Genomic DNA, 72,089 nt, shown 5'->3' with positions numbered 1-72,089 from the left:
CGTTCACGAACAACAATACCAATGTAAGAGGCGAAGTAATCTTTGTTATCCCCAACCGGCACTTTGTTGCGATTCCATTCTAAGGGGAGTTTAATGCCCTTACGAATTGCATTTCCAACTAATTTAAGCACCGTACGACCCCTGCGATTCTCACATTCAATCAAAGCCTCTTCATCTCGAGGGGAACTTGCTCGCTTTTTCTTTCTTGCCATCAACCTACAAACATACAAAGTTCATTAGATAACATAACTAAAGCACTATATTAAGATAAATATAAGCATTTGATATTAAAATTAGGCATAAAATTAGTAAGTTAGTAAGTTTATTAATTGATTCACAACAACCTGTACGACGACGCTTTTTTTTTCCGATTTGCATTACAAGTTTCATCTTCAAACCAAATTCCTTCTTCATGGTCACTACGGACATATGTCGATGTATCATCAGTACTATCATTCACATTAGCTACCTCACTAGTGGAAGACCTTTCCTCAGACACAATATTATCATCATGGTCATCAATGGCATATCGAGGTTTCGTTGTTATAACAACCGACCTTGTTATATCAAGTGGGTCAGTCATATAAAACACCTGTTTTGCTTGACTAGCCAAAATATAAGGATCGTCCTCACTGCCAAGTTTATTAAGATTCATTGAAATTTTCCCTAAGCCATCACATATAACGTTATTGTTAATTCAGCCCATTTACAACCAAACACAGCTATTGAAAATCCCATATAATGCAACTCACAAATCTCATCTATTACCCCATAGTATTGCATTTTACTATAGACAGGACGATTGTCTTTAGAACTTGAAAAATACATTGCTTCAGCTTCGAGAGATACCCCACTGTTTTACATAGTACTTTTATCATCTTGGTCCCGCGTATAGAATGTACAACCATTAACAACATATGCAGAGAAAAATGAGGCACGGAAATCAGGACCATAGCACAAACTCCTAAGTCTCTCAGAAACAGGTTGTTCTTTCATTACTTGATCTTTGAACCAAAAACGAAATGATTTACTATGTTCTGTAGCTAATGCTTTCGGGTTAGCCTTTCGGTTTCGCGCCTTCAAGAAAGACATGTGTAGGTTGACATACGATGCAACTTCATCTTCATTAAAAAGAATATATGTGTGGGCCATGTGCCACTTGTCAAGAGACATATCATGATCTCTACGGCCTATAGTTCCCATACCATCAAATCGACCACTGTGTCGAGAAGTAGGAAGCCCTACTGTCTTCACATGATCTATATGTTCAAGACAATATTCCATAGCTAACTCGTAAAATATTTTCTCAGCGATACAAGCCTCAGGTCTATAAGCATTCTTAACACATCCCTTATAGGTTTTCATTTGCCTTTCAAAGGCCCATTGAGCTCTCATGTGGACAGGACCACAAAATCTGATCTCTCTTATTAAGTGAATAGGCAAATGCATCATGAAATCAAAAAAAGACGGGGGAAAATACATCTCCAACTGGCACAAAATGACGGCAATTTCAATCTCTAAAGAATCCAATTCTTTAGGATTAATGACTTTACTGTATATTGCCTTGAAGAAACAACATAACCTAATAATGGTATACCGTACATTTTTAGGCAAAATTGAACGAATCGCAATAGGTAAGAAATCTTCCATCAGAACATGGCAATCATGACACTTCAGCCCCACGAGTTTCAAATTCTCCATTGAAACAAGCGAAGAAATGTTTCAAGAATTAACCTCAGGCACTTTAACTCCAGCTAAGGAAGAACAAAGCTCGACTTTCTCCTTTCTGGACAATGTATAGGCAGCAGGGGGTATGTACTTCCGTTTTCCGGTCTCCTCAACAACATGTAACTCATTTCTAATATTCCATTCCTTCAAGTCATCTCGAGCCTTTGGACCGTCTTTTGTCTTCTTATCAATATTCAATAATGTGCCAATAAGACTATCAAACACATTTTTTTCGATATGCATCACATCTAGAGAATGTCGCACAAATAAAAATCTCCAATAAGGAAGACGCCAAAAACCGGAACACTTTTTGTATCCCTGTTTAGGAAGGGCATCTTTATTTTTCTTCAACTTGCCAAATATAATTTTAATGTCTTTTACCTTGTCAAACACTTCTTGGCTAGTAAAGACTTTTGGGCAACTTTCAAAATTTTTTTCCCCATTAAACGCCTTTTTCAATTTGCGGTACTGATGATCAGGAGGAAGAAATGGACGATGATCAAAGTAGACATACTTTCTCGATGCTGATAACCACTTTCCCTTCAAACGATCTTCACATATAGGACAGGCACATTCCCCTTTCACTGTATAACCAGAAAGATTACCATACGCTGGATAATCTTGGATAGTGCAGAACAACATGGCTCTTAAATTGAACATTTCATTCCGACTAGCATCGAATACTTCAACACCTTTCTCCCACAACAACTTTAAATCGTCAATAAGAGGTGCCAAGTACACATCGATGTCATTTCCCGGTTGTTTTGGCCCAGAAATAAGTATTGACAAGATAATATACTTTCTTTTCATACACAAGGAAGGAGATAAATTGTACGCTACCAACATGACCGACCAAGTACTATGGATGCTACTAAGAGAACCATATGGATTCATACCATCAGTAGACAATCCAAGGCGTAGGTTTCGTTCTTCTTTACCAAAATCACTGAATTTTCCATCAATAAATTTCCATTGCGGAGAGTCAGCTGGGTGTCTTAATAACCCATCATCTTTTTTCCGACCAAATTTATGCCATGTTAACTTTTCCGCATCTCCTGCATCTGAATACATTCTTTTGAACCTTGATATTATTGGAAAGTACCACAAAACCTTAGCCGGAATTCCTTCCTTTTGTTTCTTGTACCTCGAGACATTGCACTCAGGACAATTCTTTAAAGATTCATAGTCACCTCGATACAATATGCAATCATTAGGGCAAGCATGAATTTTTTCATAACGCAAGTCCGTTGTGTGCAACATCTTTTTTGCCTTATATGAAGCACCCGGCAAAATATTGCCTGCGGGAAGTATGGCTTTGAACACCTTGAGAAACGCCGTAAAACATTAATCTGTCACACCATAACCCACCTTCACATTATAAAGGTTAACTATAGCTGATAATTGTGTATGCTCACTATCTTCGTATAAAGGCTTCTCAGAATCGGTCAGTAGTTGTTCTATCACTTCAAGATCCTCATCAACTCCTCCCTGAAACTGATACCTCACATCCTCCATTCTATCACCCTCATTAGTATTGTGGCTTTGATGACCAGAAGTTTCTTCCCTTTTTTCACCATGACGATACCAACAAGTATATGTTGTATCAAATTCCCATTTACTCAAGTGGCTCAGTATTACATTAGGTTTGTGATGCATAAGATTATGAAAGACGTAACAAGGACAAGGCAACTTATCATGACCTTCAATGTTATTTTCCAAAGCAAATGTAAGGAATTCCATAACCCCAGCTTTGTATTTTGGGTCACCCAATTTTGTTGTTGTTATCCAACTTCGATCCATTTATACACACTATTAAGTTAAAAAATAAAACACACATAACTAAAATTGTAAAGTCAATATTAAAAAAAAAATGCAATACAAGGGCGGGATGTTGTGGCACTGAAAATTGATAGAAATTTGAGGACGCACGCGAAAGTTTTGATGGACCTTAATAATATAACAAAATTACATTTTTATCATTGATTACGTTAATAAGCATTGTACAAATATTTGCGAGATACGATGTCTCTCACTTAGAGACCTTGTCTCTCACTTGTCTCTCACTTCTCTCTCACCTCTCAATCACATACAACATATTTATAGTGGTTTTATCCTAGTTTCTAGATTTTTCTAGACTTGTCATTTATCTAGATTTTTCTTACTAGATTTTTCTTTAGGATAATTCTAGACATTTCCTTAGAATCATATATTTTCTAGATTGTTTTACATTAATACATTTCACTACTAGAATTTTACAATCATATTATCTAGATAACCGAACCATTAAAAAAATCACCAACCTCATTCTACCTACGGCTGTGCAAAAAAACCGAAAAAACTAAACCGAAAATGCGGATAACCAAACCGAAGTTATTCTTAATTCCCATATGATTCCACTAAATATGGGATAACTGAACCGAAGGCAACTTCTTAATTCCACTAAATTCCGACCTTAATCCTTAAACATGGAAACTGTAAATTGTGAACATATATATATAACTAAATAAAACAACGCCATAATCAACTTCAGAATACAACACCGGGATTATGATCACTGTCACCTCGTATTCAGCAACTCAATATGACATTAAGCCAAGGAGCATATCGAAGAAGAGGAGAGCAAAGTCGGGGCATGTGAACACGACGTGGGTCTTCCCATTCTCGTCACTAATCTTACGAAACAATTATTCCGACACGATGCCACCCTCAATGTTATTTAAACAAATATCATGAATTATAAAACAAAATTCATTACTACAATAGTCTTGCAGCTTACATTCTGGTAAAACTATATTTTTTATTCTCCCTTTGTTTGCCTTTCTGCTCTCCTACTCTATACCCCAATCATTAGTTGATTAACAACAGGATTCTCGTTGAGATTATGCACGAAAACCAAACTTTGGGGCTAAACACCAGAATCACTAATACCATATTTTTTCGACACAAAATCAGGCTGCAAACCACATGAAAAACTAATACCATATTATTTCTGACACAAAATCAGGCTGCAAACTAATACCATATCATTTATGACACAAAAACAGGTCTGCAAAGGTTAATTTACCACATATTTTCGACAATAATTAGATGTAATTCGATTAATCACTATAACCTCTCAACCAAAAACTTCAACAAAAATCTCTTCCACGCAGAAACTTCAACAATTAGGGTTCAATAAAGAGGTTGCAGCAGAAACTTCAACAATTAATAACTTCCACAAAAATCTCTTCAATAAAGAGTTCACAATAAGAATTCCATATAAAATGTTACAATTTGATAATTAAGAACGTTATTAATTGAAGGATAAAGATGTAGAACAAAAATTAGAATACCAACCTCAAATATCGGAGTATGGAACCTTGACTTCACTAGATTTTGAAACAGAGGTGCGGCGGTACAGCGGCGGCGAAGACTTTGGTGATGGGCGGTTATGGTTTGGATTTTGCGGGAGGGATGAATTTAGGTTCTGTGAGAGGTTTCAGGAAAGGTTTGGAATAGGTTTTGCACTTTTGCGGGAAATTTTTTATTTTATTTTTTTGAGTTTTACAATCTGCCGCCAATGCTTAATTGGGAGATGATTTTGTTTTTGTTTTTTTTAATTAAATGAGAATATAGTACGCCTTTCTTACTTTATTTAAAACACAGTTCTATATGTTACTAATTTGTATACGTACATGTACGTATTAAATATAATTTTATATTATAGTAAAATATATGAAACTGTTAAGTAAGTTAACCGTTCTCTATTCTTTATCCCACAGAACTGTTATCAGTGAAATACGTTCTCTATTATCCTGTGAAACGCTTAACTCACTTAACCGTACTCTATTTAGCGTTACTTATTTCTACTTTTGTAGTAGTGTAGTAGTTTACTCCAAGTCACATTATGGCCATCGACGGAGATATCCCTCCTCCACCAACTTCGGAATTTCACCCGGCATTGGGGGTTAACAATATCAAGAACGCTATCCCCCTTATTCTTGATCGTGAAAAGGTCCAATACTCCAATTGGGTTGAATTATTTGAATGTCATGCTCATGCGTTTAATGTTTTAGATCACATAGATCCAAACACTCCTAAACCATCCGATATATCGGAACCCTTGTGGAAGCGCCTAGATTCGATTGTGAAACAATGGATTTATGGGACAATATATAATGACTTAGTGCAAACCATCCTCCGCCGAGGAGATACGGCACAACAAATCTGGAACAAACTCAAGGGAACTTTTCAAGATAACAAAAACACTCGGGCAGTGTATCTTGAGAATAAATTCACTACTTTACAACTAAATAATTTTTTTGATTTTAATTCTTATGGTACTCACTTGAAAGTTTTGGCAGATCAATTAGCTAATGTGGATCAACCGGTTACGGAATAAAAATTGGTTTTGCGGCTTGTTGCAAGTCTTGTGAATACTGATTTTGACACCGTAGCTACCATGATACAACAAACTGATCCTCTCCCAACTTTTGAAAACGCCGGAAATCGCCTCCTGACCGAAGAAGAAAGACGGTCCGACGATACTAGTGGATGCAACACCGTTTTTTTCAACAACCACCACCACCGGCGGCAGCCCAGCCCAACCACCAGCCTTCCCAGCCACCACGCCACCCTGGTGGTGGCGGCAGGGGTGGTGGAGGGCGGGGACGTGGCCGCGTGATATGTTAATATTTTATAGTGTTTTTACCCCCGTCTCTTAGTACTTTTTGCTCTCAAATGAGCTCTTCGAAGCAATTTTTAGTACTAATGTGCTCCTTGTAGCGTGTTTGTAGTTTCAGGTTCATCATTGTAGGAATTAGCATATTTGTGTGCATTTGCTACTCATTTGAATCAATATGTACTTTCGAGAGCGCAAACATTGAGTTGGAAGAGTTTTCAAGCAAAGCTATACGGAATTAAAACTCGTCTCTAAGAAAAACTATGATTAATATATATATAGGCTCCCCCAAAAACATACGGACAAAACCGACTAAAAGAGGGAAACACTTAGTTTTTATTTTCAATCAAAAATTCAAGCTTTCATTATTCATTTTTCAATTCCTTAGGTATTGTTTATTACTTTGTTTTGTTCTAATTATGTTTTCATTGATTAATATTGTCTTAGTTATTTCAATCATGTGTGAGTAGTTCTATTCTAGGGTTTTGGAAATCCATGAACCAATATGAAGGGGTGATTAATTATTGTTGATTGTCGGTATTAGTTGTTAATTCCTATTGATTGCTTTCATTTACTTTGCGATTAGATTTGCGCAGGACTGGTCGTATTAGTCTAGCAATATCAAGTTAAGATTCGAGAGATGCAATTTGATGTTTAGGCTTGTGTCAATAGGTAGAATTGGGATTAATACGCAGCGAGAGCCCGTTAATTCTAAGTCTATGATTAGCCCGTAAAAGCGAAGTGGTCACAATACAAGTAGAAATTCTATGTGCTAAAATTCCAAGTTCAAACCCACATAGTGTCATGACTAGGGTTATTCGAAAATGCTCTTTGCCATGCACTCGAATACAATTTTTAAGGCTCGCATAATAAGCATTTCTTTCCCTTACCCGGATCGCACCCATCTGTTTCTAAGATTCAATGTCTTATCCACTAAAGAGTCAACTTTGGTCTTTCCAAACGGGACCCTTAAAATTGTTTGGTGGCGACTCCTTCGAAATCCAAAAACATACAAAGGCCATTCCTCGTAGGGAAAAAAGTACGAAAAAACCCCCTACAGTTGTATAACCGTTGCAATATAGCTATGGCAACTGTTATCCGTTCTTTTGCAACGGTTATTGGCCGTTGCATATGCTCGTTTATGTAGTAGTGGCTTTTGGTATTAACAAAATTCCTATTTTACCAAAAAAATAAAAAATAAATAATAATATGATAATAATAAATAATGACAATGATATATAGTGATAATAGTAATAATAATAATAATAATAATAATAATAATAATAATAATATTAATAATAATAATAATAATAATAATAATAATAATAATAATAAGTTGAATTAAATGAATTGAACTGAACTGAAGTGAATGCTCATGAACTGAACTGAACTGTAAAATAAGTTCCGAAACTGCAGCTAAGCTAAAAAGAACAGAGTCTTAATTAGGGGAAATGATAAATCCAAGGAAGAATTTCACTTCTTCCAAGAAAATCGACTTTAAAAAAATGTAGATTTCTTTGGAAGAAGTAAAATTTTCCTTGGATTTATCACTTTCCCTTAATTAGATACGGCCGGGTACTTGATGTGCAGATGTAACGAACGCAGAATTCGGGAAATGCAGTAACAACTAACAAGTGCTGCCGACTGCCGTGCATGATATTGGCAGGTCATGAGATGCGGCATTGCGGCACCAACTAAGGCAAGAATTAAAGTTAGTACAAAAATGTTCAATTAATGAACATGTAGTAGTATGTATGTATAATTAAATGTATAATACAACTATTTAGGAAACCATAATGGATTTTGGTTATTACCAGGTGCTATTTGCTGGTTTGTGCAACTCAAAATCCTTCTTAAAATAATTTTTTAAACCATTTTTTTGTACACTTGTACTATGCAACATGTGTTAGTTAGTGGTTTGAATCATTGATCCATCCCATAATTGTTTCTTATTTTCTATCGCTTTCCATTTCATTGATCCATCTCATTCTATTTATTTGCTATGTACGTAGAACTTTTCTTCTTATCTTGAGTCATAATAAATTTATAGTAGTTCAATCAATGAGATGAGACACGATTATAAAACAAAGGCTTTAGAGCACTAGTTAACTCCATATATAAGTTGCTCATTGTGCTTAATGGAATGGAGTGGGAAATACTCATCTTGAAAGAGAGATATTTACTCATCTTGGCCAGATTACTCCAACCTATCAATTTCATGAATTCTTCATGTGCCTATCAATTACTCATTTGACTTGCAAATTAATTTACATGATATCATAATGGCTAGGGTGTGAGAAAACTCCTTTAATTACAGTGTATTCCATTGATCAAATATATATGGGTTTATAATATGATTCCTAATAGAATTATGAACATTAATTTGACTAGAACTCTAATATACATCAAATATCCTAAGAGATTAAATCCTAGTAGATTTATATCTCTATCACACCCCATAGTCGTAACGTTCGGGAGGAGGTCGTATGCTAAAACTGGATCTGAAATCCAAAAAACTGGCAAGGAAGGCCCTTAGTGAAAATGTCTGCAAACTGATACCGCGAATGAACGTGCAACACCCGTACCTGACCCAGCACCACTTTCTCGTAAACAAAAGGATGTCCATCTCCACATGTTTGGTGCGCTGATGTTGGACGGGGTTGCTGGATAAATAAATAGCATTGACATTATCACAATAAACAATGGTGGTCTGACGTAGAGGGTAATGTAACTCTAGAAGAAGGTTACGTGGGCAACACGCCTCTGCAATGACGTTTGTGATGCCTCTATATTTTGCCTCTGCACTTGATCTAGAAAGAGTAGGCTGTCACTTAGAAGACCAAGAAACAAGATTGTCACCTAAGAAACAACAAAATCCTGATGTCGAACGACGAGTTTCAGGACACCCACCCCAATCTGCATCAGTATATGTAATCAAGCGAAAGTAGATGTAGGATATAAGTCTAATATGTTATCAATGGTGCCCTTAATATAACACAGTATGCGCTTTAATGCATTCAAATGAGACTCCCGGGGACCATGCATAAAAAGACACACTTGTTGCACCGCATAGCTATAGGCAATGTCAGGGCGAGTAAAGGTAAGGTACTATGGGGCACCTGCCAGACTGCGGTACTAAGTTTGATCCGCCACAGGAGGACCTGAATATACACTAAGCTTTGCATTAGTGTCAACAGGAGTGGAAGCAAGCTTACAACTCCCCATGCCTGCACGTTCCAAAATTTCATATGTATACTTTTGCTGAGAGAGACGCATAGAAGAAGGAGTATGGGAGACAGAAATTCCAAAAAATAATTCAGGGGCCCCAAATCAGACATCGTAAATTCTGTTTTTAAATGAGAGATCAATCTATCCCGCAAAGTATTAGATGATGTGCATAAAATAATGTCATGATCATCAACATAAAGTAGAAGGTAAGCCATGTCATCCCCATGCTTCAAGTAAACAATGATGTGTCACCTTTTGCAATAACAAAACCCATATGTAACAAAAACTGAGGAAATCGTTGGTACCATGCACTGCACGAGGAGCCTATTTAAGGCCATATAGTTCCTTATGGAGTAAGCAGACATAATTGGGAGCGCGTACGTCAACAAAACGTGGTGGTTGATGCATATAAACTGTCTCCTAGAGATCCCCATGTAAAAAAGCATTTTTAACATCAAGTTGGTGAATAGACCAACACTTTGCCATAGCAAGGCCCAAAATGGTCCGAATAGTCGCCGGTTTGACCACCGGGCTAAAAGTTTCATCAAAATCAACTCCCTTTTCCTGTGACCTGCCATCACAAACAAGTCTAGCTTTATACTGTAGAGGGTCTTATGAGAAAAAAAATCCACATGCAATTAACAATATTCATCCCGTAGGTTTTTCAACCAAGTCCCATGTCCCAGTGTTAATTAAAGCACCATATCCATCTTGCATCTCCGTACTCCAATTTCGGTCACTTAAGGCTAGCTTATGATTTTTAGGAATGGGTTAACGTGTGAGAGTTGGGCCACTAGGTAGAATGGAGAGGCCACAATTGGGATTGGGCTTGAAAATTCCATGGTGACTTCTCGTGATACGGGGAAATGGAGGGGTTGTGCGGGTTAGGAAAATAGGCTGAGCATCTCGGAGTAGGGGAGGTGTATACCGAAATTGGGATGACAAGGGAGAATTATGGTCCAAGTTAAAAGGAACTGGACCGTGTGCGGTTTGTTGGGCTGGATTTGGAAGAGGGATAGGAGTACCGAACTAGGCCTGGGCAGCGGAAGAGGGAAAAGGATGGTTTGGTTGGTGTGGGACAGATCCAAAGGGGGGAAGGTTACCACAATTTATTACCAGTGGTTTGCACGCTACTAGACCGCTGGGCAGAAGTGGCAGATTGCTCAGGCCTACTTTTGTCCAACGGGGCAGGTAGCCCAGAATTGCCATTAGGGAAAGGCCGTGGGCTACACTACATAATTGGCCAGTTTGAGTTTGTTGCAGCCATGGGAATGTAAATAATGGGATGGGCTCGTTTAGATCAAGGAAAGCATAGTCGACACTCTTAACACTAGTAGAAAAAATCCTTATTGCAGCGGGCTTTTAGACCCCTGTTGCAGCGTACATCGTATGCTGCAACTGGGGGGCCTGCAACAAGTCTGAACTTGTTGCAGCGTACAATGTTCGCTGCAAAAAGTACTTTTTTGCAGCGTACATATGCATGTACGCTGCAACAAGTGTCAAAATTTTGGCTAAAATCTTGACTTGTTGCAGCGTACAAATTCGTGTACGCTGCAAAAGACCCTACCTATTGCAGGGTACATCTATTTGTACGCTGCAACAAGTCTGGAATTTTGCCAAATTTTACACCCTTGTTGCAGCATACACATATATATGTACGCTGATACAAAACACTTTTGGCGGGAAAATTTTAATTTTGTTTAGGGATACCTAGAGTGCCTTGCACCAAATATAGAAACCTGTCACAACAATAATAGAATATCGCAATATGTATAACAAATATAAAAACAATAACTGTTGTTTTGTATATTAATATATCCCAAAACCAAAGTGCAGGTACTACATTTAAATATTTGTCCGTTCCAATTTCAACGTACGCATACATTTAATATCAAACAACTCGACCAAGCGCGCTTAGCCAATAATAAATAATAAATACTTGCTGGTAAAAAACTTAGCCAATTGCTTATGAACCACATCAATTCCTCACTAGCATAAGGCGCATTCCTCGGAGTATATACCTTCAAAAACAAAAATTAGATGGGAGCATTAGATTATATGTCATTTTAGTCTAAATATGATCTATAACGACCAAATAAGCCTTAAATGTGCATAAATAGATTCGAATGAGTATTGAAAACTTTAAAACTAATCATATTAATCATGTAATAAGTTTGAATTGAGTCCTTAAGTTCTTTAGTTCAAAGTTGGAAACGAAAATGTCATTTTAGTCTAAATATGACCTATAACGGCCCAATGAGACTTAAATGTGCGTAAATAGATTGTAAGGAGTCTTTGAAACTTAAAACTAAGCATGTTAATCATGTAAAGGTTTTAAACTGAGTCTTTAGGTTCTTTAGTTCAAAGTTGGGAGCGAAAATGCCTTATTTTAGCCTAAATATGACCTATAACCACCAAACAAGTCTAAAATGTGCATAAATCGATCGTATTGAGTCTCAGAAACTTAAAACTAATCATATTAATCATGTAATAAGTTGGAAGTGAGTCCTTAGGTTCGTTAGTTCAAAGTTGGGAGCAAAAATGTTATTTTAGCCTAAATATGACCTATAACGGCCAAACAAGTCTGGAAGGAGTCTTGGAAACTTAAAACTAATCATATTAATCATGTAAAGGGTTTAAAATGAGTCTTTAGGTTCTTTAGTTCAAAGTTGGGAGCGAAAATGTCTCATTTAGCCTAAATATGACCTATAACAACCTAACAAGTCTCAAATGTGCATAAATAGATTGGATTGAGTCTTGAAAAGTTAAAACTAATCATATGAATCATGTAATAAGTTTGAAATGAGTTCTTAAGTTCGTTAGTTCAAAGTTGGAAGCAAAAATATCTTTTAGCCTAAATATGACCTATAACGACCCAATGAGCCTTAAATGTGCATACATAGATTGGAATGAGTCTTGAAAACTTAAAAATAAGCATATTAATCATGTAAAAGGTTTAAAAGAAGTCCCTATAGTTTCCTAGATTTGATGGGACAAATCTTAAATCTTGGTTGTATAGGTACAATCAGGTTTTTGAGCTTGATGAGTTATTTGATGTCCAAAGGGTAAAGCTAGCTGCTTTAAACCTAGAAGGCAAGTTACCAAACCATGAGGGTAACAAGACATCATGGGAAAAAGGATATGCAACACTAATATTGGAAAATGGTAGCACTCACAACTTATGTCAGAAACATCTACAATTCACAATTAGTGAAGGACTTCCAAAAGTCCCTGCTATACAAAATTTTCAATGAAAATGTGACGTAATTCTAGCAATCTGAAGTTCCTGCTGGTATAAAAGTAAATATAGATTCCTGATCATGTTTTTGTTCCCTCATTATAACACTCACAATAATTCAGCTGAATTCAATTATTGCCATCTTAACAATTTTAATTCAATCATCAAAACTATTAAATTCAACCATATAAAACATAATGGGAACATAAATTTAATTTGTTGTTGTTTAGTTTGAGCAGAAATGTAGAATTGCATGTGTAAGAGAGAAAGATGAAAAGAACTTTAGAGTGGTGGTACAATTTGCCTTTTGGTGAAGTACTTGCCTCCTCTTTTACTGTCAGATTCTCTCTCTATACTGATTCCATGATGGTAACTTTACAAATTCAGTGCTCGAGTTGTGGGTTATAATATCAGGTATTAGTTATACATATATTTTTGCGTACGCAATAAAATAAAATGTGAAATTACAGGCATGATATAAGTTATACATATATTTTTGGTCATATATTTCGTTTACACGGGCATAAAAGTTAATCAGTTTTCTTTTATTATTTTATTTAAATTAAATTGGTTTTATAAAAATATGAAAGTAAAATCAAAAACACATTTTTAGTTTTGTAATCGTACTAATACCTTGTGATTCGTCACCTGTTGTGGGAGTAATAACTCGATCACTGCCACCTTCTGATTCATGCCCAGCAACATTTTGGTTATTCTTCATGGTGCCTAGGGTTTTCCTGAATCAAGTAAAACATACAAAATGTGGCGGTTAGAACATTCACACAAGTGCAGCAACCAGAAACAAAAAATACAGCAGCAACAACAACAATAATCAAGCAGCAGCAACAACAATAATCAAGCTACAGAAAAACATAAATCAAGCAGCAGCAACAACTATAATCCAGCAGCAGCAACATTGCACTAGTGAAGCAGCAGCGTAGCAGCAGATAAGTCAGCAGTGTAGCAGCAGATCAGTCAGTAGCAGCATATCAGTCAGCAGCAGTGTAGTATCAAATCAGTTAGTAGCAGCAGATCAACCACTATTTTCAGCTAAGCAGAAAATTAATTGCATAATAATAATAATAATCTTCAGTCCACATACTTCAATGTAGCATATCACCAGAAATCACACAACACCAACTCCTACCCCGCAGATGACTGAGGTCAAAGAATAAATCCCTATAAGAAAGTGAATGGTCTCAAAAATCAAGTATATCTCACCAAATCAATGTGTTGCTTCGCTTTAACTGTCTGTTTCTCGGAGTATGCAGAACTATCATATTTAGATCCATTACAAAATCATTTGGATTTTCGCCAGCCACCCATTCCATGGTCAGCACCTTTTTTCTTGTGAGTTGTGGAAAAACTTTTGGAACGCGAATGAATGGAAAGGATGAATGCGCCTCCTGGAAGTATCAGTAACAGTCAAGATTCGTAGAAGAAAATGTTAAATTAATATTCATCACAATATAAATCCTTTAAGGTGAGGGGTTTGAATGTAATACCCCAAGTTTAAGATACTTTCTTATTCACCAGAACTATCCTTAAATGTCTTGTAACATCTAGAGACATTGAGAAGAGCCGAAAACTTGAAACAGAATGAGAAAGAAGCATACCAAGAAACGGGATGCATTTGCAGCTTCCAATCTGTAGTCTAACTCTCCCGTTAAGCCTCTTCCAAGTTCATCGGCATACAAGCGGATATCATTTCCTCTTGGTAATCTTTTTCAAAATGCCCAGCTGAAATAACCTAAAATATTGAAATTTAGACTCCTTTAGAGAAACCAATTCATCCTAATTCATCCTCGATGATCTTCATTGCAATAGCTCTAGGGAAAGGAGGGATTTGATCATGAAGCTCAGATAGCGCCTGCATAAGTAGTTAGAACAGAAAATATTTGGAATGAGAAGAGAGATGGTAGCTGCGTGCAAACCCTTATTCGAAAAGGACTATGTTGGTATTAAAAAGAATAAGTTGCAAAAAAGGAAAAAATTACGGCACTGTATATGTTTTAACCAAATAGTGCCAAGAAAAGGAGAAAAAAGAGAAAAAAACCAGATGGTATAACTTCACACATAAATTTGTAGATGTAGAGCATTGTGATCTTAGTATACCAACATAACAGATAGACATCCTTGTATATGTTTTCACAGGTTGTCACAGAGTCAGAGCATTTGAGGAATTTCTCGAGTAAGTGTGGCCTCCTCCCGAAGTTCCGTGATCTCTTTGGTTAATTTATTATTCCTTAAGACCTTACCTTAATGATTTTTCTGCAAATTGATGTAGATGGGATAAGACAATAACAAACAATCATGTAAATAGGTTGAGAAACCTTAGCTAAACCAATGGAGTAAATAATTCAGGACAAGTGGATAGAACTAAATGTGTAACAAGTATATTCGAGTTGTCAAGTCTAGTGATAATAAGACATCTGGTTATATGTTATTGCAGTTGTCAAATTAGATGGAGACAAAATTCACAATTTACATCCTCCCTCAAACTTCAACTTATTCAATGCAAACTCTAATAATCTAGGCAGCATGTATACTCAACCTCGTATTAATGATTCCCTTTTATCATTAAAACTTTTTATTTTGCCTCAAAGAAATAGTTAGAGATACAAAATGAAGACCCCAGTCCTCCAATGAAGTAAAGATAGAAAGTACATGCACAGACAGTCTCACTCCCACCCTCAAACAAAGACATAAACACACACACACGCACGTATAAGCATATAGTTCATGCAATATGCTTTAGCAAAATAACATCGTACAGATCGAGGCAGGATCAGACCCTCTTGCCTATCTGAAAGAAAAAAATTGACATGGATACCAGAATAATAGCTACCTCTAGAAGAAACAAATTGACATGAATACCAGAATAATTCACGTATGTGTTAAAATCCTTACAAATTTGCAAAACTAAGGAGAAAATTCAACAAACACTAACAAAGCAGAATCATGAGCCGTAAGTTGCAAATCAAAATAGTAAAGAAAAAATCGAAAATCAATGAAAGACTAGTTATAACACAAGTTTGACAATCTACAACATAAAACCTAAACCTCAAAATCACAAAAGCAGAAAATCAAACGAATAACACCGAATCAACAAGGACGGAAGAAAATCACCATAATAGGATGATCATACCTTAGTTTGAAGAAGATCTTTAATATCTTCCCTATCATTCTTCAGCTGCGCCTGTCAGAAGCGTAGCGTTTTGTGCTAAATCTCGTCTTCGTCGCATAAGCCGAACCTCCACTCTTGCAAAGTGTAGAAATCATTGCTGCTTGAGTAGGACACATACAAATCTGAAATGCGTTCAAAGCAACATAATCAAACTTTACAATAATCATTAGATGATAATTAAACAACATAATCCAAATGCCTCAATAATTAAACTCCTTTCGTTCAAAAAAATTAACATCTACAAACCCTAATTCATCAAACCCTTAGTCGCATTTAACACGAAAAATCAAAGAAACCCCAATCATTAAAAAAATCCCCAAATTTTCAAATCCCCACCACGACCGCCACCACCATTTTCTAATTCCAACACCACCCCATCTTTATCTATAAACAAACCCTAAAAACGAATTGAACAAACGAATTGAACAAACCCTAAAAACGAATTGAACAAACGAATTGAACAAACCCTAAAACGAATTGAACAAACAAATTGAACAAAACCTAAAATGAAGCACAAAACTCAAAAAACGAATTGAACAAAACGGCACCTGGAGAGGAGGCGATAAAAGAGACCCACCTGCGACTGGCGAGGAGGACAGAACCACCGACGACTTGACGAGGAAGCTAGATTGATGACGCAGGAATGGGTTTTTTTTAGGGGACGACGCAGGGAAAGCTAAGGGAAGAAGAAGGGAGTTGAGCGCGAGAGCTGAAATTCTGAGAGCTTAATTTGTTCTGAATTACTCCGTAGTATTCAACCAATATTGCAGCAATTTTTTTTTTATCCGGGTTATTGCAGGGGGCTTTTAAATGTACCCTGCGATAAAAACGGGCTATTGAAAGGGGCTTTTAAAATGTACGCTGCAACAAACACTTTTGCAGGGAACAATTAAATTGTACGCTGCAACAACCATTTAAATGGTTTGACCCGCGTTGACCGACTGGTTGTTGAAGCGTATTAATGCATGTACGCAGCAACAAGAGGGCTGCAACATGGGTTTTTTCTACTAGTGTAAATTGGTTTAAGTTGCGGAATGGGAATGTATTTTCATTAAATGTGACATGTCGGGAGATTATAATTTTCATGGAGGATAGGTCTAAGCACTTATACCTCCTATGGTTAGAAGGATATCCCAAGAAGACAAATGGTGTGGACCGGGGGGCCAGCTTATGTGGGGTCGTAGCCGAAAGATTAGGAAAACATAGACACCCAAAAATTATAATATGCTTATAAGAGAGTATTTTGCGAAATAGGACTTCTGCAGGGGAAGTTTTAGCGAGTGTCTTGGTGGGAAGAATATTAATTAAATATGTGGTTCTTTCTGGGGAGTCTACCCAAGGTAGGAATGGAAGCATGAAAAGGAGTGTGTGGGACATGTTATTTAAAGTTTTAATCATGCGTTTAGCTTTACCATTTTGTGAAGACGTGTGAGGACAAGAAAATCTAAAAATCATACCATTCTTGACACAAAATAATTTAAACGGGTCATTGAAAAATTCCTCCGATGGTCACACTGAAAGGATTTAACAGGTCGTTCAAATTGAGTTAGGACATATTAGTGAAAATTTAAAAAAGACTGAATGGCTTGTGATTTGTATTGAAGGGGTATTGTCCACACAAAATGGGTAAAATCATCAAAAAGTACTAAATAATATTTATACTCTTTATTGCTACAAATAGGAGAAGTCCATAAATCAGCATGAATTATATCAAACGCAGACGATGTAGTACTTAAAGAATTTTGAAACGGCAAACGAAAATGTTTTCCTAATTGACAAGAATTGCAAAAATTAGAATTATGTCACTACTACAAAAATTAGATTTCATGGAAAATGATAATCGATTGATTAACTAGTTTCAAACGGGAAATACCTTGTCTGTCTTTTTATTTATTGTTATAGTCTAAGACAAATACTGATTACATTCGTCTTGGTAGGCTGGAATCCCTCCTGGAGTTCTAAATGTGATTTCAGGTTATGGCTCAACTGCTGGTGCAACTCTCTGCTCTCACATGAACGTGGACAAGGTAATTAAGAATGCGTTTCTATTCTTTTGGTGCTCACCAAAACTTGTAGAAAACCGTTTTCTGAATCATCGTCTTTATAATGTTAAACTTACATCTTACTTATACCAATTGATAAATAACCTTGTAGATTACGCCTATTTCTTTTATAAAATTATTTTACGCGACAGTTGCTTTTGGATAATGCTTACTAGTCTCGACCTATTAGTTACACAACTTGCTTTTACAAGATCAACAAGCCATCCTGCACCACGTCCTTTGATGGGGAGGAAGAAGAAGGTAACGACGGTCTCGAAGCCAGGAAATAATGGAGTTTCTTCTCCTGATATTGGTACTCATGATTCTGCTACTCAAGCGTCTAACTTGGAACCCACGCAACAACTCACGTATGCTATGGTGGAGGAGCTGCTTGCTGAACCAACCTCCATTGCTGACCCGAAATTAGTTCACCCCAGTGCTGGACCAGTTTCAATCAGGCTACAAGAGGTAATTCGTGAACACCATGATTCGCTTTTCACTGCTGCTAAAAGCCAATCTGCTAGATTAAATCGTACTGGAATAATGGGTGTTATTCCAGAAATTGGAAGTCCAGTTAGATCTGATTCTGCGCATACTGTAAGTAGGAGATTGCAGATGGGGGGTGAAAATGGTGATGCTAATCCACAGTAACCTCCTGAAACTTGGTCTAGTATTCTTAAGGGTGGCTCTCTAGCCACCAAAGGTCGAGCTCTCTCATATGTTGCTCCTGTGACTATTGAAGGGAAATCTGTTTCCCAATTGCAGGTTGATGAACTGGACAAGTATAATGCTCACTGGGCTACTGTTGTAGTTTTGTTTGTTTTAGGGGAAACACCCACTATTGCCTCTGTAATGCGATTTATTGCTAAGGATTGGAACCAAGTGGCCACCCCTACTGTGTATTTACATGATGAAGGGTATTTCTTAGTGAAATTTGCTTCTATGGAGGACAGGAATGAGATTCTTTATGCAGGGCCTCATTTCTTCTATGGAAAACCAGCTATCATTAAGCCATGGTCTGCTACATTTAAGTTTCATGCTGAAGTGTTGAAGGTTAACCCTCTCTGGGTTAGGTTCCCTAATTTGCTATTCTCTTAGCAGGATGAGTAGTGTGATTGGTGTGCCTCTCTATGCTGATGAATGTACCTCACAACAACTTCGGGTCTCTTTTGCTAGGGTGCTTGTGGAGGTTGATGTCACCAGACCTTTACCTAGTAGTATTGTTGTGGTTGATGCTTCAGGTGAGGAATTTATGCAGAGTGTTACTTATGATTGGAGACCACCTTATTGCAAGGTCTGTTGTATGGTAGGGCATAATTACGAAACCAAAGCTGGAGTGTTAAAGAAAGCTGTTGTACCAGTGAAGAAGGTGACAAAGAAATGGGTCCCTAAAAAACAGCAACTAGTGGTGGTTCAGTCCACTCAGGCTCAAGTAGTTCCTACTCAGGCCACACTAGTTGGCACTTCTATGCAGGTTGGAGAGTTGACTCTAGAAGGGTGAAACACATAGAGGAGAGGGTTCCTCCCTCTACTACTCCTGTTCAGAATGTGTTTGGAGTGCTGACTCAAACACACCATGAAACTCATGATGAGGAGTTAGATGAAGAGGAGAGAGATGGGGGGCAGTTTGGTGATCATTCCTCCCCAGGATGATCATCTGTACTTTGAATATAAGGGGTCTAAATGACCCTATTAAAACAAGGAAGCTGAAATCTTTCTTGTTAGAGAATAATGTTGATGTTATAGGTGTGTTGGAGACAAGGGTTAAGAAGAACAATGCTGATAAGATTAGACAAAAACTAGGCAATTGCTGGAGTTGGGTTTGTAATTCTAGCTATAATCCTAGAGGTAGAGTGTGGTTAGGCTGGAGAATGATGAATGTTACTGTAAAAATTCTGGATGTTCATGAGCAATTCATTCATGGTGAAATTTTAGATAACAGAGGGAGGTTTGTGTGTTATTTTACTACAGTTTATGGTTTGCATACTGTAGAAACTAGGAAACCTTTATGGGCTTCTCTTGCTGGTATTGCTTCCACAGTTAGTCATGCTCCTTGGTTGATTCAAGGAGATTTTAATATTGTCTTGGGCTGTCAAGACATAATGAATGGGGTGGATGTTAGTAGATATGAAACACAAGATTTTTCTGATTTCTTGTTCCAAACTGGTGTTGGGGAATTAAGAAGTACAGGGCATTATTTCTCTTGGAGCAATAAGGGGTTAGGAGATGCTAGAGTGGTTAGTAGGATTGATAGGGCCTTGGGTAATGCTTAAAGTTGGTAGTGATCAACAGAGTGGAGGTAGACCTTTCAGATTTTTCAATTACCTAGCTCAGCATTCACAATTTGAGAAACTGGTGCAGCAAGATTGGTCAAAGCCTATTCAGGGTAACCCTCTCAGTAGAATATGGTTTAAGTTAAAGAGACTTAAACTACCACTCAAACATTTGCATAAGGAGGAATTTGCAGGTATTGAATCCAGAATTCAACAATCTCAGCAAGAGCTGGATCATGTTCAAGGGCAATTACAAGTGGATTCTGCTGATTTATTGCTGCAAGTGGAGGAAAAAAGACTAACTGATAAGCTTAGAAAATGGCTGTCAGTTGAGGAGTCTGCTTTAAAACAGAAGTCCAGAATTTTATGGCTCTCTAATGGTGACTCTAACACCAAATTTTTCTTTGCTTCTGTGAAGCAAAGAAGAAATATGAACAGAATCTCAATGTTATATGATGATCAAGGAACACAATTGATTGAGCCTGATGAAATAAGTAAAGAGATCCATTTATTTTACAAGAAGTTGTTAGGGTCTGTTGCTGCTGTGTTACCAAAAGCTGATATTCCCATTTTGAGAGCTGGCCCTAGATTATCAAATGAAGCTGCTATGGCTCTGTGTTGTCCTATTACTAACTCTGAAATTGATGCTGCACTTCACTCAATTGATGATAGCAAAGCTCCAGGTTTAGATGGATACAATGATGTTTTCTTCAAGAAGTGCTGGCATATAATCAAAGAGGAAATGTATGATGCAGTCAAGTTTTTCTTCTCTCATAGGCAGATGTGGCCAGGGGTGAATTGCACCTCTATTACTTTAGTGCCTAAAGTGCCAAATGCTTCTCAGGTGAAGGATTTTCGACCTATAGCCTGCTGTACTATGGTATACAAGATCATCTCCAAAATTCTGACTATTAGGCTTCAAAAAGTGATTCCAGAAGTTGTAAGTGAGTGCCAATCTGGTTTTATCCCAGGTAGATATATTGCTGACAATATTCTACTTGCTACATAGCTAATCAAAGGCTATGGAAGGGCTCATCTCTCTCCTAGGTGTGTGCTAAAGGTTGATCTGAAAAAAGCATATGATTCAGTTGAGTGGAGCTATCTTAATACAGTGTTGCAAGAGCTTGGTTTTCCTAAACTGTTTGTGCAATGGATTATGGCCTGTGTTACTACAGTGTCCTACTCAATCCTCATTAATGGGAAACCTAATAAACCTTTCCAGGCTAAAAAAGGTTTGAGGCAAGGGGATCCCCTCTCCCCTTTCCTTTTTGCTATTGGGATGGAGTATCTGACTAGGTGTATGCAGCAATTACAGGTTTCTCCAGATTTTAATTTTCATCCTAAGTGTGAGAGGCTTAACATCACTCACTTGATGTTTACAGATGACTTACTGTTATTTGCAAGAGCTGATATGATCTTAGTTAAAATGCTCCTTGCTGCTTTTCATAAGTTCTCTTCTGCCTCTGGATTGGAAGCAAATATGAACAAGAGCAATATCAACTTTGGTGGCATCTTGGACTCAGAGAAACAGCTGATTCTGAATGCTACTGCTATCCCTGAGGGATCTCTTCCCTTTAGATATTTGGGAGTCCCACTGTCATCCAAGAAACTGAACTATCATCAATGTAAGCCATTGGTGGATAAGATCCTTGCCAGAGCTACTGTTTGGTCTGCTAAATTCCTCTCCTATGCTGGCAGATTGTTATTGATAAAAACTATCTTATTTGGGATGCAAACTTTCTGGTGCCAGATTTTCATCCTCCCTAAAAAGATTATAAAAGAAGTTGAAGGTTTCTGTAGAGTTTTTCTTTGGACTGGTAGTACTGCTAACTCAAAAAAGGCCTTGGTTGCTTGGGAAAAGATGTACCTCCTTAAAACAGCTGGTGGTTGGAACTTGAAAAACATCATAGTGTGGAATAAAGTGGCTATTGGTAAGCTCCTTTGGGCTTTGGCTTTTAAGAAAGATAAACTGTGGGTTCAGTGGGTAGACAAGTACTATATGAAAGGTCAGGATCCATTGACTTGTAATGTTCCTAATACTTGTTCTTGGGCTTTGAAGAAGATTTTGGGTTGCAGAACCTTTATTCAGCAGATTGGTGGGTGGAGCAATTCTACTCATAATGGCAAATACTCTATCAGTAAAGTTTATAGAGGGTTGCAAGGTGATCATACTAAAGTTCCTTGGAGGAGAGTGATTTGTAATAATCATGCAAGCCCTAGAAGTATTTTCATCACTTGGCTAGCTGTTCTTAACAGATTATATACTGCTGACAGAATTCAAGCTTGGGGTATCAACTGTAGTGATGTGTGTGTTCTTTGCAATTCTGGGAAGGAAACTGTTGAGCACCTGTTCTTTGGGTGCCTATTTTCTGCTGCTGTTTGGCAGAGAGTTTTGAGAAGCATTGGGATCTCTAGAAGAGGGAATGGCTTTGCTAGTGAGCTAAATGCAGTTGTTAAGAGGAGCAGGAAGACTAGTGGCTGCTCTGTGCTTTATGTCATGTGCTTCACTGAGACTGTTTATCATATCTGGCTTGCTCGAAATGCTGTTGTTTTTAGACAGACTAGGAGATCTATTGATAGTATTGTTAAAGACATTCTCTTTAGAGTGTGCTGCAGATGCTCTGATGATCTTAGAAGTAGAGTAGAGTATGTTTAGTAGCTGCTGTTGTAGCTATTTGGGTTGTTGCTTGTTGTAGCTCCTTCTGTTGCTGGTGTTTTGTAGGTTGTAATATCTGCTCTACCCCTTGAGGTTTCTCAAGGATTTGGTTATTAATATATCCCATTATTAATTGCCAAAAAAAGATCAACAAGCCGAAAAACTAGTTCTTGAATTAGCAGCAAAGAGAAATCTCAAACCTGTCACTTTAGAGCTCGGTGGATACATATAGACCAAGCAGCGGAGACCACTCATTTACTCTATTTTTTCAATCAGGTTTGGGGGGTGAAATCAAACTATACGGGCTAGTTTCTGTTGGTTTAAAAGTTTTGTACTCCTAGTTGCTAATTTAGAAATTTGCTTGCTTCACTTCTTCAGGGACAATGTTGTTATGTTGGGTCCTATACCTTTGTCCATGAAAGTGTATATGCTTTTGTTCTAAATTTTTGTTGTAAAGTATTGCATATGATACTAATTATTATGTTAAATTTGTTTTTAACGCTTCCCATGGTGTGTATGCTACTGCTTTTTTATTTATTTAAAATATAGTTGAAAAGATACCCCTTAATTATCTATAAAAATAGGTCTCTTCCTTTTTAGAATAAAAAAATGATAAAATGTCAAAGAGACTCCTTTCTTCAACATGGGGTCTGAAGTTGTTTAACAAAGAGACCTCGTTTCTTTAATAATGGATCTCTTTTATTATCAAAGAGACCCCGTTTCTTTAATAATGGGTCTCTTCCTCTATTAAATAATTTTTTGAGTTACTTGGAAAACAGACCCCCTTTCTCTAATAAAGGGTCTCTCATTTCTTAATAAGAGACCCCTTCTAATGAGGGGGTCTCTTTATCAAAGAGACCTTTGAGATAGAGACCTGTTCAGAGGAGGTCTCTTAGCCATATTTGGACAGGTCTCTTTGTCCATTTTTGTATGAAATAAATTGTTTATTCATAAGAAAGCTTAAAACTTGCAGTCCCGAATGTCCAAGTCTAATATGCCAGCTGGTTAGCGACGAGGTGGCAAGTGCGGTTGCCAAACATGTGGATGGTGTGTTGGTGACAGGGTACAAGTCTCCCGAACTATTACATATCGTTATTATATTCCCCGTACAAAGATCCTTCACAGAAAAACCATTAGGGTCCAATTCAATTGAAATGCTATTATCTGTGGTGAATTTACGTACTAAAATTAAATTTTGAATAATTAGGGGAGCAAGGAGGACATCACGAAGAGTTAAGGGTGGTTTGGGGTGGGGAAGGGTTATATGATCCTAACCTGTAACTGGAATGCGATGACCATTATCAACTAAGATATAATTATTCACGCTTAAATTTAAAAGGGGCATGAGAGTACCTCCATTATTGGTCATATGAGACGAATAACCAGAATCCATGTACCATGATTGGTCTTGCGGTAATGTCATAGTTGCAAAAGAATTAGCCAATTTCGTTGGAGTCATGGGCTCGGAGAAGTAAGTCTGTTGTTGTGGTTGGAGGGTGGGTGGGTTGTTGAACATAATAGGTTTGCTGCGGAATTGGGCTTGCCCCAAGAATGGAGGGGTGCATATTTGGCTTGTATGGTTGTTGGGCTGATTGGTGAAGCCCAAAACGTTGTTGTACCTGTTGTTGTGGATATGAAGAGGGGGATGTTACCGAGTGCTGAAGAGAAGGCCAAAGTTGCTGATTTGGGCCGGCCCACATCTTTTGAGGTTGTGGCTGCTGGGCAGGAGAAGGCACGTGGGCCTGATTGGGATTGTTTCCATTCCCTCTCCCACGTCCCCTGCCCCTCCCTCAGGCGCGGCCACGACCCCGCCCACCACCACCCATGCCGCCACCGCCTGGGTTGTGAGGTGGATGGGCAGGCTGAAGGAAATAAATGCCCTTGGTCCAAGTATGCATTTAATGTTAAGTCTAACAAATGCGGTTCAGTATTAATTAACAAGTTAATAATTCAGTGAGATCAAGTGAGCTGAATGCCTAGCTAGAGGCCGCTTCAGTTCAAGTGGAATTAATGATATTAATCCACAACTTACTCTTGACTGAACCCGTAGGGTCACACAAATAGTACGTAAACGGATCAAGTATTTAATGGCATTAAATACTCCATCTATGGATATTCGGAATCGACGGATCTTGGTTTCAGTGGGAGCTGAGATCGTCAAAAGCAAGAAATGAATACTCCGGAAACGATAATATTGTCGGAAACGGAAATATGGATCGTATCGGAAATATAAATATTATCCATGTCGTAGATGTTGCCAGAAACGGAAACATGGTACGTATCGTAAAATATTATCGGAAATGGAAATATTACCGGAATCGGAAATATTCCCGGAAACGGAAATATTGTCAGAATCGGAAATATTATCGAAATCGGAAAATAATTCCGGAAACGGAAATATTAAATATTTGTTCGAAACGGAAATTAATTCCGGAATCGGAAATGTTAAATATTGTTCGTATCGGAAATGAATTCCGGAATCGGGAATTTAATCAGAAGCGTATCGTACGAATTAGCATCGGACGAGGTTTGCTAGGCGAAGGCCCAACACGAAGCCAGGTCGTCGCCCAGCAAGCCAAGCGCAACAAACCACACGCCAAGCCTCGACCAGACCCAGCGCAAGGCCAGGCCCAGCCAAGGCTTGGGCGCGCGCACGGATCAGGCAGGCTGCGAGCAAGTGGGCCTCAGCGTTGTGCGTTGTGCGTGGGCCGCAAGGCTTTCGCATGGGCGTGCGGTGCTTGTGCGCTGCTCGTGTGCGTGTTACACGAATCCTAAAGCTATCGGGATTCGCCATATGATTAAATCCTAATCCTAATAGATAAAGTTTATTTAATAGAGTCCTAGAAGGATTCTAATTAAACTAAATTGCTACTCTAATAGGATTATAAGTCCTTTTCCCTAACTCTATAAATAGGTGCCTAGGGTCACAAATTTATACACAACATTGAAGTATTCAAAGGTAAGATTTTGAAGCAAAAATCAGCCAAACACTTGCAACCATTTTAGCAGAAATTCCTAGGAACCTTAAGGGCGATTCTAGTTGGTCAAGCTTAAGGCGGATCCGGACGTGCTGTGGACTATCTACGGAGGGACGACACTTGGAGTCCTAAAGACTTGTTCTTGTTCGGTTCGGGCGCAGCTAGGGAGGGCACGCTACAAAGTGTATGCATCTAAATTATGCTATATGATTATGTGTAAATAATATGTTTCCTGGCAATAAGGTTTTCCGCATGATTTATGTTTTGTCATATGTATCATAACCTAACACAGGCTAGTGGTTGAGTTGGGCCACCGCCGGTTGTGGTGGTTGAGCAATAAAAGCGGTGTTTGAGCCACTAGTGTCGTGGGAACGTCTTTCTTTTTCAGCAAGGAGACGTTTTCGAGCGTTCTCAAAAGTAGGGAGAGGATATATTTGTTGGATCATGGTTGTTCCAATGTCAAAATCAGTGTTCGCGCGCAAGACCTGCAACAAGACGTAACACTAATTTTTGTTCCGTCACAGGTTTATCAACATTAGCCAATTGATCTGCCAAAACTTTTAAATGAGTACAATAAGAATTAACGTTAGAGAAATTATTTAGGTGTAAAGTAGTTAATTCTTTCTCAAGATACATACCTAGGTGTTTTTGTTATCTTGAAAAACTCCCTTGAGTTTGTTCCATATTTGTTGTGTCATTTCTCCTTGGCGAAGGATAATTTGCAATAAGTCATTAGATATTGTCCCGTAAATCAATTGTTTCACCATTGAATCCAACCACTTCCACAGGGGTTCAGATGTATCGGTCGATTTAGGAGTATTTGGATCTATGTGATCTAGAACATTAAAAGCATGAGCATGGCATTCGACTAATTCAACCCAATTGGAGTATTGTACCTTTTCACTGTTAATAATAAGAGGGTTTTTGATACTATTAACTCCCAATATCGGGTGAAATTCCGAAGTCGGTGGAGGAGGGATCTCACCGTCGTTGCCCATATAGTGGGTTGGGGTATATCACTACCTTACGTAAATCCAATCAAACAAATAAAGAACTAAGATTTTTAATGTGTGAGACCAAGGAGGTGCGCGCAAGTCAGGGGGAAAAGAAGAATTAGGCGGAAGCTATGTGGGTTCCGACACAAGGATTACCAAGATCAGACAAATAAAAAATATAAAAAACTAAGGGATTTGTGGAAGCTAATTACTATAAATTAAGGTGTGATGTTGGATTGTGAGAAAACTCCTTCAATTGGAGTGTATTCCATTGATCAAATATATATATAGGGATTACAATATGAGTCCTAATAGAATTAGGAACATTAATTTGACTAGAACTCTAATATACATCAAATATCCTAAGAGATTAAATCCTAATAGATTTTTATCTCTATCAATAATATCTTAGGCACGTTATTTTGGATTTATTTTCCAATACAATACATTTTAGTACAAGTCCAATAAATTCAGTTTATTTTAGTTCAAGTCAAATACGTTAAGTATAATTAGTTCATATTCATTCAGACTAAAACAACAGGGTGTTACTTACTCGACTCTTTATTACTTGTAGGGTTGTACCATTTGGTTTGTACACTTATTAATACAAAATTTTTACCATTAATATCTTTAACTGTATTCTATTACTCTCTCCGTTCTCAAATTATAGTCTTATATTTTTTATTTCGAACGTCCTAAATTTATAGCTGTGTAATAATGTACCGTAGACTATCCAATATCATCAACTTACTATCACACGAGACAGTGAGCTAATAACGCCTGACAAAAAAGTCGGTTATTGAAGTTCAAGAAATACAGAAATTGATTGTTTGACTTGTTTTAATTATCCAGGGGAAAGGAGGGGGTTGACTTTTGAAGATACATGGATGGTTCATTATATTGGTTCACATGGTTGCATACTTGCAATGCTAGCTTATATCGCCAACACCAAGTGTATCCGTGTTCCACGTACATCCAACACAAGTGCCAATCACGCTATTTCCAGCATTTAATTAGTTTACTACTAGTATGTGGTCCGGATTATATCCCGTTTGATACTTTGAATAATTAAAGTTCGAGATTATTCTCCAGGTTAATATTTGACCAAAATATGTACACCGTAGTTCATAAAAGGAAAAAAAAATCATTAAGTTTATCGACTACACATGTACACTACGTTATTTATCATGGTAAGTAATTTTTCAATTAGATCATCTTATAATTCGTTTAATTTATTTTCTAATGGAACTAGGTGCTTCAAGTTAATAAACCCCGCATTAGATATATGCAGAACATTTCTATAGTTGATGGTTATGAGACTTATGATATCATGTTTAATTCATGGTTTTCCTAATGTTTTAATTGTTATTTTTATTCTAATATAGTCCATAAAAAATAAAAGGTAACATAAAGATTTAGTTGTTATAGATTTCGCGTTAACATGTATTGATAAATTAGTGTGCATGGATAAACAACAATTAGAGGTTGGTTAAGATGGTAATATGAGTTATTTTCCAAACTTGAGTTCTTTTGTAAACAGGAGAGTTCTACATGCACATATACCTTTTTCTAAACGCCTTTTAATATATTAGTATAGATTTTGATTACATTACTAAAGGTGCACACAATTGAATCTATATCGCTCCGTTCATCCACTACTTTGAAACAAATTTGATCAACACTCGTTCATTAAGTTAATTAAAAAAGCAAGTAGAATAATTTCATATTCTCCGTTAATAATTTAATTAAACCTCGACATGATCCAATTAAATATATATAAAGTTGAGTAAGGAAGTAAACGGAATAAAACCTAGGATACAAAAAAGGAGACAAGTTCGTTGACTCATCACATGGCTAATTTCTTTTCATGTCATTAATTCACAATTAATGCAAGTATTCGTAACAGTTATTTATACGGATTCGTCTCATCGTTCATTGCAATACCACATGTTGGGGATCTCTCTCTCGATCAAATTCAAGAAATGATGGCTTCTTTTCCATCTTTGTGGTTTGTGGTGCTCATTTTGTTGATAAGCAGCACCAGTTATGTTGCTGCTTATTCAGTCAACCCCGCTCCTCATGACGGTGAGTTTGTCTAGCATCCTTATACTACGACACACCATTATTATTCTCTATGTCTCTAAAAAAATTGTTGCATATTGTTTTTTAGAGTGTCCCTTTAAATTTGTTTCATATCTTAAGTGGTAAATTTTCCTACTTATTTTCTCCTCTCAGGCCCATTTCACCAAATTATATTCACATTCCATATCCAATTTTTAATAAAGTGTTTTAGCTATAGGGCAATCTCTTAGAGATGGAGGGAATATATTGCATCTTCTCATTTTAATATTTCCTTCTTTTTTTATTACTCGCAACGTACGTTTGGACTTTTTACACTGTATTCTTAGTGTTTTTTATATAAGATAATACATAGTCATGTGAGATCTTATTAGACTCATCTCAATGTGCATTTCAAAATATCAAATTTTTATAATCTTTGCATAAAAAGAATTTAAGATATAAATGACCAAAGTTGTGCATTGGCATGCGTGAAAATAACAAATGTTACGAGTATTAAAAAAACAGAGGAAGTATATATATACTCCCTCCGTCCCTTAATACTCGCACCGGTTTAACCGGTGCGAAATTTAAGACACTTGAATTGACTTATTAATTTAATGGGTGTTAGTTGATAATGAAGTATTTTTTTAATATAGTTAGTGGGAAATGTGTAAGGGTGGAGAGTGATGAGTGGGGGATGTGAATTTTTAAATAATTTTTTGTAAACAGTAGGGGTGTAGGTGGGTTAGGAGGTAAGTGTGAGAAATAAAATAATATTGGTAAAAATTTTATAGAAGCGGTGCAAGTATTAAGGCATGGCCCGAAAAGAAAAGCGGTGCGAGTATTAAGGGACGGAGGGAGTATATATATTTAGTACACCATGTAATTTACAGTATGTCATATTCAATACATGGTGTTAATCTTCAAAGTACGTTCAAATATGTGTTTCCCTAACAATAGTACAATACATGTATACACTACTAACACTAGCATCTGATTTTAACTATCGAATATATATTCTCTAAATAGGGCTTTTTCCAAATGGAAACTTTGAAGAAGGACCAAAAGCATCAAATCTGAAGAACAAGGTGATCGTAGGTAAATTCTCCCTTCCCAAATGGGTGAAGAAGGGTTTAGTGCAATACATATCAGGTGGACCCCAACCAGGTGGCTTCTACTTTGCGGTTCCACGTGGTGTCCACGCGATAAGACTAGGGAATAGAGCCTCAATATCCCAACATTTAATAGTAAAAAAAGGATCATACTATTCTCTTACATTTAGTGCAACAAAGACTTGTGTGGAAGAGGAAGTTTTAAGGGTATCAGCTTGTAAAGACTCAGCCGATTTACCAATTCAAACGTTATATAGTAGTGATGGAGGGGATACTTATGCTTGGGCCTTTAAAGCTACTTCTAATGTTGCTAAGATCACTTTCTATAATCCTCACGTTCAACAAGATCCTACTTGCGGACCACTATTGGATGCTATTGCTATCAAGGAGATGTTGCCTCTACCCAAACCAACAGGTTTAATTTTTTTACTTTCTCTTTGTAAACTAATCCTATGTTCAAACAATATACATATATTAAAATTAAATTAAATAAATTTGGTTTAAATTAGTCACAAAGGCATTACAAATAAAAATTAATGGGGGAAGGAGAAATTTTGAACACGTGACCTATCGTGCTTATTGGCCTTTATATATAGACCCCTACGGCCTGTTGGTAGTACGTCATAAATGGTGTCAATGGAAATTAATTTAAATGTAAATTTCTATGTAAAAGAAATATATTCTAATAGTAATGCTAGTTCACTCAAAATTATCTTTATTTTTTTTTTCTTCATAAAATTTTCATTATCATCCATTGTCATTTGGGGAGTGGTATATTCCAAGAAATTTATGAAGGAAAACACCAAGTTTGAGATAATCATTATCATTGGCATTTTAATGTTGTTTTACTTGTCATATACTTAAATTTATTCTCATTCCTACCATTTATTAGCCATTACCAAACGAGTCCTATTAAAAAGTCTTAAACCTGATTTAATTTGTTAAAAATATTCCTATGTCGGCATAGAGTAGCTAATTAAATAGATCACGTCCCCTTTAACACTACCTAAGTGCGAGTCAACTAATATTTTCCCATTACATCACATATGTTTTACCTTGATAAATATATTGCTCTTAGTTTCAAAATTTGAACTTAATGATGAGAATGTAACAATACTCTTTGCAGGAAACATTGTTAAAAACGGGGACTTTGAAATTGGTCCTCATGTATTCAAGAACTTCTCAACCGGGGTTCTTTTATCTCCACATTCGATGGACGTTGTTTCTCCACTCCAAGGCTGGATTGTTGAATCTCTCAAACCAGTAAAATATGTAGACTCAACACACTTCTTTGTACCTTCAGGATCTTATGCTATTGAATTAATTGGAGGAAGAGAAAGCTCGATAGCTCAAATTATACGAACAATACCTAACAAATCTTATCTCCTTACCTTTACCATTGGAGATGCCGAAAATGAATGCACGGGAGAAATGACGGTGCAAGCATTCGCCGCCAAGGAAGAGGTTATAGCTCACCATAAGTCTCATGGAAAGGGTAGTTTTACACATGCAAGTCTCAAGTTTAAGGCTATTTCTCATAGAACTAGGTTGACATTTTGGAGTGGAATGTACCACACTAAAGTTCATGATTTTGGATCCTTGTGTGGTCCTGTCTTGGATGATGTTAAGGTGGTACCTCTTTATTGATTTACGGAGTGTTATAAAAAAGATGTATAATTAATTCAATTTAAATGATTTCTGATGTATGAGATTCATAAAATTAAAATCATCTAGGAAAGCTTTGTGCAATAATTTGATTTTGAAAAGTAAATCGTGAATTACCTTTGGAACCCAAGTTCTTATATGAGACTGTCCTCACCATCAACTGATGGTGAAACCAATTCACACTTGCGAATTTAGGTATGTTACTTATATAGTTTAGACATGTTACTTTTTTTTATAATTTTAGAGGAGGTACTTTTTTTAGTTTAGGTATTTACTTCTATAGTTTATACATGTTACTTTTTTCATACGGAGTAGTTTTAGGGGAGATACCTTCTTAGTTTAGGTATGTTACTTCTATAGTTTAGACATGTTACTTTTTTTTATATAATTTTAGAGGAAGTACTTTTTTTAGTTTAGGTATGTTACTTCTATAGTTTATACATGTTACTTTTTTTTATACGGAGTAGTTTTAGGGGATATACCTTCTTAGTTTAGGTATATTAGGTATGTTACTTCTATAGTTTAGACATGTTACTTTTTTTTATACGGAATAGTTTTAGGGGAGGTACATTTTTAGTTTAGGTATGTTACTTCTATAGTTTAGACATGTTAATTTTTTTATATAATTTTAGAGGAGATATTTTTTTAGTTTAGGTATGTTACTTCTATAGTTTAGATCTGTTACTTTTTTTTATAGTTTTAGGGGAGGTACACTATTAGTTTCGCGCTCGTCACACCATCAAGTTGATGGTGTGACTGATCTCACAGGAGACGCGCTGCCTTTGGAATATGTACATGTACACTATTGGGGTTCTTGTTTTCTTTGTAGTTTTACACATTCAATATATGTTCTACCTTCAAAAATCAATATACGAAGTAAATGTCATACTTTCTCCGTTCCGGAAATATCGCACCATGGTTGACTTTTACTCTGTTAACCGTTATTTTGACTCTTAATATCTCACATCGTGTGTAAGTAAAAATTATAAAAAAATCAATATTTAGAAAATATATATCGATACGAATCTAACATGACCTCACATGAATAAAATTTCCTTACGTACGAATCACAAAAAAGACCAAAGTCATAGTATAAATAGTGTAAAAACAAATGGTGTGATATTTCCCGAACGGAGGAAATATATATTTGCCTTTGTCAAAAAAGAATGAGAATAAAATCTTGATTATAAAGTGGCAACACATATATCCTCAATGTCTTAAGCAAATGGCCAAATGCCCAAGTCATAGGATTGTCTAGATATATAAAAGGGGTCCAACGAGGATGTTTTTGACCTTTTCGGTCAGATTGCAATTTGCAAGTAAAAAGATTAGCTCACGTGTGATAGGGAGTATGTGTTGTTGTACACCTTTTAAAATTTGTCTTTAATAAGGGTATATGGTAGGTCAAAGACCCTAAAATAATGAACGTCCAACGATTAAATTAGGCTTAAGAGAGTTACAGGTACGTCCAAGAAGAAGAAACAAAATGTCCCAACAAAGAATAAGTCCAAGACAAATGCGAGCCCAGTGAGACCAGATTCCCAGCGCCAGATACAAGGAAGTTAAAAGGCGTGGAATAAGTCAAGACTGATGTTGCCACGATCACCTATTTCCTCTCCTCTGTTCAAGCACGCAGTTACAGAAGTAACTCGCACTCTCACATAAACCGCGCTTCAACCTCCGCTCTCTAGGAGTATATATGTGTTAGGTTATGATACATATGATATTACATAAATCATGCGGAAACAACCATTAACCCAGGATTACATATTATTTACACATAATCATATAGCATAATTTAGATGCATACTCTTTGTTGCGTGCCCTCCCTAGCTGCGCCCGAACCGAACAAGAACAAGTCTTTAGGACTCCAAGTGTCGTCCCTCCGTAGATAGTCCACAGCACGTCCGGATCCGCCTTAAGATTGACCAACTAGAATCGCCCTTAAGGTACTAGAATTTTCGGCACTTTTGAGCAAGATGTGTGGCTGAATTTTTCTCTCAAAAACTCACTTTGAATACTTTGAAACTCTTTATAAATTGTGAACCCAGGCCACATATTTATAGGGTTATGGAAAGGGAATTGGAATCCTATTCAGATACAAATTAATTAAACCTAGAATCCTACAAGAACTCTAATTTAATTAATTTATCAAATAGAATTAGGAATTTAATCATTAACCGAACTCTGCACGTTTTAGGAAACGTGCACGAACACAAACACTTACGCACACACACACGGAAGCCTCGATGGGCCGCCCATGCGTGCGTGCGAGCAGCAGCCCACGCAAGCATCCGCGCGCGCTGCGCGCGCTGTGCGCGCTGCCACGGCCTGCTGGGCCTGGCCTTGCGCTGGGCCTGGCGTGGCTGTTTGTGTGGCGCGCTTGGCTTGCTGGGCGATGGCCTGGCTTCGTGCTGGGCCCTCGTCCGGCAGGCCTCGTCCGATGCTTATTCGTACGATACGCTTCCGATTAAATTTCCGATTCCGGAATTCATTTCCGATACGAACAATATTTAACATTTCCGATTCCGGAATTAATTTCCGTTTCGAACAAATATTTAATAATTCCGTTTCCGGAATTATTTTCCGATTCCGGTAATATTTCCGATTCTGACAATATTTCCGTTTCCGGCAATATTTCCGATTCTGGTAATATTTCCATTTCCGATAATATTTTCCGATACGTACCATGTTTCCGTTTCCGGCAACATCTACGACTTGGATAATATTTATATTTCCGATACGATCCATATTTCCGTTTCCGGCAATATCATCGTTTCCGGAGTATTCATTTCTTGCCTGTGACGATCTCAGCTCCCACTGAAACCAAGATCCGTCGATTCCGAATATCCATAGATAGAGTATTTAATGCCATTAAATACTTGATCCGTTTACGTACTATTTGTGTGACCCTACGGGTTCAGTCAAGAGTAAGCTGTGGATTAATATCATTAATTCCACTTGAACTGAAGCGGCCTCTAGCTAGGCATTCAGCTCACTTGATCTCACTGAATTATTAACTTGTTAATTAATACTGAACCGCATTTATTAGACTTAACGTAGAATGCATACTTGGACCAAGGGCATTATTTCCTTCAGTCTCCCACTTGTCCTTAGGGACAAGTGTGCATTTCCTAATTCCTTTGTCGCTCGATGCTTGCTCTTGAACATAAGGTAAGAGTTGTCATCCTTATTATGTCCAGAGGTGTTCCTCGGTTTCAGAGTTCAACTGATCAAATAAACAGATAATCATAGCCTATGATTCATCCGAGCACGGCCATGCATTTCACAGTTTCTAGCTCTCCGAGTGGCCTTGTACAACTTTTAAGCATCTCATCCCGATTTATGGGAGGACAATCCCAATCTTGCGATCTTGAGATTAGACTTCGTTTGATAGGTGATTACCTGAGCGTTGCCTTTATAGCCTCCTTTTACGGTGCGACGGTTGGTCAACGTCAAAGCAACCAGTTCTCAAACAAGTAATCTCAAATCACTCAGGTATTGAGGATTTAGTGTCTAATAATTTAATGAAATTTACTTATGACAGACTTTCATCTCTTACAGTAAAGTTTCATAGGTCTTGTCCGATACTAGTCTTCCCAAAGTAAGTATCTATGCAAATGATTATAACATTGCCATGTCCACATAGTTCAAGAAACAGAACTACTAGTCATCTTGCATTCTAATCGTCTAACGTTTTCTATGCGTCCAATTTTATAGAAAACTCCGACTAGGGACCATTTTCAACCTTTGACATTCAAGTTCACTTGATAGACATTTCTTAGTCACAGGACTGGTCCTGACAGTCTATCTTGAATATATCGTCAAATTGAAGGGACTCATCATTTAATAAACCACAAATTAAATGGAAAAATGAATTCTTTTCATTTATCGTGAATGATTAACCAATAATGTTTTACAAAGATTTAAACTCTAAAACTTTAAAACATTAAACAGAGACATCAAAGCCATTCTCCAATATGCTTGATTCCCATAGCTGCAGTGTGCGAGTTGTGCTTCGCCTGCGGCAGAGGTTTAGTTAATGGATCTGATATGTTGTCATCAGTTCCAATTTTGCTTATCTCGACTTCTTTTCTTTCAACGAACTCTCGTAGAAGGTGAAATCTACGAAGTACATGCTTGACTCTCTGGTGGTGTCTAGGCTCTTTTGCCTGTGCAATAGCTCCGTTATTGTCACAATACAGGGCTATTGGTCCTTTAATGGAGGGGACTACACCAAGTTCACCTATGAACTTCCTTAGCCATATAGCTTCCTTTGCTGCTTCATGTGCAGCAATGTACTCCGCTTCAGTTGTAGAATCCGCAATGGTGCTTTGCTTAGCACTTTTCCAGCTTACTGCTCCTCCGTTGAGGCAGAAGACAAACCCAGACTGTGATCTGAAATCATCTTTGTCGGTTTAGAAACTTGCGTCCGTATAGCCTTTAACAATTAATTCATCATCTCCACCATAGACCAGGAAGTCATCTTTGTGCCTTTTCAGGTACTTCAGAATATTCTTGGCAGCAGTCCAATGCGCCTCTCCTGGGTCTGACTGGTATCTGCTCGTAGCACTGAGTGCGTACGCAACATCCGGGCGTGTACATATCATAGCATACATTATTGAACCAATCAATGATGCATATGGAATCCCATTCATTCGTCTACGCTCATCAAGTGTTTTTGGGCACTGAGTCTTGCTTAGAGTCATTCCATGAGACATGGGTAGGTAGCCTCGCTTGGAGTCCGCCATCTTGAACCTATCAAGCACCTTATTGATATAAGTGCTTTGACTAAGTCCAATCATCTTTTTAGATCTATCTCTGTAAATCTTGATGCCCAATATGTACTGTGCTTCTCCTAGATCCTTCATCGAAAAACATTTCCCAAGCCAAATCTTGACAGAGTTCAACATAGGAATGTCATTTCCGATAAGCAATATGTCGTCGACATATAATACTAGGAAAGCAATTTTGCTCCCACTGACCTTCTTGTATACACAAGATTCGTCTGCGTTCTTGATGAAACCAAAGTCACTGACTGCTTCATCAAAACGTATATTCCAGCTCCTGGATGCCTGCTTCAATCCGTAGATTGACTTCTTTAGCTTGCATACCTTTTCAGCATTCTTTGGATCCTCAAAACCTTCAGGCTGTGTCATAAACACAGTTTCTGTTAAAACGCCGTTTAAGAAAGCAGTTTTGACATCCATCTGCCATATTTCGTAATCGTAATATGCAGCGATTGCTAACATTATCCGAATAGACTTTAGCATTGCAACTGGTGAAAAGGTTTCATCGTAATCCACACCGTGGACTTGCCTGTAACCTTTTGCAACCAATCTAGCTTTGAAAACTTCAAGTTTCCCATCCTTGTCCTTTTTCAGTTTGAAAACCCATTTGCTTCCAATGGCTTGATAGCCATCTGGCAAATCGACCAAATCCCATACTTGGTTTTCAGACATGGAGTCTAATTCAGATTGCATGGCTTCTTGCCATTGCTTGGAGCTAGGGCTCGTCATAGCTTGTTTGTAAGTCGCAGGTTCATCACTTTCAAGTAATAGAACGTCATAGCTCTCGTTCGTCAAAATACCTAAGTACCTTTCCGGTTGAGATATATATCTTTGCGATCTACGCGGGGTAACATTTCTAGATTGACCATGATTCTCACCAGATTCTTCTAAAGATCTCTGAGTTTCATCCTGAATGTCATCTTGAGCATTCTCTAGAGTTTGTTGTTCGTCTCGAATTTCTTCGAGGTCTACTTTTCTCCCACTTGTCATTTTGGAAATGTGATCCTTCTCCAAAAAGACACCATCTCGAGCAACAAACACTTTGTTCTCAGATGTATTGTAGAAGTAATACCCCTTTGTTTCCTTTGGATAGCCCACAAGGATACATTTGTCAGATTTTGGATGAAGTTTGTCTGAAATTAATCGTTTGACGTATACTTCACATCCCCAAATCTTAAGAAAAGACACATTTGGAGGCTTTCCAAACCATAATTCGTATGGAGTCTTTTCGACAGCTTTAGACGGAGCTCTATTTATAGTGAGTGCAACTGTATTTAGTGCATGTCCCCAAAATTCTAATGGAAGTTCGGCCTGACCCATCATTGACCTGACCATGTCTAGCAAGGTTCTGTTCCTCCGTTCCGACACACCGTTCCATTGTGGTGTTCCAGGAGGAGTCAACTCTGATAGAATTCCACATTCTTTCAGATGGTCATCAAATTCATAGCTCAGATATTCACCGCCTCTATCAGACCGCAGTGCCTTAATCTTCTTGCCTAATTGATTCTCTACTTCACTCTGAAATTCCTTGAATTTGTCAAAGGATTCAGACTTATGCTTCATTAGGTAGACATAACCATACCTACTGAAGTCATCAGTGAAAGTGATAAAGTAGCTGAAACCACCTCTAGCATTTGTACTCATTGGTCCACATACATCTGTATGGATTAAACCCAATAGTTCATTTGCTCTTTCTCCAACTTTAGAGAAAGGTTGCTTTGTCATTTTGCCAAGTAAACATGATTCGCATTTACCATAATCCTCTAAGTCAAATGGTTCTAGAATTCCTTCCTTTTGAAGTCTTTCTAAGCGTTTCAAGTTTATATGGCCTAATCGACAATGCCACAGATAGGTGAGATCTGAATCATTCTTTTTGGCCTTTTTGGTATTTATGTTATATACTTGTTTGTCGTGATCTAATAAATAAAGTCCATTGACTAATCTAGCAGATCCATAAAACATCTCTTTAAAATAAAACGAACAACTATTGTCTTTTATTAAAAAGGAAAATCCCTTAGCATCTAAGCAAGAAACTGAAATGATGTTTTTAGTAAGACTTGGAACATGGAAACATTCTTCCAGTTCCAAAACTAGCCCGGAGGGCAACGACAAATAGTAAGTTCCTACAGCTAATGCAGCAATCCGTGCTCCATTTCCCACTCGTAGGTCGACTTCACCCTTGCTTAACTTTCTACTTCTTCTTAGTCCCTGTGGATTGGAACATAAGTGTGAGCCACAACCTGTATCTAATACCCAAGAAGTTGAATTAGCAAGTATACAGTCTATAACGAAAATACCTGAAGATGGAACGACTGTTCCGTTCTTCTGATCTTCCTTTAGCTTTGGACATTCTCTTTTGTAATGGCCTATTCCATCACAATAAAGACAGCTTGATGTGGACTTGTCCTGCTTTGATTTAGCATTGCCCTTGGACTTTCCACCTTTCTTGAACGGTCTCCTTCTAGCCTTGAGTAAATCTTTGGCTTCACAGTCCAGTATTATTTCAGCCTTTCTGACAAGGTGAATAAATTCTGCAACTGTTTCTTCTCTTGGTTCACTTAGGTATAGTTGCTTGAAGCGACCAAACCCACTGTGTAGTGAATTGAGCAAGACAGAGACTGCCATCCTTTCGCTTATTGGTGTTCCTAGTAGACTTAGGCGATCAAAATATGAACACATAAGATCCACATGGAACCTCAGTGGGACGCCTACCCTCTGTTTAGTGCGAAGGAGCTGAACATGTGTTTCTTGGACCTCCATCCTATAACACCTGTTGGGAGAACTAACCTTTAGACCAGACATTGATTCAATCAACTCATGGACGTTCAGGTCCCTGTCCTCCGTACTTCCACGACAGATATCCCTCAGATTCTTGATGAGCGTAAAAGGTTCATAGGCTACAAACCTTTTAGCCCAATCATCAGGGACATTGTTCAGCATGAGACTCATAACCTTTTTGAGATCCGCATCCCAGGCGTAAAATCTCTCAGGGGTCATGTCTCTGGCATAGTAGCTTGGCATGGGATGTGACAGTACATACTCAAGTCCATTGAGTTTGACTATTTCAACTAGCTTAGCTTCCCATTCAAGAAAATTTGTCAGGTTCAGCTTGACCATAAGCTCAGAACCCATGATGATGTTTTGATTGTTGTTTGCCATATTAAAACTACAATTGAAAAGAATAAACAAATAAATAACCATTCACAGTTTCCCTTAATAAACTTAAATTCTAGCATACATGCATAATTCAATGTTTATTAAGCATTTTATTCAAGTTATGTGTTCCGGCAGGTGTGAATAAAATGATTCCAAGATCCTAAAATCATTGAAGAACTAAGCACAGTTTGTCGACTTAATCCTAGAACATCTTAGGTAAGCAAAAGCCTTTTGCTAATAGTCTAGAAACTATTCTTGGTTGATAGGTACGTCTAAGAACTTATTAGGTAAACCTATCGATTTTGCCACGACATAAAAGGACTCCTTACTTATATCGTTGAGTTTTACCAAAACTAACATGTACTCACAATTATTTGTGTACCTTGCCCCTTTAGGACCAATAAGTAACACCTCGCTGAGCGAAAACTATTACTAGATTGATGTAAAGGATATCCAAGCAAGTGTATATTTTGGCATGGCACCTTTTAACTCAATTTTTAAGTTTGGAACTTAAGGCTCTTACTATGTTGGTTAGATTTTAAGTGAACTAAAATCCTTAATCATGCAACATAATCAAGCTTTTGATCTCATGCATTTTAAGACATATTTAAAAGCAATAAATAACTTAAAACATGCATAAGATATTTGTGATCTAGTATGGCCCGACTTCATCTTGAAGCTTTGACTTCAAAGTCCGTCTTGAAAATCTCCGTGGGAGGCACCATTTTCTTCAAATAGGATAAGCTATAACTAATTACAACTATTTGATGGTTCGCAGACCATATTTGAATTGAAAAATAACTTTGGTACTTTAGACCAATTACATTCAAATTAATGGTACGCATACCATATTTTCTATCCTATTTGGGCCATACTAGTCACTTCATAACCTGCAAAACAGTACATATACAATATATACCATTCACCCATTCATTATCATGAATGGCCCACATAGCTGGTTAGTAAAACACATTATGCATCACGTAAACATTTGCAGCAATTAATCAAGGGCACCAATAATCTACCAATTATTCAGTCCTTATTAATTCTAATCAAGTTGTTTTAACCTTAAGGATTTGTAGACCTAATCAAGAGTTTATGACTAAAATACGCTCCCACTTAAACCAATAAATTCATATGCTTTACTAATTTTAAACATAAAAATGTATTTCTAGTCTAACCGGAAACATACAAATTTAATTAAAATTTAAAGCTCATATAAATTTATAATTGAATCCAAAAAGTTTAATTTAATTTCAGTCGTTATTTAAATTAATTCATGATTTTAATTTTAGTAAAATAATTCGAATAAATAACATTTATTATAATTACAATATTCAAAATTAAAATCCAAGAAAATAATTTAAATTATTAATTTTAAAATTAATTAAAATTACGTGAACTGAAATTTTCAAATTAAACATTCAAAACGATCTAATCGTAACGCAAACACCCTACGCATTGCACGCCCATGGGCCGCACGCACACAGCCATCGCTGGCCATGTGCGCGCAGCCCATGCGCTTGTCGCATAGCTGCTGCATCTCCATCGCAAGCCACCGCACGCTGTGGTGCTCGCTGCGCGCGCGCCAGCGCTCGTCGCACGCGAGCCATCGCTCGCAGTGCGCGCGAGCCATCGCTCGCTGGGCGCGCGACATCGCTCGCTGGGCGCGCGACATCGCTCGCTGGGCGCGCGACATCGCTCGATGTGCGCGCGAGCCATCGCTCGCTGTGCGCGCGAGCTCGTTCGCTGGGCGCGCGACATCGCTCGCTGGGCGCGCGACATCGCTCGCTGTGCGCGCGAGCAACGCTGGGCGCAGCGCTCGTGGCACGCGAGCTTGCGCTCGCTGCGCGCGAGGCTGCGCGCTCATGCGCGAGGCAGTGCGCGTTGTGGCGCAGCTCGCTTGCTGCCCACACGCGACTGCCTTGGCTCGCCCTTCGCCCATGCCCATTCATCCATTGCTCGTGGCCCACGACACAAGGCAGGGCTGCTGCCTTGTGCTCGTGCACTACGCCCTTGCTCATTGCATTCGTGTCGCACGGGCGACGAGCTCCCTTGCTCGTCGTCGCATGCCCGCATTATACAACACCCCTTAAGGGTAACACGAAGCGTCCATTGCTTTGTGCGTGCAAGTTATATGAACGAATCGCATAAAAAATTTAAAATTTATAAAATTAATGACAAATTAATAAATATTATTAATTTCATAATTTAGGGCGAAAAATCGAAAATTTATTATCCAATTGATTTCCGATTGTTATGGATTCAAGTCTAGGTCATAAAAATTTAAAATTTATCATAAATTTACAATTTTTATGGTGGTTTTTAATCATAGGTTTCTAATTAAATTACAATTAATTATGAAAATCAAATTAATTCTAAATTATTCTAATTTTCAACAAATTAATCATAATTACAAATTAGATTGCATAATTAACAAGACTAGGCATTCAAACTTGTTAAACATATGCAGTAGGTCAATCAAAAATTCAAGATTTATCAACAAGAATCGCAAATATTTAATTTAACATCTTAAATTTACGAAATTTTGCATTCGAAAAACTAAAACCTTCGAAAAGTCATAGTTAGGCTTCGAATTTGAGAATTCTGGGTATAAATAGTGTAAAAACAAATGGTGTGATATTTCCCGAACGGAGGAAATATATATTTGCCTTTGTCAAAAAAGAATGAGAATAAAATCTTGATTATAAAGTGGCAACACATATATCCTCAATGTCTTAAGCAAATGGCCAAATGCCCAAGTCATAGGATTGTCTAGATATATAAAAGGGGTCCAACGAGGATGTTTTTGACCTTTTCGGTCAGATTGCAATTTGCAAGTAAAAAGATTAGCTCACGTGTGATAGGGAGTATGTGTTGTTGTACACCTTTTAAAATTTGTCTTTAATAAGGGTATATGGTAGGTCAAAGACCCTAAAATAATGAACGTCCAACGATTAAATTAGGCTTAAGAGAGTTACAGGTATGTCCAAGAAGAAGAAACAAAATGTCCCAACAAAGAATAAGTCCAAGACAAATGCGAGCCCAGTGAGACCAGATTCCCAGCGCCAGATACAAGGAAGTTAAAAGGCGTGGAATAAGTCAAGACTGATGTTGCCACGATCACCTATTTCCTCTCCTCTGTTCAAGCACGCAGTTACAGAAGTAACTCGCACTCTCACATAAACCGCTCTTCAACCTCCGCTCTCTAGGAGTATATATGTGTTAGGTTATGATACATATGATATTACATAAATCATGCGGAAACAACCATTAACCCAGGATTACATATTATTTACACATAATCATATAGCATAATTTAGATGCATACTCTTTGTTGCGTGCCCTCCCTAGCTGCGCCTGAACCGAACAAGAACAAGTCTTTAGGACTCCAAGTGTCGTCCCTCCGTAGATAGTCCACAGCACGTCCGGATCCGCCTTAAGATTGACCAACTAGAATCGCCCTTAAGGTACTAGAATTTTCGGCACTTTTGAGCAAGATGTGTGGCTGAATTTTTCTCTCAAAAACTCACTTTGAATACTTTGAAACTCTTTATAAATTGTGAACCCAGGCCACATATTTATAGGGTTATGGAAAGGGAATTGGAATCCTATTCAGATACAAATTAATTAAACCTAGAATCCTACAAGAACTCTAATTTAATTAATTTATCAAATAGAATTAGGAATTTAATCATTAACCGAACTCTGCACGTTTTAGGAAACGTGCACGAACACAAACACTTACGCACACACACACGGAAGCCTCGATGGGCCGCCCATGCGTGCGTGCGAGCAGCAGCCCACGCAAGCATCCGCGCGGGCTGCGCGCGCTGTGCGCGCTGCCACGGCCTGCTGGGCCTGGCCTTGCGCTGGGCCTGGCGTGGCTGTTTGTGTGGCGCGCTTGGCTTGCTGGGCGATGGCCTGGCTTCGTGCTGGGCCCTCGTCCGGCAGGCCTCGTCCGATGCTTATTCGTACGATACGCTTCCGATTAAATTTCCGATTCCGGAATTCATTTCCGATACGAACAATATTTAACATTTCCGATTCCGGAATTAATTTCCGTTTCGAACAAATATTTAATATTTCCGTTTCCGGAATTATTTTCCGATTCCGGTAATATTTCCGATTCTGACAATATTTCCGTTTCCGGCAATATTTCCGATTTTGGTAATATTTCCATTTCCGATAATATTTTCCGATACGTACCATGTTTCCGTTTCCGGCAACATCTACGACTTGGATAATATTTATATTTCCGATACGATCCATATTTCCGTTTCCGGCAATATCATCGTTTCCGGAGTATTCATTTCTTGCCTGTGACGATCTCAGCTCCCACTGAAACCAAGATCCGTCGATTCCGAATATCCATAGATAGAGTATTTAATGCCATTAAATACTTGATCCGTTTACGTACTATTTGTGTGACCCTACGGGTTCAGTCAAGAGTAAGCTGTGGATTAATATCATTAATTCCACTTGAACTGAAGCGGCCTCTAGCTAGGCATTCAGCTCACTTGATCTCACTGAATTATTAACTTGTTAATTAATACTGAACCGCATTTATTAGACTTAACGTAGAATGCATACTTGGACCAAGGGCATTATTTCCTTCAATATGCATCTAGAACCGACATTTGGAAGGACAACATGCATCAACACACAAACAAAGCATTTCTTACTTTCGTAGCTTTTTGTAGCTTTAGCCCAAACGCTTAGTGTAGTCCTAGGATTAGTAGCCTAGCAGTGGCGTAGCAATAGTTCGTAGCGTTTCCCTCATGTAGTGAAGAACTTCCGGTTGTTACGTTGTGTATTTTTCAAGCATTCAACCATGGAGGTACATCTCTTCATGAATTAATGTTTGTCCAGTTTTTATTACATATCTATCAATGATATTTGCTTAACTTTGTATATTGTTTTCTTAAGCCCCACATTTCGCATTAACTTTGTCATAAAAAGTATTGCATTTGATGATTTTCTACAAATTACTCGTTCACGAGCAAGGCGTCTACATAATAAGGCCGGCCGTCGTCTAGGGAAGTACCCTTAGACACCCTTTTTCACCCTATAAAATAAGGTGTTATTCCTTGTTCGCGTATAGGATCAACACGTATTAAGGACATTCACATATGAGTTGTGACTGATTGTTACACGTTGGCCAAATAAGTTTTACGATGAAATTCTGAGTTAAGATAAAGATTGGGGTCCAACCTTTTGGTTTTTTCACCTTTAAGGACCTACACCTTTTTTTTTCACCCTTTGGGACCTCAATTTAACTTTCCGGCCATTTAACCTACCTTTAACTCACCGGTGGTTAATTTCTTGTTCATAAATTTATAAATGGGGTCCAATTTTTTTTTTTTTTTTTTATGAGAATTTAGTAGTACTAAAATTTGTTATATTGGTGAAATAATTTGATGTATGCAGAAAACTATGTTAAGTTAGTGTATGAATTTATTGAGATAAATAGAGCAATTGTGCGTTTGTACCTGTATTATTTTCTTGTTCTTAAAATTTAAATGGGGTCCAACTTTTTTTTTTTCTTTTTTGCTTTACAATTTGCATGTACGAGTACATCTGCATTATGCTATTTCAATGCCTCTAAATCTATGCAGATGCTCGTAATTATGATTGCAAAAAATTACTCCGTATATGATAACATTGATTAACCAAACCTTTATATAGGGACGCTTAATAAATAAAAAAATTCACGTTATTCTCAAAATTTAGAGGCATTGTGCTATTATATAACGAGACCCCAAAAACTCAAAGAAACAACTACAAATTTTAAAGCATATAAAAATAAGGTACTAATATCTCATATGAATAAGAAACGTCACTCGTCTAATTTCAAATCTTGTTCAATTAAACATTGTCTAATACTCCGTAATTATTTAATTTTTGCATTTAAATTTAATTCGCAGGGCAAAAAAAATATAAAATCGTTTTGTAAGAAAGGGAAAAAAACATGAAAGAAACCATAAATAAATTAAGAGATTAGAAAAAAGAAGTTAAAAAATAAAACAATTTTTATAAAGTTCATTAGATGGGATATAATGCTTCCCCACGCGAGTACTCCATAACCACTAAGCTGCTATGCATTTTATTGTTACCAGCATGATTTAATTATATACTTAATTTATTTCTTAATATATTTTTTCATTTTTTTTTTCAAAAATAACGAGATTCTCTTTGGACCCCTATAAAACCATACAGGTCTACCCCTGTCAAGGAGGAACAAAACGATTTGATAAATGTACATTAAGTAAAGGTATAATATCCCTAATGTACACAAATATAGTCATGAAAGAGATTTGTCAGTTAATCTTCAAGATTAACGAGCGAAGTATATCGGGTGGAATTTTCTTAACTAAATTGCCAAAATATACAGTCTATATATTAAATATACAGTCTCTTCTATGATCAAATTATTTTCTTTTATTTTTATTTATTTTAAAATAGCAATTATATATCTTAGATTGTATATTATTTTCAACATATTTACAAAAATGCCACCCAATATGCATATTTCCTTAATGTTGAAGAATACTCGATTAGGAATTTTTGTCGTTAAAATCCCTGTCCTTGTTAAAAAACGTTGTTCCCTGTTTTTCATCAATCACCAACACCAAGATATTTCGTTTTAGTCATCGAACACCCAGAAAAAAAATATACGAAGTATATAATATTAACTTTTAAAACTTAAATTTCTTCTACTTAGACTTTTTTTAAAAAAATGTCCTCTATATCAGCTTCTTTGACATCGCCACACTATGCGGATCCAGTGCCATAATACCCAGGCCAACATAACCGCAACTTGTGCCTTTGGGGCAATTTTGCTTTTTGTATTCACCTTTTGCCGCCATTGATGTACAACTATGTACACACCATGTACAGGGTCATTTTTATTGGTTATAACGGTTTCAACGTTTATTGCGAAATAAATAAAAAGTTGTCAAAGTAATGTACAATTAATCAAGGGGTCAAACCTTTTTACTAAAGGGACTAAACTTTCACATTAATGTGTTAATTATGGCTCCCCCTCAAAAAAAAATTGTGTTAATTATGGCTGAAAATTGCTTTATAGGTCCTAAAGGGTGAAAGAATAAGTTTCGGGTCCCAAACGGTGAAAAAATGAAAAGGTAAGGCCCCAAAGTTGTGCTTAACTCTTTATTATACAACAATAATATGCTGACACGTGTAAGGGATTAACCTTTTAACCATGAGGACTAACCTTTTAACTAAGGGACTAACCTTTCTAATTTTTTAGTTGATTTTTGGCCGGAAAATGCTTTATAGGTCCTTAACGGTGAAAAAAAAGGTTCGGGTCCTTAACGGTGAAAAATTGCAAAGTTGAGACCCCAATGTTTAGCTTAACTCATGAAATTCTACAATTAAAACTTATTTGTGATTGGACACGTATTTATTTGATGTGGGCATGAGCTTAGCCCGTACAGATATATCAACTTCCAAAGGGGATGAAAGTAGGGTTGTCTAAAGGTGGCCCGATCCAAAAAATCGACCGAAATCATAAGCCGAATTATTCGAGAAATAGTGTGATCAACACCGACTCAAACCGATCCATTGTTGATGAAAAATTGGATTTAACCCGTGAATTCAAGACCTGAACCCGAACTTCTAGCAACCTGAGTAGACCGATAACTCGATTTGCATCTGATAACTTTTAACCGAACCGAACTGAACCCACATACGATCCGATAACAATCCAAAAACGATTTTTGCCGATAATAGCCACAATCTATTCGACCCAATAAACCTCAATACCCGATTTACCCAACCCGTGTCTATCGGTGACACAATAATATATGCATTTTATATGCTATACTTGTCTATTGTTAGTCAAGTTTTCTTCATACACTTGATTTTTTAGACTTGTTACTCTTCATATGTCTATGTCTCTCTCTTTATATATGTATCTTTTTTTTTTGTTTCATAGGAAAAGGGCTTGAGTTGATAACACTCGTGGGCTTGAGTTAATCCAAGACGACTTTATTAGGAAAACGGTGCGACTATTCCGGGACGGAGGGAGTAATACAACGTTACAAATGTGCTATATTTTTAAGGTAGTATGTGGTTCAATTTAAACCATATGAATTTTAAAATTATAAAACCAATTAAAAAAAATCTGAGAAATGACGATGATACCAAACAAAGGGAAGCTTTAAGTCTTATTTGAAGGGGTCTTTTACCAAAATTGCTATTTTTATAAATTTATTTACCAAAATAGCTACTTTTGAATTCTATTTTCCAAACTAGCTACTATTTTGACTTTTAAGTAAAAATCAATGAATTGGTTTGATTTTTTTAAATTGTGAACCGGTTTGGTTTTCTTTTTAATAGTGAACCGGTTTGGGTTTTTTTTAATTGTGAACCGATTTGGGTTTTTTTTAATAGTGAACCGGTTTGGTTTGAGGTTTTTTTTTAGAATAGATGATTTTGTTTTTTAAGGACTCCCGTTCATATTATATATATATTTTTGGATTCCTTTTACTTTTCTATACCTAAGTCTATCGACGTCAGTGAGTCTGGCGTTTTTCAATTTTTCCAATAAACCACGAACATTCATAAACCCTAATTTGATTGAAGATTCCAATAGGAAAATTGATAAAGGTATGTAATTTTCTTTCTCTTTTAACATTTAAAGCTTATTTTTCATGTATTTTATATTCAATTACATTCAATTTTGTGGAACTTTGGTTTCGATCAATTCTATTAAGAAATCGGAAATTTCTTTGGGTTGAAAAAATTTGAGAATTGTATACTTTGATTGAGAGTTAACATCTATTATTTGAATGCGTATTGGTATCTTTGTGTTTGAATTTACTTTTATATAATAACACAAAATTACATGTATATGTATAGGTTGTGCGGTGGCAGACAATGAATATGTACGAAGATACATCATCGGCTTCTCGTTTGCTCGCGCTAGTAAGTCAGTCATGCTCATCTGATGTGAATATGGATCATCTTATCTCATATATAGTAGCTAATGAGGTTCCAATGCTCGATAATGAGATTAGTAATAATGTTGAAGAGAACAATGTTGATCTTCTTGAGTATGATCATGAAATCGAACACGAGGACCCCGGCCCCCACATTCTGACTTTGTTGATCCAATGCACTTTGAGCATGTTGAGAACTACCAATTTCATTCTTCTTTGGAGGTTAGCCATGATTATCAATTACACAAGGGTAAGAGCAAATCCCGGAACAGTAGTACTTTGGCGTAAAAAGGCAGCAGAAGAACAAGGAAAAGAGATGTTTAAAAGTGTCTTTTGGGCATTTGCTCCATCAATTCAAGCATTTAAGCATTGCAGGCCAGTAATTAGTGTGGATGGAACACACTTGTATGGAAAGTATAAAGGAACATTATTGGTAGCCGTTGCTGTTGACGGAGATAATAAAATAATGCCCGTTGCATTTGCTGTTGTCGAGAAGGAGAGCATAGACGACTGGACTTGGTTCATGGCATGCATTCGTGAAAAGGTTTGTCCTAGAAGAAAATTATGTGTTGTATCTGATCGACATATAGGGCTTAAACATGCTATGATGTCAGATGGTTGGGCTCCGCCGGATGGTTTTCATCGATATTGTTTGCGACATATGGCTAGTAACTTCCAGAATAAGTTTAAAGATAAGCACTTAAAAAATGCAATACATAAAGCTGCTCTGGAAAATCAAATTTGCAAGTTTAATGAGCGTATGGATGCCATTGGAACTATCAATGAAAAAGCAAGGCAATGGTGGGAGTCTGTACCACTAGAGAAGTGGGCTTTATGTCATGATGAGGGGAAAAGATATGGAATCACCACAACAAATTTGTCAGTGTCTTTCAATAATGTTCTAAAAGGGGCTCGTAGTTTACCTATCACAGCCCTTGTGCAACTCACGTTTTACCGTCTTAACAAGTATTTTGACGAGCGGAGGAGCTCTTGTGAAAGAATGTTATGTGATGGACAAAATTGGACTGGTATTGTGAATCAAAAGTTGAGTCACAATGCAGAAAATGCAAACAGGCATCATGTTGAGACATTTGATCACCAAAAGGGAATATTCTCGGTGAAAACAGGCCATCGTTCTTGCCCCGGACATGTATACAAAGGTGGTCATACTCATCTAGTGAACCTTAAAGAAAAAAGTTGCTCGTGTCAAAAATGGCAACTTTATGGTATTCCATGCTCACATGTCCTTGCAGCGTGTGAGTTTCGTAACATTGACTTTGAGCCTTATGTAAAGCCATGGTATAAAGTTTCTACAATGGAGAAGGTTTATACTCCAAAATTTCATCCTATACTAGACAAGTTACGTATAAAGTTACGTTGAAAATCATTGACTACGTAGATATGAACTTCCCCAGATAAGTGTGCAAAACGATGCTTAACATGAAAAATCTCGAATTTGAAAGAAAGAGGAAAGGGAATAGAGGCAATTCAACATATCTCACGGCATATATAGTGGATTTAGTCACGAGATTATCCCAAACTCCAATTCATTTCACTTAAATCCTTACTTTTAACCATGGTTACATTCAATGCCAGCATCGAGAGGATTTGTATATATTGTTAATCTCATCATTCAATTCAAGAGCACATTTTTGAGAGGTCGATCGTTCTCTCTCTCACACAAATTCTCTATTAAAAATGGCTTCATCTTCGCTTAACCTTATGCTTGTGTTCTTCTTGATAAGCTGCACTGATTATTTTGTATCTTCAAACGATGCTATAGTACTTGATGGTGAGTTTTGCACGTCGTACTTGTGCATGTAGTTTTTGTGTTGGTCTATATTCTATAGAGAGTGTGCTTTAAAGAGAATAATGTAGAGTTGTAGACGACATTCAACCATAGGCTCTTTCCACCCTTACATGCCTAGCTAGCAAGAGACTTTAATTAGCCTTATTACATACGTAGTATGTTATTCATGTAATTTATGTTTATATATTTTGTTACACCTTAATTTATTTATAAAGTGAGCGTGAAAGAGAATAATAAGAAGTTGTCTTTGATACCATCCGTTCTTATCTAATTAAGACTCTCTAATATATATGTAGATTTGACTAGAGTTCGTCTTTAATTCGATTAAGCATGTTTAGTATGGAGCTTTTAAGTGATTAACGAAATACAATTGTTTAAATACTTCCATTATCTAATGTTAGGTATTAGAAGTGTATGGTAACAGTGTAACACTATCCATTACAGTAATTTGTTACCTTTTCCTTCCAATCCTATGGTAACAAATTAAATTATATCCCTCCTCAATCTCCAATTTGCACATGCAATTCCTTTCCTAATCTACGACAACTTTTGTGTAAGACCGTCTTACCGGAAAGACCACTTTGATTGTTTAACTAATTTGTTTCATTGCTTAACTAATTAGTTTAAGTGATTAACTAATTGGTTTAAGTGATTAACTAATTAGTTTCTACATTATGTTGTCTCAGATACGACCTATATATACCCCTTATGAAATAGCGCTATATGATGCTCTTTTAGAATGGGCATGGGTTTCATTTTTAAATTAGCTAGTTAAACTTGAATAAACTAATTAATTAATTAATGCATGTTTACATTTTGTTTATGTTGCAGGACTTCTCCCAAATGGAAACTTTGAAGAGGGACCAAAGGCATCAGACTTAAAACACACGGTAATCAAAGGGAAATATTCCCTCCCAAAATGGGTAAAAAAGGGCTTGGTGGAGTACATATCAGGCGGAGCTCAACCAGGGGGCTTCTTTTTCACGGTTCCACGTGGCGTCCACGCTATAAGGCTAGGGAATGAGGCTACTATACATCAATATGTGAGAGTTAAGAAAGGGTCATATTACTCTCTAACCTTTAGTGCAACAAGAACTTGTGCCCTTGATGAAGTTTTAAGGATTTCGGCTTCTAATGACTCTGCTGATTTACCAATCCAAACATTGTTTAGTAGCAATGGAGGAGACACTTATGCTTGGGCTTTTGAGGCCACTTCCCAAATTATTCGGGTTACTTTTCATAACCCGGGTATGGAAGAGGACCCAGCATGTGGACCTCTTTTAGATGCTATTGCGATCAAAGAGATGGTGCCACTTCCTAAACCCATCAATGGTAAGAACATTATGACCAATTTAACTTATAGCAAATGTCTTACAATCTGACCCCTGTGTGAAAGATCACATGTCAGTGTTTCACATTGATAAAAAAAAAAATCGACCGAGATGTGTTACTATATAAGGCTAAGGTGTTATTATTCTGCTTATTGTAGTAAGGTTTTAAGGTAGAAGGTGATTCCGTCATCATTCTATTAAATACGTAGTACGTTTTAACCATTATGTTTTGTATTTTGTTCTTACAGGAAACATTGTAAAAAATGGAGACTTTGAAATTGGTCCACATGTATTCAAGAATTTCTCAACAGGAGTCCTACTACTTCCACATGCCCATGATTTCATCACTCCACTTCCCGGCTGGATAATTGAGTCACTTAAACCTGTCAAGTACATTGATTCAAAACACTTCTTCGTTCCCTCGGGATCCTTTGCTATTGAATTAGTTGGAGGAAGAGAAAGCGCGATAGCTCAAATAATAAGAACAATACCTAATGAATTCTACCTCCTCACTTTCAAGATTGGAGATGCCAAAAATGAATGTCATGGAGAAATGTTAGTGGAAGCATTTGCCGCCGAAGATAATGTTAAGGTTAACTATGATTCAAAGGGAAAGGGTGGCTTCACTTCTGCAAGTCTCAAGTTCAAAGCTGTAACAGATAGAACTAGGTTAACATTTTGGAGTTCATTCTATCATACTAGACTTGATGATTTAAGTCACATGTGTGGTCCTATCTTGGATGATGTTAGGGTTGTGCCTCTTCATTGATTGCAAAAGCTAAATTAATTAACCAAATTAAAGAAATATTTTGGTTTATTAAGTGATCAAAATATTATTTTGTACGTAGTATCAGATATTAATTTATAAATCAAAGTTCAAGGAAATGAATAATATTTGGTATAGGGATCAAAGAGTGTTTTGTATTCAAGCATCTTATCAAAGCAATGAATATTCTACCCCCCCAAAAAAAATATGTATAAGTTTAGAAAATCTTCTTGCCTATTGGCGAATGACGACTATGGAAATTGACAATTTTACATATGAGTCATTTTTTCATTGATAATTTTACATAGGAGTCATCTTTTCATAATAACTTTGGAACTTTTTATGGCAATTTAAATTATTCTTCTTAACCAAAATGCAATGACAATGAGTCACTTGTACAACTTATATGTAATACGTGAATATGTTATTTCATATTTTTAAGAATAGCATAGTGACATTTGTCAAAAATGAACTTATGCGACTCTGATTTCATTGGCTACCAATAAAGAAGTGTATTGGTTAAATACGGGCCCGGGCTGCACCCGTGATCGAGAGAGAATCCACTTAATAAGTCCAAAGGAGGTTCCACCTTAAAACCATATGACAATAAGGGGAGTAGCCCCTTGGCCTTATTAAGTGTTTAACTCTCTTCTCTTTTATCAATGTGGGACTCTCACACGTGATGTTTCATGGGTCAGATCTTAACAGTATCGGTGCTTTAGATGGTTAAAAAAAAAAGAATTCTTGATCTTTATTGGCTTGGTGGTTTTCTTTTGAGGGGAATTAATCGTTATCAAGAGATTTGCGTGCATTTTAACAACCTATATTATGAACCAAAAGGAAAAGATAGCTTGTTAACTAAAGATGGCATCTCAACAGAAGTCTCTTAATTAAAGCCCTAGTTTCTAGGAAGGGTCAGAGGAAATAAAACTCCAAAAATTTAGCAACATTCTAAGGTGAACCAGCTAGTCTAGATAGTTGACTCTATACTGCATAATTTAACTACAGAAATTAAAGTTGAGGCCTAAGTTCATGTGATCAAGGCATATTATTGACAAGATTGATTATTAACGTACTCACATACGGAGACACGGAGTATTAATTAAGTATTGTATATAGTGTACAGAAACCGAGCAAGAAAGAAGTACTACGTATACCTTAATTTAGAAGCAAGTGTCTTAGCCTCTTAGGACAGTGTGCTGAATTAATAGAGGAGACAGTCCTACAAATCTTACGGCTTATTTGGTGGACTCACGCACTGGATGATTCCATTCCTTTAATTTCCACTATATTTCTCTCTTAATCATTTCAAATTCAGTAATGTGCTAGCCCCAAGTAATGAACTTGTATTATTATCTCGCTGTATGTGTTTAGTTGACACATTTCTAGTTTAAATTACACTGTTAACGTGATGATGATGTAAATGATTATATATAAATACACCCTTAATAATTAAGTATGTATATATAGTCAGTCTTAGTGCTTAGCTTACATTGCACTTTCACATTCTCGGAAGCGCCACCCTCAGTCTTTCTCTTCTCGATCTCTCTTGATTGGATCGCAATGGGTTTATCTCCTGTTTGCGTTGTGTTTCTCTTGTTTATGATAAGCACCAGTGATTATATTGCTTCTTCCGTCGTCTATGCTACTACCCCCGATGGTGAGTAGTCGCACTTCTCTATACTCTTTTTTATATCATCTTATATTGCTTTCTTTCCTTACTTTAACTTTTTTGTACTTATTACTTATTACACCTCCATTTCAAAATCAATAAATCCTAGTACTTGGGTTTAAATCGAAAACAACATGGGATCCAGGTTTGGGCCGTACTTCAGGCCAAAAATAACTAGGATCGTCCAATATGCGCGGTCCATACTATGCATGTGCTAGACTTAACTCCAACAACACTACAATTAACTGAAAATACACCCATAAAAAAGTGCAGTAGATGAGCGAAGATCTAAGAATCTGTTTCTTTCCACGGAAAGTATATTCAAAGGGAAATGATTTTCCATGTAAAATAAATTTCAAGGAAAAATATCAAGCCAAAATAGTTTTTTTTTGTTCGTTTATTTGCAAGAGAAGTTGTAGATAAAAAGAATATGGAAGTGGAAATGAGAGATAGATATATATAGTAAGAGATAAAGAGGATATGTAAGGGATTAGAGAGGAAAACGTGGCATTTCTTCTTTTCAAAAGTAATGTCGGGTTTCCACTGGGGGAAAATTAATTTCCACCCTTGACAAAACAAATAAAAGAAAATGGAAAATTTTATTTTTTCGGGAAAGTGTTTTCTGTCAAAACAAATGGAGCCTAAATTAACTTATTTCATGAAGTGAACGAGAGTTTCGAAAATATAAGAGAGATCAGCCGCGTGACGGTTTTGCAATATACGTAGTAAAGATAGCATTTTTGGGGTTTCGTAGAGTGGTATGTGATTGAAATCATAAATGATATTAAGATGGTATATGAGTTTGGAACTTGATTCTTAACCCTTTGGCACTTAAAAAAATGTTTGTTGGAAAGTCAGTGATTAATATGCTTAATCTGTATTGACAGGATTTCTCCCAAATGGTAACTTTGAGGAGGGACCAAAGACATCAAACATGAGGAAAACAGTAATCATAGGTAAAGACTCCCTTCCGAAATGGGAAATCAATGGTTTAGTAGAGTACATATCAGGGGGACCTCAACCAGGCGGCTTCTACTTCAACGTACCACGTGACGTCCACGCAATAAGGCTAGGCAATGAGGCCTCCATCTCCCAAGAAGTAAGACTAAAGAAAGATTCATACTACTCAATTACTTTCAGCACAACTAGAACTTGTGCACAAGAGGAGGCTATTAGGTTAGCAGCCTCAGGGGTATCAATAGATCTTCCTATTCAAACTGTGTATGATAGTAATGGAGGGGACACTTATGCTTGGGCTTTTAAGGCCACTTCTGAGGTTGTTAAGATTACTTTGAAGAACCCTGGAGTCGAAGAAGATCCAACTTGTGGCCCACTCTTGGATGCTATTGCAATCAAAGAGATATTGATACCTCATTACATCGGAGGTAATTACTAAACTACTACTCCCTCCGTCTCTTTTTGTTTTTTAAATTTGTTATTTTGCACGCTTTTTACCGACTAATTAATGTGTATTGATATTCTTCTAAGTTTTTCATGTAAACGAGGAAAATTACGTTTATTTATAATGTTTTCATTCTATCAAAATTCTGATATTGAGAAAATGAGAAAAAATTAATGTCCCTATGAAAAAGCGTGAGGGATTAAATGACCCAATTGATTTAATTGGTTAATATAATAATTTGACACAAATTTTGATAGAATATTAAATTATTTATGTGATAATATAAAAGGAAATGTAAAGAACATCAAAATGGAAAACTTAAAGAACAAAAATGTCTTTCATATATTTATCCACATATAATAATCTTCATAATGTATTTTCTTTGGCAATTGGCATGCAGGTAACCTAGTTAAAAATGGAGGGTTCGAAATCGGTCCATATGTATTTGATAAATTCTCAACAGGAGTCCTCATCACTCCACATTCCCATGACCTCGTCTCACCACTCCCCGGTTGGATCATAGAGTCATTGAAGCCAGTTAAGTTCGTTGACTCCAAACATTACTTCGTACCCTCAGGATCATCTGCTATTGAACTAGTTGGTGGAAGAGAAAGTGCCATTGCTCAAATTATACAAACCAAAACCGGCGTGTCATACCTCCTTACGTTCAAAGTTGGCGATGCCAAAAACGGATGCCAAGGTTCAATGGTTGTTGAAGCATTTGCTGGTATGGAAACTGTTAAGGTTCATTTCAATTCTGAAGCTAAAGGTGGATTTACAAGTGCAAGTCTCAACTTCAAAGCCATTTCTGATAGAACTAGGATTACATTTTGGAGTGCATTTTATCATACTAGACTTGATTTTGGCTACATGTGTGGTCCTGTCTTAGATGATGTTAAGGTTGTATACGTTAAGTAATTTTGTAAGCTCATAACCTACATTTCTTGTAATGTTGTTCACTTTCGTTCAGAATTTCAGGTTTATTTATAATATATGCATGATTTGTATCATGTTAAATTCAATAAGTTGTGTTCTGAGGGAAATTAAAAAAAATATATTAATTTTATCAAGTTGTTGACCAGGCTATGCCCCGTAGCTAGTACAACAAGATTTTCTTTTTTCATTTCATATTCGATCGATCACTTCATTCACTTGTAATCGAATTTCATTATATACGTAGTATATAGTTTGAAGAATGGAATTGAATTCATTAATCAACAACCCGAGGCTCGTAAGGTGTCACTGCGAGTTTCCAGTTTTTGGTTTTAAAAGTCGTATGATTTAAATTGAATTTGTATGCTATACTAAAAGAAAGGGTACCTCAATGTGGTGATAACACGTGGCAATTTTTTACGTCTAAAGGTATATAATTTGTATTACTTAAGTACTAAATACACAATCTATATTATTGAGTATACGGTTTAAAATAATCTATGTTTACTAAATTAAAGAAATTATTTGTTTTAAAGATACTATTGACTTCTCACAAATATATTATGGAAAATATTATTGACATAATATATATACAATATCAGAATAATATAATCATTTGACATCTTTTATACGGCAACTAACAAGATATTTAACAAAAACTTATGACTAAATTAATTTACGAAATACATATGCTCCGTACTAAAATGTATGTTTATTTGGTTGCTCAAAATTATATTTTCTTAAATTTTCTTAACATAAAGTTATTTCCAAAATAAGTATACTAGAGTGTATGTTTGTTCCAAATGGTTATGCATGCGTACTACGGGGTATATACTAGTACGTGGTCAAATTCAGCGCGTCATGATCTCCTGTGTGATCAGCCACAACATCGATCAACTTGATGGTGTGACGCGTGCGCACAACTCCCTCGTGCGCAACTACTGTGGAGAAGGTTATTGACTAGTGTTACTTGACTTTCTATACTGGTGCTACTTATACATTGTATTCGCTGTTACTTTTCTTTTTTTACTGCAGTTTCTTTAATTTCATGTTTGAGGTTCCTAGTATAGACTGATGTTACTTGACTTTCTATGTTCGTGTAACTTTTAGGTTTCGTTAACCAACGTCTTGGGCTTTAAACAAGTTGTATTTATTTATAAGTGTGAAGACGCCACACTATCAAGTTGATGGTGTGGCTGATCACATATAAGACTTGAGGAGTACGTAAAACTTTGTCTCTTTTTGCTAATGTATAATTAGAGATATAAATGTTACAAAATGTGAAGTAAATAATGCCATTGGTCCAAGTTTGCATTTAATGTTAAGTCTAATAAATGCAGTTTAGTACTCCCTCCGTCTCTTTTTGTTCTTTACGTTTGACATTTTTCACGCGTTTTAACGATTAATTAATTTGCATCGAGATTCCTCATTTTTTTTTATTTAAACAAGATAAATTACGTTTATTTATAATATTTTCACTTTTATCAAAATTCTGATATTGGGAAATGAGAAAATTTTAATGTCACAATGGAAAAGTGTGAGAGATTAAATGACCAAATGAATTTGATTGGTTAAAATAATAATTAGATACAAATTTTGACAGAAACCAAGTCATTTATGTGATAATATAAAAGGAAATTTAAAGAACAATTTGAAACACCCAAAAAGGAAAACGTAAAGAACAAAAAGAGGTGGGGGGAGTATTAATTAAGCAAGTTAATTATTCAGTGAGATCAAGTGATATGAATGCCTAGCAGGAGGCCGGCCGCTTCAGTTCAAGTGGAATTAATATTATTAATGCCACAACTTACTATTGACTGAACACGTAGGGTCACACAAATAGTACGCAAACAAATCAAGTATTTAGGTGAATATTATATTCAATAAATACTCTAATTATGGATATTCAGAAAGATGGATGTTGGTTTCAGTGGGAGCTAAACAAACCATCAAAAGACAAAGAAAAATTATTTTCCGAAAATGAAAATATTACAGGAAACGGAAATATGGTTCGTATCGGAAATAGAAATATCGCAGGAATCGGAAATATTACCAGAAACGGAAATATTATCGAAATCATATCGAAAATATTGTCGAAATCGAAAATATTATCGGAATAGGAAATATTATCGGAAACGGAAATATTTTTCGAGCCAGAAACACTAGAGGAAAAATCGTCATGTGCTTCCCTTCAAGTGCGGCTCATTTAATAAATTGGCAGCACTTGAGAGCACTAAAAAAAAGAAATAATGTATTTTCACAAGTGCGGGCTCATTTTAAAAAATTGGCAGCACTTGAGTTCAAGTGCGGGCTTTAAACTCAAGTGCGGGCTCACAAATGGCCGCACAAAAGTTCTCTGAAAATAGAGGCAACGTTAGCTTTTTTTTTTCGTTTTCTCGGTCCTCCTCTTCACCTGCTTCTGCTTCAACCATCGTCATCGTCGCTGCTCCTTCTGCCATCGCCATCGCCATCGTCGTCGTTCCTTCTGCCATCGCCGCCGTTCCTTCTGCCATCGCCGCTTCTGAGATGAAGAATGTAGTCTCAAGGTTATTCCATATTGTTCGCCCCCCATCAACCCACACAACCAGAAGCTTCGAGTTGCCCTAATTTGAAGAAATCGTTCAATGATTCTGCTTAATTCAAGTTTCCGAGGTAATTACACTTTCTCTATGTGATTCAATTTTCGTTTTAGTTTAATTTCGATTTACAATTCAAGTTCATATGGTCCAATCCGTTCAAATTCATTTAGATTTGTTCTCATTTTCCCGCTTCTCCTTCCCTCACATTCGTTCTTCACTAGGGAGCGACATTAAAGAAAAATCACAGCACCTGAAACGGAGAAGACGACCATAGTAGGAGAAGCAAAGCTACGTGAGAAAAGGAGGCAACACCAACCATCATTATTCCAGTTCGTTGCTTCACGTGTAGTAAGGTAATCTCTCTTTCCTATCTTGATTTCTATGTTCAATTAATTGCTTTGGGTTTTTAATATGAATTAAGGGTTTAGTTATGTTGGTTAGTTTGTGAGTTCGAGTATTTTTTTTCAATTTTTTATATGATTTTCGCTGTGAATTAAGTGATTGATTTGAATTTGATGATAAATTAAGTGATTGATTTTAATTTGATGATAAATTAAGTGATTGAATTGAATTTGATTTACTGTGACCTTTTTTATTGATGTTGAATTGCTAGATTTGTTAATTTTACATTTAAATAAAAGAAATTAACTACGTATTCTAATTTTCTACGCTATAGATTTCTCATAGTATACATGTATTCACTAGTCTTATGTTTAATGTGTTTATTTGATTAATAGCTTTTGCATTTCAAACAAATGAGAGAGAGAGATATGGCAGAGGTCAACAAGAAGACTATGCTTTTTGTTCTGGAGATTTTCTGATAATGTAATTTGGTGCTTAATTTCTACCACTGAGTTTCCAAGTGTATCTTTGTATGCTTTAAAATTTTATAATCTTATGGTGATCTTAATGTTTTCTCTACATTATATACTTCCCGTAGACTAGATAGTATATAGGAGAAATAAGTAAACTAATGATTGGCTTTACTTGAGAGAAGGAACTATACTACCAAAGTAATTTCTCTGCCAATCATATGTTATTTTCTACTGTTTTTGTTACTTTTGATTTTTTGTCCGGAATTCCATATATTGATCAAACTAAATTAATGGCAGCTTGCCCCCGATACAGAAAGAAACAAGATACACACTCATCAGATCTTACTGTTGGTACAAATCATAATCATGGTGACGGATTCAATTCTGATTCCGTGGATCCGCCTGCAATGCTTATGCCTAGCTTAGGACCTTCTAGGTTGGTTAGGGAAATAAATCTGGAAGTGAAGATGGTTTAGGTATAATTTTTTGTCTGTCTTAAATTTTTCTTAAAACACTATTTTGTTTCTAGCTGTTGGAAAATTTTCCTCTTCTTCTTTCAGTTTCTGATATGAAACATGTTTTTGTCATTGGAATTTAGAAAGTTTTGATAAATGTTTCTGCACCATTCTGTAACTTTATAGATTGAAATTGTGTCTCTGTTTTTTTTTTAAAGTTTGTTCACAATTCAAGTTGTAAACAATCTAAAAAACCCATCCAAATTTATACCCAGAGAAATTGATGTGGACTCTCTTAACCGCAACTGACTAAAACTTTCTTACTCTGCAAACTAACATCATGAGTAGGACAAGAACCCCAGTTGCAAAGAATGAAAAGCTCACTTCTTTGAGTTATTTCTGCATATTTGTGTTAAGAATTTCTGGTTTCTTTAGCATGTGAGTTCTTATATCATTACAAGGAGAATAGATTGACTGAAATGTATACTCTGAACAATTAAGTCACAAGTTTAAAAAGTTGTTTTTGTTTCGTTTGTTTCTGTTGTTTAAAGCCTATGATGTTTTGCGATTTGTTTCTGCTAAGTTAACCAACTTTAAGAACTTAACCTTCTAAATCCCATTTTATTATTAATCCATAAAAAATGTGATGTAGGTGTGGGGAAACATGATGAGTACAATAGAAATTAAAGGCAAAGAACTTCTGGATGCAAATGTTTTAACCCTTGCTGACCTCTATGAATGGTTGAAAGCAAAGAACAACGATGAAGCACCCATTATCGGTGTTGGTCTTCATAGTTATTTAGGTTTGTATACTTTCATTATCGAGCGCTCCCTTCATTTACCTTCGTTCCCTTCCTTCTTCGTCTTCCTTCCCTTCCTTCCCTTCTTTCTTCCATACAGATAATGATGATTGGTCGTTTACTTTGTGGCATTGGAATTGACTTATCATCTGCCTTAGTTCCATTATACATTTCTGAGGTAATATCATATATGTTTTCTGTCTGTCTATTTTGAATCTGTCAGGTCACGGAGACTAAACATGTCCTAATTTGCAGATCTCTCCAACTAAAATTTAGGTGCACTTGGTTCCTTCAACCAGATTTTATATGCATTGGTATTTTTGCTGCTTTGGTTGCTGGATTGCCTTTAGCAGGAAGCCCTTTGTGGTACTGCCTTGATATCTATATGTTATGTGTTTCTCATACTGATAAGTTTTCCAAGTGTTACTGTTATTTCTATTAATGACGTTATTTAAAGAGTTGGCCAATTACAATGTGATATTACTATTTTAAAATAGTATTCTGCATCTGTCGACAGTCTTTCTATCATTTAGATGACTTTATTTTTTTGTCTCCCTGATTTTTTTTTTTTTTTGTGTTAGCCTGAGGTTGAAGATGTAACAATGGTGTGTTTTCAAGACACAGTAAAGTTGTTCTTCCAGATTACTTAATAAGAGTTGAAGTGGGGTTAATTTTTTTGATTTTACTTCAGGTATCATCTTCAGGTATGGTATAATATACCTTCTACTCTTGCGTGATTTTTGCTCTGGTTTGTTTCTCATAGATTAGTTTCCAAGATTTTAAAATAAGGTTCTGGTACGCAAGTGTGTATTTGAACAGAACCTTAAGTTTTCTTTCTCTATTTCAATTCTGCCTGGTGTTTTTGGTGTAGAATGATTAGTGAAGTGCTAAGTCTCCGTACCCCTGTGACCATGCCAATGCATCGGAGTATCAAACACTGGGGTACTTACTGTGAATGAAAAGTTCAAGTAACATGATTTTTATTTATCTTCCTATCTTGCCAATTTGCTTGGTGCTTGAGCTAAGTTATCTGGCTGCGATTGTTATTCTAAATCACAACGCTCGATTTTATTTTTATTGAATGTTGGATTTCAGTTTGTCAAGATTTTGTTTCTTTCCGACGCTTTCTTTTTTTACCTCTTTTCCCAGGATTCTTCAACCATTTAGCGTCTGCTTGCTGCAAATTTTGTTGGATCTGACCAGATTGTGGTATGCATATCTATTACTTGTAAGGCGTATCTTGGTATTATGTATGTGCAGTGGTCGTATTGGATGGCTTATAACTGGTAGCATGGTTTGCTATTATTGGCCTGTTTTAGCTTGGAATTTTGCTATTTAAGCTTAATCATGTAAAGAACTTCAGTTGTTGAAAACTAATTTGTTCTGATCCTAGTCCTTTGTATCCTTTTAGAGGGGAATCCATAAATTTGTGAAATTGTGGATTAAAAGTACCAAAGATTCAAAGAAAATCTTAGATGAACTTAAATGATAAGAGTAGTACACTATCTGAATTTTGTTTCTCATTATTTCTTTGTTATAACAAATTAAGTCTTAATTTATTGCACGATTTAATATTTATAATATAATTAAAGTGTATATATATTTTTTGATGGTCCATCTTTTGAAGGTATTCAATAATCCGAGGGAGCGATCTTTCACCTTTGAGGAAATAGATGAAGTTCGAGAATTGTTGGCAAACTTCATTACCAGTGATTGTTTTTGATATTTTCTTGTTTTGAATCTTAAATTACGGATGCTAGCTATTTTTTCATATGCTTATAATGTAATCGACTTTTATATTTACAATTATATACTATTTAATTTAATTATCTATATAATTTAATTATCTATATAATTGGATACTTTTATATGACGTATGGAGGTTAATCAGTAGCGTGGTCCAATTGTAATATGTAGCAGGGAAATCGGTTATACAACAAATGTATCGAGTGCGGCTCATTTATAGGCCAAGTGCGGCTCATTTATATATCAAGCGCGGCTCATTTTTATGCTTGTGTTGCCCATTTCTATGTCAAAGTACGGGCTCATTTTTAAATTTGGCAGCACCAAATATGTCAATTGCGGGCTCATTTTCAATATTGACAGCACCAAATATGTCAAGTGCGGGCTCATTTTCAAAATTGGAAGCACCCAATATATCAAGTGCGGGCGCATATTCTAAAATTGGCAACACAAAATATGTCAAGTGCGGGCTCATTTTCTAAATTGGCAGCACTTGAAACATCAAGTACTGCCAATATTTTGGCAGCACTTGAGAAACATCAAGTGCGGGTAGGCCATGTGCTGCACATGTAAAAGCCCGCACTAAACCCCTTAAAATGAGCCCGCACTTGAGGTTTTTTCCTCTAGTGAAATAATCCCGGAATCGGAAAAACAAATCGAAAGCTCGACGAGCGACAGACCAGCGCGTGGGCCAGCCCATCGCTCGACGAGCCAACTCGCAAGCCAGCGCCCATGGGCCAACGCTTATAGGCTTGTGCACAAGGCCAGCGCTTGTGCATAAGGCCAGCGCGCAGCGCCAGCCCTACGCACAACGCCAGCCCACGAGTAGGCCAGCGCGCATGGGTAGCAGGCGAAGCAGAAAAGAAACAACGATGGGCCTAGCAAGGCTTGCGTGCACAACAAGCCCATGCGCAGGCTAGGTCGTGCAGCAAGTTTGCTGGTCGGCCAGCCCTAGGGTGTTTAGGGTTTTGGGATTTTACCTAAAACTGTCTAAATTGTTCTAGGGTTTTGGCTCCTACGGTTTTTCCTATTTTCCTATAAATACATGACCTATGGTCATGAATTAAAATGGGGTTAAAAAGAACTCAACATGAGGCAACGTAGGTTGTTAGAACTCCTTAAAGATTTACGATCTCGATATACAATACCATAATGGAAAGGCTAACGTTGTTGCAGATGCATTCAAAAATCTCACCTAAGTTCGATCCTACCTTCTTCCCGAGCCAATCAAGATGATCTGCAAAAGATGGAAATCGAGTTCATTGGCAAGAAAGGAAATGCTTGTTTAAATGCGTTAGTAATGAAAACAACTTTTTTTGATGAGAGCAAAGTAAGGACTTGCAATTGGAACGAAAAAGAACTGAAGTGAGAAATGGGAAGTCACCTGGGTTTATAATTCAAGAAGATGGTGTTGGAAATTCTTGTTGAGAAAACAAAAGAAAAGAGTGAAAAACATAAAGTGAGAAATGTCCCTCATTGGTAGAATATCAAACAACTCATTTATTTATATGTTGGGGTATGAGTAATACTTCTTGTTTAAGAAAGTAGTAGGGAGTCTTGGTGGACATACTCACTCGAGCGTGTAGGCGGACCGGGTTGGGCTCGGGCCTTGGTATACGCTGGTGGCTATGGGCCTACCTATTCCTTTTGGTACCCAACCATTTTGGCTAAGTTATTGTTACAAGAATCTATTGATTTTGTAATCGTTAGATTAATTAAGGCCTTAAATGTGCATTATTCTCTTGGCTAAATTGAGGCCTTAATATGGCATTATTCTCAATTAATTTCTTTAACCATTTTTTACCGTTGGAGTTCAAAGAGTTCATGATTATATTAATCAAGTTTCTTTTTCATCCATAAGGCACAAAAAATACATATACACAAAAACTCGAAAAACACAATATCTTGAAGCTTCCTCTCTAAAACTCTCTTCCGGTTTTTGGGCAAATATTCTGACTCCATTCGGTTTTGTGAGTGCACACAAATTCGGAGCTGTGTTAATCCCGGAGGTCGACCGCTTTTGTTCTACTGCACCAGGAGGTAGTGCGGAATCGTCTTTTAGGACAGTGGTGTTCCACGGCGCAGCAATTGTTCATTATATATCCATCTGATTATTCGCGTTTTCCAGATAAGTTTATTCCATCTCTATTTTATAGCAACATTATTATTTTATTGTGCTAATATGCAACAATCTAAAAGACGAGTAATTCATGTTGCGTATTTGTTTTCATGATGTTGCTAGACTTTTAATTTCTGGTTTCACTTTTCAGAGAATTATTAGTTCTTGTGTTTGTGATTTAAGTTAGTATGTTTAATATCTGATCATGCTTTGTTATTGGGAATTAATACGGAGTATTGCACATGTTAATATTTTGGTTTCTTTTGTTTTTTGGGGATTATTGATCTCGCATAATGGGAGTCTATAATGGTTGTTATGGCTGTTATTGATTTCGCATAAATAGGAGCCATGACGGTTGTTTTTGGGGATTATGGATTATTCCAGTTGTTATGGCTGAAGTTTGGGTACCTTACGGTTGAATATTAATATATTATTAAGTATCCTTTTGATTGGATTTATAAAATTTCTGATTTGTAAATTGGATTATAATATTGTTAAATTGGTTTATAATATTGTTCTAGATAATTTCCAGGGGAGGTTGCCATCCTCACCCACGTGATGCTTAATCCAAATTTGTTGCTATTCAAATTGCTATTTCTTCTGTTGATATCAATCCTCATCGCACCTTATTTCTGGACGGCAATGTGAGAAAGGTTGTCGTTGGCAAAGCTTTAGGATTGAAAACAGGTTTGAAGAGGATTACGAGCATTGATGCTCAGACTAGGCGATCATGTTATTGATATTGTTGTTGCCACTGCTCTGTGCGTTGTGGTATATATATGCATTGCTTGTGCCATTCGTTTCGGAGGTGTTGAAGAAAGCCGGATTACCATGATTGTTTATAATGGATCTATTAGTTCACTATGATTGGTCAGAAATCAATTTTCATTGTAAAGGGAAGTCTTCTTAATTTACGTATGTGTCAATCTTACCGCATAAATTATTATTTATTTTTTGTGGAACAATCTGGTGAATGAGTGGGGAATTATTTCATGACTAATGATATTGACCAATGTCAATTATATACAAACCGATTTACGTAATCATGTAATATGACTTAAATGACATAAATTCTATTATGTTCAATCTTTTGATTATTTGTGACAGGCCATGAATTAATTTTGAGGAGAGACCAGGAGACTCCATACCGTTAATGTTGTCTTACGGTGTACCTTGAAGACTAATGATATTATACTTTATCTAGCTAGTACTTTAATAAATTTGATGAAGTATAACGCTATTTCTGGTGTTTATTTGTGCATATTCCAAAAAATGATGGACATGGAATTTTCCTGTTTGGATGATATATTCGATTTTCTATGTATGAGCTAAAATAATTGGTCGATGGTGATTATGCTCGTATATACAACCTTAGTATTCCAACAAGTTTATGTGGTAAAAGGGAAGTTCATTTTCAGTTTCGTTATTATCAAACTTTAACTTATTTACATTTTTTAGTTTATGTACCCTCTCATAGTCTCATGTTAGGTATTTTAGTTAATACTCTAGCAAGGAATGTGGGGGTTGAGGTTGAAATTTGAACACTAACGAATAAGTAAGTTATTGTACGAAATTGATCGCTAGTGTGCAGGTATGTTAGACTCACAGTTGATACAACTACGTTTTGCGATGCTAGAAAACTAATGAGGTTGCTCATATACTACTTGGAGAACAGGTGCAAGTGATGGTAGTATATCCATCAGGCACGGTAGTAAAGAATTCTTTAATCTCTTTATAATATATGAATGTTTATTATATTCATATATGGTTTACGCGTGCCCCGTTTATGCATATTATTTATTTTGGTAAATAGTTGTGCAATGTGGGGGTGAGCTAGTGTTTGAGACAACTAATAAGCTAGTTGCAAATATGGTTATTATGAGTGCATATATGTTTGTAAAGCTACAAAGGGATCGTTACAAGCACCTAAGTACATAGGTATGAGAAGTTTTACTAATTCTTGGTTTACAATGATTGGGATTTATTGCATGTGTATATCCTAGCCTATTAGTTTTGAGTGTGCCATATGGATTGTGGAAACCATATGTTGTTGATTCTCATACGCTATAATGATGTTGGTGAGACTAATGTTTCTAATGTCTTAAGCCAAGATGAAGGTTCGAGGTCAATTATATGATACTTGGTGGCTTGGTAAGGCTAATGAGTCGCTACATGCACATTTAATCTTATTATCACTACATGGAGAATGTTTGGTAATCGCCAATTACCTAATGTACACTTGTTGTGGTTCTAGCATACTAATATTGATAGTTCTTGAGAAAGTACTCTCAAAATAAAATGCTAATGTGTTTGTAAGTATAATGTGGTGTCTCTTACTCTTTACTTGATGCTGCTTTGCAGTAAACAAATGTTTTATGGTACAACCATAACTACTAGTTAATTTATGACTCACTAGGTGGTAGAGTGTTATGAGAAAATGCAAATAAGTATATTGCACTTTACACTATGAAGCTAAGCTCATACGATTGAATCTAAGATGTCAAGAGAACAAGGTATGTAAGTTGGTTAAGTCGTACGTTGAAGGACTTAAGCAAGCTCCTAAATAACGGCATTACAAATTTGACAAGACTATGTCTGGTAATGTTTTTCATGTCATTGAAGGTGACTCTTGTGTTTATTCTAAACATGATTCTCTTGGTTGTGTGATCGTTTGTCTTTATGTGGACGATATGATACGTTTGACACTAACTTGGATCGAATAAATGAGATAAAAGATTTTCTAAATTCAGAATTTTGAATTGATAAACGACATGGATGAGACAAATGTGATTTTGGGAGTAAAATTCATAAGGACTCCAAATGGAATTTGTCTTAGTCTGTCTCATTAAGCTGGAAATTTGCTTAAAACTTTTTTCTCATTTAATGTCGATCAAGTTAGTACTCCTTTTGGTCCAAACATCCACTTAGAGATAAAAGTGATCTAGTTTGTCAATCTGAATTTGCTAAGATTGTTGGTAGTGTTATATGAACTACACTACACTTGACATTGATTATTCTGTGAAGTGGATTGAGCAGGTACAATCATATAGCTGATTATTAGGATGCTATGAGGTGATTGCTTCGGTACCATATGGGTACCATGGATTGGAGTTTGCACTACTCCAAATTTCCAGGAGTGTTGGAGGGATTATATGATGCCTATTTGGTATCTGTAAACTATAAAGTTCACTCTAGCAGTGCTTATGCCTTCACCCTAGGGGGTGGAGCTGTATCTTGGAAATCTTGCAAGCAATCTTGTACTGACTGCTATGACTAATATAGAATATGAATTTATTGCTATTGAATTGGCAGGTTATGAGGCAAAATGGTTGAGAAATGTGCTTGCAAATATTCCAATGTGGGGGAAGCCAGCTCATTCAGTTGCAATTGTTGTTTCAAACAACCATGCCTATAATAGAAGAAAGACACATTCGTTTGAGGCATAAGGCTGTCAAAGATATGGTGTCTATTGAGTAAATCTTTAGACTATGTAAAGTCTGAAATGAATAAAGCGGATCCATAAACGAAAGGCCTATAAAATGAAAACTAGTTTTGGAAACATTGGAAGGGATGGGATTGAGGCCCATTGAATGAATTGTAAAGTAATGAACTCCTACTCTCAGAGTTCAAAGGACGACATTATGATACAATTCGGAAGCACAAAATTTTATTTTTGTCCATCCCCTAGATGTTATTATATGCTTGCTACAATCGGAAAGAGGTTGAGCATACGGCTCTTAATGAACCCATATCCATATTTTTGGTGGTGTGAAGGTAGCTCACACTTGACGGGATTCACCTACGTAGGTGTGGAAGTGTGGCCTCTTCCTATGAGAATTGCGATATGGGCTATTCACTATAGCACCTATGAGCATATCAAGGTCGGACGTATGGCCAGTATAAGGCGTCACTTTATTCGCGGAGTCGGAATATCATACATATTCAGTTGCGTGCTTTGAGTGACGGGTTTCTAACTCTCTATCAAGTTCAATACGAAAGTCACTTGGTAGGAAAGAGATCATAGCTCAAATGTCACTAAGTGTTAATTCAAGTCGAAAGACATTGACACTTATTCAATTGTTATGTTTTGTCTAAAACCAATTTCTTTCTTTTCTTTCTTTTTCACATCTTCGAACCTGTGGAGGATTGTTGGAAATTCTTGTTGAGAAAACAAAAGAAAAGAGTGAAAAACATAAAGTGAGAAATGTCCCTCATTGGTAGAATATCAAACAACTCATTTATTTATATGTTGGGGTATGAGTAATACTTCTTGTTTAAGAAAGCAGTAGGGAGTCTTGGTGGACATACTCACTCGAGCGTGTAGGCGGACCGGGTTGGGCTCGGGCCTTGGTATACGCTGGTGGTTATGGGCCTACCTATTCCTTTTGGTACCCAACCGTTTTGGCTAAGTTATTGTTACAAGAATCTATTGATTTTGTAACCGTTAGATTAATTAAGGCCTTAAATGTGCATTATTCTCTTGGCTTAATTGAGGCCTTAATATGGCATTATTCTCAATTAATTTCTTTAACCGTTTTTGACCGTTGGAGTTCAAAGAGTTCATGATTATATTAATCAAGTTTCTTTTTCATCAATAAGGGACAAAAAATACATATACACAAAAACTCGAAAAACACAATATCTTGAAGCTTCCTCTCTAAAACTCTCTTCCGGTTTTTGGGCAAATATTCTGACTCCATTCGGGTTTGTGAGTGCACACAAATTCGGAGCTGTGTTAATCCTGGAGGGTGACCGCTTTTGTTCTACTGCACCAGGAGGTAGTGCGGAATCGTCTTTTAGGACAGTGGTGTTCCACGGCGCAGCAATTGTTCATTATATATCCATCTGATTATTCGCGTTTTCCAGATAAGTTTATTCTATCTCTATTTTATAGCAACATTATTATTTTATTGTGCTAATATGCAACAGATGGCACGTTGAGATTTCAATGAAAATTATGTGTACCAAAGGACGAAAAGTTGAAAAAGAGAATCTTAGAGAAAGCTCATACTTCACCATACTCGGTTCACTTGGAGGAAACAAAATGTATAAAGATTTGAGACAAGTGCATTGGTGGAGCAACATGAAGCAAGAAGTGGCAGAGTATGTGGCTAAATATGTTTGACCTGTCAGTGAATCAAGATAGAGAATAAGACCAGTAGGTTTGTTGCAACCTCTAGATGTACCAGAATGGAAATAGGTTTCAGTGTATATGGATTTTATCATATTCCTACCAAGGTCAACCAAGGGAATGAATGTTATTTGGATCATTGTGGATCGATTAACAAAGTCAGGATATTTCTTAGCAAGAACAACAATTGGAGTTTAGATCAACTCGCTGAATTATATGTGAACACTATTGTACAATTACATGGAGTACCAATTTCGATTATTTCTCGTCGTGATTCAAGGTATCAAGCTACCTATTGGAAAGAATTGCAGAAAGCTCTTCGAATGAGACTTAACTTCAGTATTGCATTTCATCCAACGAACGATGGACAAACAGAACGCACTAATCAAATTGTCGATCATATGTTGAGAGCATGTGTTTTAGATTTTCAAGGAACGTGGGAAAAGTTTTTATCCATGGTGGAATTTTTATACAACAATCGTTACCACGCACCATTGGCTTGACCCCATACGAAGCTCTTTATGGGAGGAAATGTCGAACACCATTGTGCTGGAGCGATATCGATGAAGCACATGTCATAGGACCAGAATTGATTCAAGAAACTACTGAAAAAGTCCGTCTAATCCAATAAAGAATGAAGGCAGCGCAAAGTAGGAAAAAGAGTTATGCAGACCAACGAAGAAGACCATTATTGTTTGAAGTTGGAGATCACGTGTTCCTAAAGATTTCATCGACAAAAGGAATAATGAGATTTGGTAGATCTGGGAAATTGAGCCCGATACATCGGGCCATACGAGATATTAGAAAGAGTAGCGTATCGACTAGCTTTACCGACCAACTTGGAAAAGGTGCAATATGTGTTCCATGTATCAATGTTAAGGAAATATGTTCCTGATCCAAGTCATGTGAACCCTTCTTGTTGCAAAAGATCTTACATATGAGGAGAAACCAATTGAAATTCTTGACCGTAGAGAAAAACGACTTAGAAATAAGGTGATTCCAATGATTAAAGTCTTATGGGCCAATCATTTGATATCTGAGGCCACATGGGTAGTCGAAGCGCAGATGAAATTTAAATATCCCCAGTTATTCTCTTAAAAACGAAATGATGTATGAATCTTTATGTCTTATATGAATGATTACATTGTTGTCTCAATCCTGCTTATATGTCAAATTAAATGATTTGTTATGACTTGTATGTTTTCAATGCCAATTAATCTAAGGTTCGACTGAGCTCCAGTTTCGAGGACGATACTTTTTTAAGAGGGTAAGGATGTAATACCCAAAATTTCAAAATTCGATTAATTAAGTTTAATTACTTTTATTAGCTTAAAATTTATTTTAAATCATAATTTCGTACTTTATTAACGAAAGTTTTATTTGAGAATTTTAATATTACTACACGATTCATTATTTTTCAGATAATAGAATTAATTTCATATTTATGATCATATATAGCTACATTTTAAATCCTATCGAGTATTTCGTAATTTATAAAAGATTTTAAAATGTTTTTTTTCGAAAACTAAATTTAGCACTTTAGAAAATTAATTTCAGAAATTAATTTTACAGAAGATCATTATTTGATTTTCAGTTAATAGTAATTAAATTCTAAAACTTTGTCTAACATTTCATAATTACCAAATTTCCCTTATTCAAAAAGAAACTAAAAATCAGTTTTTCAAACTCCACTTCTTATCCTTCAACTTTGTCACTATTGAAATAGAGCTCAACCACCAACTTTCTATGTTTCTCTAGTATAATCAATTCCTTATTCATGAAGCCTACTTGAAAATCT

At 36.5% G+C, this 72,089-nt stretch overlaps 4 protein-coding genes and 1 long non-coding RNA gene across 10 annotated transcripts; all 5 read left to right on the top strand.

Moving 5' to 3' along the window:
• Positions 1 to 28,917: 28,917 nt before the first annotated feature.
• LOC110778979 (protein DUF642 L-GALACTONO-1,4-LACTONE-RESPONSIVE GENE 2-like) lies at positions 28,918 to 31,978 on the top strand. The gene is made up of 3 exons (XM_021983512.2): positions 28,918 to 29,070; positions 30,076 to 30,573; positions 31,285 to 31,978. The coding sequence occupies exons 1-3, from the start codon at positions 28,968 to 28,970 to the stop codon at positions 31,803 to 31,805; spliced, it is 1,122 nt and encodes a 373-aa protein (XP_021839204.2). The 5' UTR covers positions 28,918 to 28,967; the 3' UTR covers positions 31,806 to 31,978.
• A 16,695-nt stretch (positions 31,979 to 48,673) lies between these two features.
• On the top strand, positions 48,674 to 50,116 carry LOC130469623 (uncharacterized). The gene has a single exon (XM_056839015.1). It carries the CDS (start codon positions 48,674 to 48,676, stop codon positions 50,114 to 50,116), a length of 1,443 nt encoding a protein of 480 aa, XP_056694993.1.
• A 256-nt stretch (positions 50,117 to 50,372) lies between these two features.
• Positions 50,373 to 52,829, top strand: LOC110778988 (protein DUF642 L-GALACTONO-1,4-LACTONE-RESPONSIVE GENE 2-like). Its single transcript, XM_021983520.2, has 3 exons — positions 50,373 to 50,527; positions 51,377 to 51,877; positions 52,125 to 52,829. Exons 1-3 carry the CDS (start codon positions 50,434 to 50,436, stop codon positions 52,643 to 52,645), a joined length of 1,116 nt encoding a protein of 371 aa, XP_021839212.1. The 5' UTR covers positions 50,373 to 50,433; the 3' UTR covers positions 52,646 to 52,829.
• A 1,204-nt stretch (positions 52,830 to 54,033) lies between these two features.
• On the top strand, positions 54,034 to 56,786 carry LOC110778993 (protein DUF642 L-GALACTONO-1,4-LACTONE-RESPONSIVE GENE 2-like). Its single transcript, XM_021983529.2, has 3 exons — positions 54,034 to 54,302; positions 55,202 to 55,699; positions 56,117 to 56,786. The coding sequence occupies exons 1-3, from the start codon at positions 54,206 to 54,208 to the stop codon at positions 56,632 to 56,634; spliced, it is 1,113 nt and encodes a 370-aa protein (XP_021839221.1). The 5' UTR covers positions 54,034 to 54,205; the 3' UTR covers positions 56,635 to 56,786.
• A 2,220-nt stretch (positions 56,787 to 59,006) lies between these two features.
• LOC130468926 (uncharacterized) lies at positions 59,007 to 63,124 on the top strand. 6 transcript variants are annotated; one of them, XR_008929303.1, is made up of 8 exons: positions 59,007 to 59,301; positions 59,450 to 59,581; positions 61,151 to 61,301; positions 61,399 to 61,476; positions 61,554 to 61,664; positions 61,880 to 62,002; positions 62,448 to 62,507; positions 62,926 to 63,124. It is a non-coding gene; the product is annotated as an uncharacterized lncRNA (long non-coding RNA). The 6 variants fall into 6 exon arrangements; XR_008929302.1 differs by having other exon boundaries at positions 61,399 to 61,664; XR_008929300.1 differs by having other exon boundaries at positions 61,151 to 61,476.
• The last annotated feature ends 8,965 nt before the right edge of the window (positions 63,125 to 72,089 follow it).

The sequence above is a fragment of the Spinacia oleracea genome, chromosome 3, assembly GCF_020520425.1.
Source record: "Spinacia oleracea cultivar Varoflay chromosome 3, BTI_SOV_V1, whole genome shotgun sequence".
In the NCBI taxonomy this organism is placed as follows: Eukaryota; Viridiplantae; Streptophyta; class Magnoliopsida; order Caryophyllales; family Amaranthaceae; genus Spinacia; species Spinacia oleracea.
Note: the sequence above shows the minus strand (reverse complement) of the source record. Positions and strands in the feature narration are given on the sequence as shown.

Bases quoted from the DNA above. Each gene is read 5' to 3' on its own strand.
- LOC110778979 (XM_021983512.2), top strand. From the start codon at position 28,968: ATGATGGCTTCTTTTCCATCTTTGTGGTTTGTGGTGCTCATTTTGTTG. The intron at 29,071-30,075 runs GTGAGTTTGTCT...TTCTCTAAATAG, and splicing joins CAACCCCGCTCCTCATGACG to GGCTTTTTCCAAATGGAAAC. The intron at 30,574-31,284 runs GTTTAATTTTTT...TACTCTTTGCAG, and splicing joins GCCTCTACCCAAACCAACAG to GAAACATTGTTAAAAACGGG.
- LOC130469623 (XM_056839015.1), top strand. From the start codon at position 48,674: ATGAATATGTACGAAGATACATCATCGGCTTCTCGTTTGCTCGCGCTA.
- LOC110778988 (XM_021983520.2), top strand. From the start codon at position 50,434: ATGGCTTCATCTTCGCTTAACCTTATGCTTGTGTTCTTCTTGATAAGC. The intron at 50,528-51,376 runs GTGAGTTTTGCA...TTTATGTTGCAG, and splicing joins CGATGCTATAGTACTTGATG to GACTTCTCCCAAATGGAAAC. The intron at 51,878-52,124 runs GTAAGAACATTA...TTGTTCTTACAG, and splicing joins ACTTCCTAAACCCATCAATG to GAAACATTGTAAAAAATGGA.
- LOC110778993 (XM_021983529.2), top strand. From the start codon at position 54,206: ATGGGTTTATCTCCTGTTTGCGTTGTGTTTCTCTTGTTTATGATAAGC. The intron at 54,303-55,201 runs GTGAGTAGTCGC...CTGTATTGACAG, and splicing joins CTATGCTACTACCCCCGATG to GATTTCTCCCAAATGGTAAC. The intron at 55,700-56,116 runs GTAATTACTAAA...ATTGGCATGCAG, and splicing joins GATACCTCATTACATCGGAG to GTAACCTAGTTAAAAATGGA.